Raw genomic sequence first — 62,073 nt, 5'->3', positions numbered from 1 at the left:
ATTGCTTGGGATGACGTGGAAACCGTTGCTAGCAAAATAAATCTATCAGTGTGGCTGCACCTGGAATCTGATAATACAGTCGGCGCCGAACACTGTCATCAGAACAAGGGGATTCTTCACCCGGCTTATGCAAAATCATTACGTCGACTAGCCAAAGCTACTTAAGCTACACCTTACTCGGCGGGTTCTTCATTGTGAACAAGGAACCCGCAGGGGTTCCGAAACGTCAACTAACGTTTATGACTTGGTCAGTAACCCAGGGCTCATTCTACGCAACGTAATTATTATTTCCAGATCAAAAGCATGTCATACAGTCATGATCGACCCTTGCGTGCGAAAAGTTTGAGAACTGGCCCCAGATAGCTGGAAAGTTTTATTCAGGCATCATTCACCGCTAATTACGTCTATAGAAGGTGCTTTTGGGCCTTGAAAGACTACTTAATCTGGTCCGGAGCGGCAAACAACCAGTCATGTTCAAGCTGTTGTAAAGCGACCGACCAAAAAAGCTAACGCTTTAGAGTCCGTAAGGTTGAGAAAACTGAGAGAAAATGTTTTACGGAAAAAGTGGGATCTCAACTGCACTCTACGGAAATTAATCAACAGAGACTTTTTAAGGACAATTAGGCCTACTCATGGACGGCTTTAGACGTTTCGCTAGCAATGCTATGGCTCCGTGAAGTGAATCGTATTCAAGAGCTTGAAAACACCGGATTTAGATATCTTCAAAGAAGTGATCACGTATACGTCAAAGACAATGGCGTCAATGAATGTGCCTGTGCACCTTTGAACCCTAGGTCTGTTGAATCATTTTAGGTTAGATAGAAGACTTGAGGTCCCGTCATCCTTCTGCGAGCTTGTGAAAACAGGAGAAATATAGGTTGACTTTGTTACACGAGTTATGGCGTATTCTATAAGCCATAAAAAGCATGCCTTACTTCAACGTTGCATTTAGCTTTAGCAATATGATACTTTCCAGCAGACGCTTAGACAACGCGAGGAACATGATGTTTACTAAGTACTACACACCTCCAACCACAGCTGTTCACTTGACTTTTCTACAAAATAAACCTGAGCATAGTGCCCGAATTAAATTGAAGCTACCTTGCGGCCACAATACCTCGCACCCTTAAACTAGCAGAAATGCCAATCGAGAATCCAATAACAAACAACTTTAAACACCATGAAACTCGCAAGTGCTTATTCATTTAGCTCACTTGGCCGTTGTTAGCCTAAAGGATACGCCGGTACTCAATACCGTCACTTGCTTAAGTTGCAAGCCTAAGAAAGGGGTATGGTTTCTTTTAAGAACAATCCGACTCCAAAGGCATCCCCATCCTGATTTGGCGAATAAATGTTCACGCTGTCCCTGCGCTTCGAAGGTCCATACGACCGCAAGCACCAATAAGAAGCTCTCAGACATTTAGCCCTACACTTGAGACGCAGGAATCCAAGAATGGAGTGATACCAGAGGAGGTGGGCGTACTAGCTTCTGCGAAAAGTAGTCGGGCAGATTGGACAAGAGCCCGGAAACCACGTGCGAAAGCATGGCTTCCAGTCCTTTACGCATCCGTGGTTGGGAAGTGGCTATACTGCAGGCAGCCTCCAGAATGCCGACAGTGTCGGCTTATTGCCTCGCTGTAGACACGTGACTTGCACAGGAACGGTATGAACCACGATTATAGTGCTACTCACCGACGGTTCTGTGGGTTAGTGATTTAGCATTTAGCATGATTTAACGCAAAAGACAGTTCGAAGCACTCGAAAAGGAGTTTTTTGTTATTTGTTTTTATAAATAAATTAGAAAACAGCACAAATTCATATTGTTTCCCCTGCAAGTGTGTTGCCTTTAGGTATCATTCTGAGGTTCTTTGAGTTAAGTTTGATTGCTGGCTGTCTGCAGTTTTTTGTATGGAGTAATCTGCCGGCAAAACAGCTGGAAAAAGAGAATGCCGGCAGTGTGGTTTCATTGGGTGCATGTCGTCATTTGACCCAAGCAAGCCAATGGGATCGAACTGCGGGCAGAGCTCAGTGCGGGTTTTTTTTTTGTTGTTGTTGTTGTTGTTTCTTGCCGGCTGAGAGCGCAGCAGTCTTGTCAGCGCGGTTCAGGGGAATTCCAAGTTTTGGACACGTCCACTAGCACTTCTTGTGTGCATATTAGCCCACTAGTGAAAAAGAGGACGGAGACAGAGGAAGCGATAAAAAAAGGGACAGTAGCAAGAGAATTAGCCAGGGAACTCTGCAAGCGTATGAAGGATGACAGTGTCAGCAGTGGAAGTAGTGACAGCAGCAGCCACGGTACAGTTGTGGGGAGACTCTTCTCGCGCCATAAAATACGCCGGCAAAGTCGAGTACACCCAAAGAAAGTCCCGCGAAAAGGCTTCGATCCGGAGAGTTACTTTTTTCATCTCCCTGCCCGTAAAGCTCTCGACTTGAATAGGGAGCCGAAACCAAAGGCAACGCTTCCATTTCATTGTGATGCATCTCGCATTAAGGGGCAAAAAAGGCTTACCGTACTCGGAAAGATGCGGTGCGCTGGCGCTTCTTGCCTCTTCTGCCTTCTCTACAGAAGGTGACACGAGCGCTCGCGGGAGTTTCGTAATGGATCTTGTTATCCTCTTTTACATAGTCTGTTTTTTTTTTTTTTGCCTGAAATATGAATATTTTCTTGTTTCAAGTAAACATACTTCCTCATTGTCCCAAAATTGCATTGCTTAAATCTCGGCACTATCAGTCATCAAGAATGCACATCAGTCTTGAATGAAGTAATTATGTGCGATTAAATGCGGAATAAAGTAGCCAAGAGCGAAGAAGAGAAAGAAGACAGAAAAAAGATGAGTTTTGTAAGGCAAATACGCAGCACTTTTAAAACATCGGCGGAATATCAGCATCTGAGATATTCCTAGAGCAGGAAAATTTGTCGATCTCGGCAGCTAGAAGTATCACTGACGAGGTTGCACTGCCGTATCTCCCCTCTAAATTTCTATCTGCACAGGTCTGGTTTGGTGTTATCTCCCCTCTGTGCAGTTTGCCGTGAGCCTGAATCTATCGATCATTTTTGGCCCCATTTTCATCGTTTCACCTCTTTGAGAAGAACACTGCTGGAGTTGCCCTTACAGCATCATGGCCTTCGTTTGAGCAGCGCACTCTTGTAAATCATTTGGTGCCACCACGCTTGGGTTCAACCACAGGTCTGTTTGTGACTCTGTTCAAAATTTCTTGCTGGAACCTCATCGACTGCCTTGCTAAAGCTTACAGTATTTTGTTTTCTGTGCTTTATTTTATTTCGAAATAATCACTTCTTCATTTTTCTCTCTCTTTCTTCAATCCAAACTCATACCTTTTTTCACTCCCTGCCCTCCTTGTGGTAGACTCCCCCGTTGTTGCTCTCCCGTGTGCTTTTCTTTTGCTTTTACTATGTACAGGTGAATAGCAACCTTCGACTCCCGATTCTTGGCCGATCCCCCAGTGTGGGTATGTGCCATCTTTTCTAAGGCTAACAACAACATAGAAAATACAGCACTCCTTGTAGATGAGTGCGTTCGTATCCGCTATGCACCCTGACCAATCCCCCGCCGTGGCTATATGCCATTAGCCCTGACAACATCATCATCATCATAATAAGTTCAGAGTTACTGTGCCGCCTTCTTTCCTTGCTTTATGAGCATGACACAGATCAGGTGGTCTTCTCAAGTAGCGGCTGAAGTGACCCGTACGAATTCGAAAACAGGCAGAAGTTCCCTTCTGCTGGTTTTCTCTTTAAGATTCTTTTCATGCACTATCCTCTAAAATATGTGACGAGGACGGTAGCTAGCTCATTGCAAAGCATTCCAGTTTGGTTTTCGGATGAGCGGGAACTTCACCACATGTTATATAAATGCTATGTATAATGTCTCCCAGGCCCTTCTTCCTATAGTGATGCAGCAACACGCTAAGGTCTCACTTTTATGACGACTTGTATTAACGGAATACTGTGAAGGGTGACTGACCAAGTGCCGGGGGAATCTAGCCCACCATTCCAATGTAGCTCACGCCTTTAAGTACCATAGCCGTCGAGCCAGTGACCTGGAGGAAACTACCATCGCTGCCACAAATTTCTACGACGCAGGTGGCAGGCGCCAAGGTGGCAGCAAACGAGGTTAGGAAAAAGAAGCAGCCTTCTTATACAATATTTACCTGTTCACAAGTCGAGAAGTACCCGCTGCGCTGTCGCAGGGGCTTTGGCGCTCAGCTACTTACCATGAGGTTGCGGATCCGATCCCGGCCTCCGGCGCGGTATATCGATGGAGGTGAAGTTCGAAAAGCGCCTGTGCCTATGCTGTACGATATTAGTGTACGTTAAAGAACCACGGGTGGTCTAAATTATTCCGAAGCCATCCTCTGCGGCGTCCTTCGTAGCTGGTGTGTCACCTTGGGACGTCTGAACAATATAAACTTTAAAATTTTAATTTGAAGCGACGCTGTATATATTGTAACGTAACGTTACAAAGAAGTCTCCTGCGCCGAGGAACACCGGCAGCCAGTCAGGTCAGCACGAGACGGAGCAGAGTCACTTCGTCTCAGACTCAGACCGGACTCCACCATTCTGAAACTCAAGAGAGTAGGCGAACAGGTAGGGCGCATGATCCGCCGCGTTTCCAACAAGCGGGGCGGTCTGCGGCGCAGGGACGCGCTTCGGCTCGTCTATGCCTTCGTGACTAGCCGGATCCTCTACGCCGTGCCATATCTCCGCACTACTAAGCAAGACGAGGCGCGAATAGACGCCGTCATCCGCAAGGCAACTAAGCGAGCCCTGGATCTCCCGGTGGCTACCTCTAATGCCAAACTCAAGGCATTGGGGGTGCTAAACTCCTACCAGGAGCTGCGGGAGGCCCACCTCGTGAACCAATACACGCGGCTCATGCAGACGGCCCCTGGGCGCCGCCTGCTAAACCGCTTACACATCCAACACGACTGCACTCCAGAGGAGGCGGAGCGTATCCCAGTACTGTGGCGCCATATGCTCTGGGTCTCCCCGCTCCCCCGTAACATGGACACCGACATGCACGTAAACAGGCGACAAGCGCGGGCTCGGGCTCTTGAGAGACAACACGGCTCCCGACCCGGTGTATATTATGTAGACGTAGCAGGCCCATCGCCCACGGGATTTTACACGGCCGCTGTCGTTCACCAGGAAATGCACGTTGATGGACTCTCTTTTCGAGCCCCGAATTCAATGCGAGCCGAGGAAGTAGCGATAGCGCTTGCTGCCGCCCACGCCAATTCGAGAATCATCATTACGGACTCCCGAAAAGCATGTGATCATTACTTGGCAGGGGAGATCTCCCCCTTAGCTGCTTGCATTCTAAGACGGAGTGCCACTGATCCAACACCCAAAAGAATCATTTGGGCTCCTGGCCACCAGGGCTTACGAGGTAATGAGGCCGCTGACGCGGCTGCCCAAGCGCTTACTCACCGGGCTCCTCATCCCAGCTCTTCTGGCTCGGAGACTAACCAGCCGCTGCTGCGATTCAAGGAAATTATAACGCATTATAGCGACATCCACCGCCTTTTCCCGGCCCCTGCAAAGGGGCTGAGTAAGGCGGAGGAGCGAACTTTAAGGCGCCTGCAGACAGGTACTCTACTCTATCCTGCAATCTTAAAGCATTACGATCCTAACACGGATGGGCGATGCCCACACTGTGGGGAGACCTGTGATATCTTCCACATGGTGTGGGCATGTACTCAAAATCCCCACCTCCCCCCTTCCCCTACCCCTTCCAGAGAGGCATGGGAGACTGCCCTTCTCAACTGCTCCTCGCTTGAGTCCCAAAGGGCTCTGGTGAAACGGTCTAGAGACGGGGCATTGTCATGCGGTGTCCCGGACTAGGGACGCCGACCATGTAGCGTGGCCACTCTGTGGCTCCCAAACTCTATTTCAGAAATTAAAAGTTTTCACCCCCACCACTTCGTCTTTCTCCAATGGCCCGTTGCGTTCTTCCTCATCTTCTAAGGAAGGCATGTGTCAATATATATATATATATATATATATATATATATATATATATATATATATCCAACAAGGGGAGGGGAAGGAGGGGCTTGTTATAAATATGAGAGAAGCCAACGGCCACAGAAGGCAAGGGACACGGGGGATATTTTTCAATTTATTTATTCATTTGTAGTGTTGATCAATTTAGAATATTACTGAATATGTTATCGCTTAAAGGTAATTGATTACAAAAGCAGAAAAAGAAACAACCACATGCCGCCGGTGGGAACCGAACCCACGACCTCCAAATTATGTGTCCGGTCCTCTACCAACTGAGCTTGGGCAGCGGCTGTCAAATATGCTTTCGGGAGTATTTATGTTTACAAGTGACCTAACCTATATATATATATATATATATATATATAAACTTTAAAATTTATATATATATATATATATATATATACACACAATTTCTTTTATTTTTTTTATTTTTTCCCTTTTAATTTTACTATATAAGCTCACATTTTTTATATATTTTTTTCTTTTTTTACATTCCTTCCAATACTTCCCCTCAACCAGGGGTGGGTGCACTATAGCTGGGTGCGAAAAAAAAAGCACTACTTTAAAGGTTTTCTTTTACCTATTTCACTTTTTTTCGAGGTTTCTTCCTTGCTCTGTTCATTTTCTCTTTTTTTCCTTTTTTTTCTGTTGTCTGCTCTCTCTGTTGGAGGGTCATATTTTATATTTTTTTGCTCTCGCGGCCAGGAGAAGGAGCAAGTTTTCGCATTTTTCTACGAAAGTTGTTGCACGGCCACGCATCTGTCGAGCACCTCCCAGCTGGACACGACTGTCAATAAGCAAGCCTGGGGTGCTTAACAAAGCAGAGGCCGCATCTGGACGTTGTATTTTCTGACTGAGTACCTGTTCCTCGCACTTTTTTTTTTGGTGTATGTGTGTGTGGGTCGCACTGCCTCTAATAATTTTTTATGCGTATTTTTCTGCTATGTGCTTTGTGTTTCCCACTTACCTGTTCTGTGCCCGCCCCTATAAAAGGGGATGCATTAACAATGTAAAATCACTCCTGAAGAAGATCGGTCTTCCGATCGAAACGTCGAGTTGAATAAATATGTTTCCTTTAACGAAGCGTATACTTCGCTATATATTCTTATAAGCAGTCTAGTACTTCACGCTTTCGCAACCTATATATATATATATATATATATATATATATATATATATATATATATATATATAGTGTGTGTGTGTGTGTGTGTGTGTGTGTGTGTGTGTGTGTGTGTGTGTGTGTGTGTGTGTGTGTGTGTGTGTGTGTGTGTGTGTGTGTGTGTGTGTGTGTGTGTGTGTGTGTGTGTGTGTGTGTGTGTGTGTGTGTGTGTGTGTGTGTGTGTGTGTGTGTGTGTGTGTGTGTGTGTGTGTGTGTGTGTGTGTGTGTGTGTGTGTGTGTGTGTGTGTGTGTGTGTGTGTGTGTGTGTGTGTGTGTGTGTGTGTGTGTGTGTGTGTGTGTGATTTCACGTTAGAAATGTTTACAAAGTCATTGGCCAAGATGCTAAATTGCTGATTTCCGCTGTTCGGTGGCTGGCTAATGAGGTGATCGCCTGATCTGATTAGAACGCACCAGGAAACAACTCGTCGCTGTCTTTCGAGAGAGCGGAGTGAAGTCTATTCCACCCGTCCGGGGGATAACGTTATCTCGGAGCAGGTCTAGTTGCCCGTTCCACGTGCTGGCATAGCCTCCGTCAACAGAAAAGAGTCGCGTCGTTGCAGACCGGGACGATGCCTTTGTTGACCGCTTTACTTTGTCGTCATTAAGTGACCGCCTGCAAAGGGAAGCAACAAATTCCCTGCCCTGAATAGCCATTAACTTAGTCGCTTCCTCTGCTCCGTGTGACGCCATGCTGGTATCTATACGTGTGAAAGGTTGCCATTCTCACCTTGATGGTTGGTATGCCAATCTTAGCAGTATACTCAGGCATGAAACCCATGGGCATGAAATGGGTTCTTACGAATGACGATATTTCACTTCGTGTAGCTAATCCACATCCTGCAGCTACTCTACCATTTACTCTCGAAATTTGAGCTCAAAACATGCACCAGATAATGACAAAAACATGCAGTAAACTTTCCCACAGTTATACCCATTATTACTTTTGGTCTAAACGCATGTTTTTGTTGCTACCATAATTATACTGGACTTCATCACATAAGTGAGCCCTCAGTACAAAAAATCGGATGCACTTCGCTAAAAGTTTTGAGGTAATGTGCGTTTTGACTCTCTAATGCGATTTGTATAACCACGTCAAGCGACTCTGATACCTCTGTACGGAAGGGGGGGGGGACAACGTTCCGCTTCAGTCCGTAAGAAATTTCATGGAGAAGGGGTAATACCTATCTTCCGCTGCGCAGCAACGGAAAAAATTTCAAAACAATACTGGCCACGCACTGCTACGGCAACAAAAGAATTGGGAGGGCAATGTCACGGAATAAAGCTCGTAATTTTAACTTCTTTCCGGAGTGTTTTTGATATGGTGGTGTTTTTGTACTTCTATTCCCTAATTGCTTTAATTTTGGGTATACTCTCTGCGCCCGGTGAATAGTCCGCAGTACTCAAACTTCGGTGAACAAAATTTTCATACACTGGCCGTACCCGGTTCATAGCCCGCTCTGGATCCATAGAATCACATTAGGAGAAATGATGCAATGTTGGGAGACATCCAAAAGAGAACACTATGTAGTCAGCACCTATTGATAGTCTTCAACGTTTAAAATTCTCACTCTTAAACATGTATAGTCTGCGGACTGTATACCAGAAATTGCGGTAATAATAGCTTGCAGCCCGAAAACCTCAAATACAAACCAGCTAAGTGACATTTTTGTTTCTCTTGGTTACTTTTGCAAAGTATGATAAACGTAGAAAGTAGTGAAGCTCGCACATCCACCACAAATGGAATTAAAGGTATGAGGCGGGTCTACTGCGGACATCAGCTTTAATCAGAGGCGTCCGGGAGGTCGTTGCATTGGCGACAACCCGAGGGCTCACCCCGTCGGCCGTGGCGGGCGTGTACTGCAGTTTTCCTCGTCTGAGCCGCCCTGGCAGTCTCGGTCGTTGTCGCACAACCAGAGCCTCGGAATGCAGAGGCTGTTACTCTTGCACGTGAACTCTTTGGCCGTACACGGCTTCCAGAAGGTGCAATTCTCCTCGTCCGAACCATCAGGGCAGTCGCGGTCACCGTCGCACCTAAACAAGACAGGCCAGCAAATCACAGGTTTGGCATTGCCCCTGCAAGCGAACATGCTTCAGAACAGCTTGTGGAGTTGTTCAAAAGGGCTGCGTTAGTGTGTCTCTGGCAGCTCTCCCGGTCTTCATCCGACCCATCCGCGCAGTCACGCTCACCGTCACATCGCCACGTGGCTGGAAGGCACGGTCCACCCTTCTCGCACTTATACTCTCCCTCTGTACACGTTCGGCTGGATGTGCAGTTCAGTTCGTCCGATCCGTCCCCGCAGTCAGGAGTTCCATCGCAGTGCTTAACAATGGGTACGCAATGGTCTCCAGCGCTGCATTTGAAGTGCTTCCCTGAGCAGGGTTGAGGCACGATGATGGAATTTATTACCGTGTAAGAGAAGGCGGATGCGAGGGCAACGACGAGAAAGGCCAGTGTCGACAGAGACCGCAGAGATGCTGGGCCACTACGCCGCAGGGTTCCCATGCTCCTTCCGATGATGAACCGTTCGCCCGCGACGGACAAACTTCACCGGGACAAGTGCACAGTGTGCATGCGACTAGGATTCACGGTGAGGTCTTCCTTGTCGACTCTTGCTACGCAGGCTAAGAGAAATGGGCGCTGTTATCTTGTTTGCCCCATCCATCGTCGCAGTCAGCTGTTCTGTTGCAGTACTGAAAGGTGAGCACCGAGGACTGGTGCACTTTAAATGCTTACTTGAGCAAGGCTCGTGCTCTGTAAGAGGCTGCAGATGCGAGGGCCAGTGTCGACCAAGGCCGCAGATATGCTGGCCTACTACCCTTTGTTTCCTTATGTTTTGTTTCGATTCACATCGGCCGCTTGAATTTACCGTAATGCCACTTTTCCCTAGGACGTTTCTTTGCTTCCTCCTGACTGCTTTCTAGCATTTTCGCGAGTATTTGTTCGTTTGATTTCATTTTTATGCTCTCTTCTTACCATATCTCATTTTATCAGGTGTCCCATCTGCGAACTCATGCGTTTATGGTCTGTTTGTAACGTGTCACTCCATCGTCTGTTTCCATTTTTAGCTGCTATTCATAAATTTTACCTGACATCTAACAGCAGTGCATGGGAGAATGTTCGTTTCGGAATTCCCACACGATTAGCCTTCTCATTTAGGTTCTCCGTCTACATCACAACTAGATTTGGCTACTCCCAGAGTTCCAGCATTAACTTCCCGTTCTTAGCCTTAACTCCCCGTAAGAGGGCACCGTATATGCTATGATGAAATTTTCACTTCCCGCCTTGACATTCTTTCCCCCCGCCCGAAATTTTTTCCTCGGAGTCACCTCTTGTACCCTAACTTACCAATGGGCTTCTATTTGTAAGCATAGAACGCTTCGATGTTCTATTCTCAACAAACAAAGGCAAACATGGTTCGATCCTGAACAGCTGTTCTGTAACATTCCAAAAGCTCTCGTTAAAACACTGTAAATGAGAAACACTATCATTATGCTTTCAGTTCGGAGTGGGATTCCAACCAGCGCCGATGTGAACAGAGCATCTTCGTTTTCCGATGCTTTAGACCGTAGGCCGTCTTACAGCCTCTCTCTCTGCGAGCTGTAACTGGCAGCCTTCCGATCGGCGCGTTGTAAATCGTGGTTTTCTTCATCATTGACCCGTGCACACCGTGGTTCCAGGCGCTCTCTACTGCCATGACCTATTTGTCTAGTTTTCTTGATGACGGGTATATTTTTCTTTTACTTTTTGGTGTAGTTGACGTACAGCTATGTAGACTTGAACATAATATCTTACCAAGACTTCACAATTAATCAAAAGAAAAAAAAGCTAAGATTTTTATTGCATTTAGTGCGTTTTCGGAGTGCGAAAATCCAAACGTTGTCAAAACAGACAAAACAGTCGGGAATAAATCAGTTCAACTCGGTGATCAACAACCCAGGAAAGCGGTATCGAGAAAAAGGCATTCAAAGTTCAGCCCCATGTTTGCTTCTCAAAAGGCCCCCAGGGTTGTAGCCCACGAAGTCCGTTTTGGATGCAACATTGTTTGACTACCTGTTTTTTAGCCTGGTACGCTTTTGATGACTTTGTTCTCCGCATAACGGGTAGGGGTGATGGAAGCCCCCGCTCGGTTTCTGTCGCCTCTTTCCATAGACGCCCCACCAGCGGGGCCAGAAGTGCTCGGAAACACAGTCATCACACCCTCCAAAATACATCCGTAGCGGTCCGCACACAGATCTTATCCTTTGGCGGCCATCGTTTGAGCCTGCCGTAACAATGCGTCGTTTTGCACTGAATTTCAAAATAAGGCTCGCCGTTTTGCAAAAGAACGAGCCCAAAATAACAGTATAACACGAGGTAAGCAAGCACAGCTAGCCGAGATCAAGAACAGATGCCTCGCCATCGGCTAAAACACAAACTAGGTTGGCTGACAGGGGACACCGCTGAGAAAACCCATGCCGACGGTGGCAAGACCAGAGAAACCGTGAAGCCTTAGCTTTTCGGGTATTTTCTTCAGAGCATTGAGTCTATCTGAGAAGTGAGGCTTGAATATCAAAAGGCAATCTTTCCTGCGAGCCATAAAAACCATCGCGCTTTTGTTTGGCCACGAATTTGGCGGGGTTTTAAAACGGCCGAAGTTTCCACGGTTCAATTCATGGTTTACATTTGTCTTTGTATTATACTGCACTTTGCTGCACAAGCGAGAACTCGATGCAAGCATTGCTTCTTTGCAACACTTGTTAGTTTGTTTCCATTTTGACACTGTATTGCGATTAGTATAACACCTCCAGCGCTCCAGATTCCCCAGGGTGTGGACCTCCGCTTTAATCCTTCTGAAAATTAATGTGCAGGGGGCCTTACTGAACTTCCGCTGGACGCCCAGAAACATAGTAGACGACCTGGGGACGTTTCAGGACTTTACTGCCTTCACTGCAGCTACGACATCAATAGAAATAGAAAAATGACACGGAAGCAAACGCGAAACTTATGCATGTTTTTGGACAGTTTCCGCTTCGTCCAATGCCCTTGTCCTTCTAACCTTTTAAATTGCCGGTATTTATAGTATGCAGTCCGCTGCAAATATATATTTCGCAGGGCTCCAATTTAGGTGAAAATCGATTATTTTATAGTGTCCGTTCCCAGTTCATAGATCACACTCGGTACATACTTCGCGTCCGATGCATATAGTATCGCCTTGGGAGATTCCTGCGTAGTGAGAGACATTGAAAGAAAGACTATCTTGCGCACCTATACATAGTCAGTAACGCTAGAAATTTTAACATTTTAACATGTATTACCAGCGAACTGCATTCAGGGAAACACTGAACAAACAGCGAATAGGCAATAAAAGTAAATAAGAACAAAATAATGCACTTTTTTTCTCTCTTCGGAGCTTTTGAAAGCGATAATAAAAGTACGAAAGACGAAGTCATGCACTTCGGACACAAATACAATTGAAGGAATTACACGGGTCATTTGCGGACACCAGTTTTAATCAGCCGTAGCGTTGGTGGCACCGCGAGTCATCACACCGTCGATCCCGCCGCGGGTGTACTGCAATTTCGCTCGTCCGAGCCGTCGAGGCAGTCTTGGTCGCCATCGCACAGCCAAGCCTTCCTAATACAAATACCGTTACTGCACGCGACCTCAGTGTCCCTACAGGGCCTCAGGGAAGAGCAGTTATCCTCGTCCGAGCCGTCGAGACAATCGCGGTCGCCGTCACATTTCCACGTGTCAGGAAAGCAAGTCACCGTCTCTGCATGGGTCCTGCAAGCGAACTTGCCCTCAGAGCAGTTCGTGGCGTTAATGCGGGTCTGGCAGCTGTCCTCGTGTTCGTCCGATCCGTCCGCACAGTCACGCTCACCGTCACACCGCCACGTGGCTGGAATGCAGGGTCCATCGTTCTTACATCTATACTCGCCTTCGGAACAGGTCCCACTGGATTTGCAGTTCTGTTCGTCCGATCCGTCGCCGCAGTCAGCAGTTCCATCGCAACGCTTAACGATGGGTACGCACTGGTCTCCAGCGATGCACTTGAAGTGCTTCCCAGAGCAAACCTCAGGGACTCCAGTAGGTTCTGGTACGCTGAAGGAGGCGGCGGATGCGAGGGCAACGGTGACGAATACCAGTGTCGATAGGGGCAGCAAAGATGCTGGCCCGCTACGCCGCAGGGATCCCATGCTGCTTGCGATGAACTGTTCTCGACCGACAAACTTCAGTAGGCCACGTTCACCCTGTGCTTGGACCAGGACTCACGGTTCGGCCTTTACATTGGACCCTTGGATCGCAAGCACTTATACTTGGCTAAGCCAAGTGGGCGCTGTAATCTGGTTTTTCCCCGATTGCTCTTCCGAGCTCAGTTGTCTTCGTGGAGAAAGTTTTATCGCCGCGGCGATGAAACGCGAGCTGTAGGCTTTCGAGGTTGTGGTTTCTTCTTTTTTTTTTATGTATCTGCGAAACGAACTGGGAAAGCACTCGGAGCTGTAGATAACTCGCCGAGTCAAGGCAGTTAGCGTATGAGGTATTTTTCTATCCGGACAAGGACACTCGACCCTACGGTTCCAGGAAGAGCCGCTATGAAATACTCAGACTGCGGAGGTCTCTGCTTTCCAGTTTCTTGCCCGCGGGCGTCTTACCCTTGTACTGAAATTGGTCGTGCGTGATTTACTGCAGCATAGTCACTCTCTCTTTAAGGAGGATATTGCCAATCAAATAGTTGTAAGTAACAAGTTCAATCACGCACACATCTAAGGTGATGTAAGAAACTCTTGTGCAGAAGACGCCTCCGACCGAGCCCGTATGGGCGGAAGCGTCTCCACAGATAACCGATGCGAGACATGTGTACCAGACAAGCAAAGTGCTCAGTGAAGAGTTAATGGAACAGTCTTCTATACAAGAGGCGGTTTTACCTCCCTGTGCTGATTAAATCACCGTGGTTATGACCTACGCCCGCTTTTCTTATTCCTTGGAAAGTTTGTACGTCGCAGATGGCTTCGCGAGGCCTCAACGTTGTAAAGCAGAAAGTAGTAGTTGTTCACGCAACGCAGTTGTTATCAGCAATTCTGTTTAATCTTGACACTTCAAAATCAGACAGCAGTGTGTGTGCCTACACACGCAGAATAAACGTCATAATGCGGCCGTGAGGCTTACTATACACCCAACTTGGTTTGCTGGTCCAAACTGGTAGCTAGGTCATTTGAGGAGCCATTCGCCGTAATAATTTTACCTTCGTAAATAAATGAAGTAATTAATAGCCCCCATCGGCGGCACTGCCAGTTAACCTCGGGGCGATAGAATGTTTCAAAGAACACAGAGAGGAACTTTAATGAAAAATTTTAGACCACTGCAGCAACCCGCACTGGCAGAATGCGAAAGCATTGACGTCTCCTCCCCACTCGTTGCCTCTCTTTGCCTCCCTTTATCATTATCTTTTTCGTTCCCTAATTAGTTTAACTACTCAATAAGCATAATTATCTTATGCTTTAATTAAATATCTCTTTATTTACTCTGATTGTACCTTCTTTTGTCTCAATCAACCATTCTGGTTTTTCAAATTTGGCGCCGCGGTTTCTTTTCCGTCCACTTACTATATTTCCGTCCGGCCTATTCAACCGTCCAGTGGTTTTTGCTGGTAGTAACAATGAAACTATTTTGTTCGATTGATTATCATTCATCAAATACATTTCAATTCGTTTCAAACTTCATTTTCGCTCCTTTGTATATTATCCCACTATTTTGCAGTCCACAGCTGTTTTCCCATCCACTCACTGTTTCGATGTCCGTGCTGTTTCGACACTTTTTCGACATTTTTTGCTCTTATTAATTGACTAATCATTCTATAGACATATTGTTTTTGTTTTTTTTGCACAGCATCCTCACGCCATTCTCTTTCGTTTCCTCTTTCCCGTTCGTTTGATGCTACCTCTTCTGAGAACGTCACAACTGCCGCGGACACGTTTTGCGGACACGTCATGGTGACACGACCCCCCCCCCCCCCCCCCCGACATAGCCTAGAAATGATGTCGCATTAATACAGGAGAGGTCTGCCTGGTAATTATCCTAGCATGCTACTCCAGACAATTAACAGAACAGATTACAGACTGTCACACGCACCCACTTACGAGACATACCATGCACGTCTACTCCGCCCTGAGCGGTAGTTTAAGCTACCGATTCTTTGCACCTCAGCTACTTTGCTTTGCAACATCTTAGATTCAACTGTTCGCGTACGACTGCATCATGCGTAGCTAAATAAGACCACCTCTTGTTTAATAACACCTCTGGTGCAGTTGATAAAGAATGTGCAATATAGCCGTGTGGGTCATTCGACACTGATAGAAGTAGCCGGGCACAGGTGATTTGTGTCTTAGCCGTGTAGCGAAGCACTTACATCTTAACCTCCGAATCTGTGTAAAGTAAGGTGAACCCTTTCCCTAACGTTTTTACACCTTTAGGTCCTTAGGGGTGCGTAGAGGCTCAGTTACATGGTTGACAAGCAAAAACCTGTTGCTCGGTTACTTTTGGCAAAGTGGGTACATTTAAGCTTTAAAATGATGCCCACATTGTGCTGTTTGAACAAGAACAACGCGCGGAATGTTGGGTGCGAACATAGCCTAAAAATGATCATTCGCGCTGCAGTAGAAAACGCGCCTTAAATTCCCCCGTAGTTCACCACTACTGCGACTCTCATAGCACACTTTCGGCACGTGAAACCCCTTCATGCCTTAGCACACATTTGTCTCGAAGCACTGGCTGTCAGCTGCTTTTCACAGCTGACAGCTAGCCAATGATTTGCGTTGCAAAACCCAGAACTCATGTTTATTTTCCGCTCACTGAACATCGGCTCTGCAAAAAAAATGCGCAGATCAAAGGAAATCAGTCGATTAAGCAGACGAATGGGGTGCTGTAGACGGTGCTAGTCATCATCTTCCTGATGAAGAAGCGCCTCGAACCTGACACTCCTCAGCACCCGGGCCACGACAAAGTCCGTGGCGCTGCTGCAACCAGAGATCTCCTCGGACCACAACGCCAGGTCTCGCCAGGCTTCCCGTTCTGGTTCAGTCCAGGAGAGCCTCTCGTGCTGGAAGATTGGCTCGTAAGCCTCCAGGAGTCCGTGTATCAGGTCGTGGAGGAAGACCACGTTTGTGTACGGGTGGAAGCGGGACGCGTTGGGCCTGCGAGGCAGCAAGACATCTTCTGTCCCGCATTCCTCGAAATAATAATCGCCATCAACCATATCATGTACACGGCAGGACAAAGACCTGTCTCAGTGACCTTCAACCAGCTCTGTTCACTGCCCGCCATGAACACTTTATACCAACAGTTTTTGTGTCCTCGTCATTTCCCCAGTTGACGCTCTCTACCCAGCTGCGTTGTTGATGTTGTTGTAGCCTTTGAAAGAATGGCACATACCCGCACTGGGGGATCGGCCAAGAATCGGGAGGTAAAGGTTGCTATTCACCTGTGCGTAGTAAAGGCAAAAGAAAAGCACACGGGGTAGCAACACCGGGGGCGTCTACCACAAGGATGGCAGGGAGTGAAGAAAAAAATAGGAGTTTGGATTGGAGAGAGAGAGAGAGAGAGAAAAAAAAAGACATCTTTTTTCATAACCGAGTTACGATAATGCATTAAATCCTTGAATTACATGATCTTTCACAGTCCGTTTTGTTGTTCAGAATCAGTGATTGGGCTGGACATGTACTGCGATCAGAAATCCCGGCTTAAAGGGGATTTTCTTTCTTTTCTTTCGTTTTTTTTTTACTTAAACTGGTTCTATGCACACTCAGTGCACCCAAGAAACAAATGAAGATGAATACACGAGTAGTCATGCAGTCGGGTTCTTTCATACGCCCGTGTGTTTTCTGCGCTGTTTCGTTCCGGCAATCTGCGAACAAATCCGTTGATTAGTTTTAGAAAAGAAAAACGTCTACTACTCTCGGGGTAAACGGCCTCATTACTAGAAACTAGCATGCGTCGCAGCGAATGAAGAGGAAGCTTCACAGCACCTGACGATGCCCTTGATCAGAGCGAGCCTCTCTCCCACTCCTCTCCTCTTGTCAGCGGGCAGTTCGTCGAGGTCAGTGTAGATGGGCGCCGACCCTGGGCCAAAACGATAAGGGGCAAGATTGTTGCGCAAGTCCGGTACGAAACAGGGGTGCCGGGAAAAAGAGCGCCTAGTCCGCTAAGCCAGGCGCCTGTTGGCTTCTGAAGCAGCGGCAACCACGAGGCCGCAGAGAGAAGTGAAGCGGACTGCGATACCGTCGGCCCACCTGTATGGGGTCTCAGGTGACGTCAGCAGTATGACGCGAAGCGCAAGGTGGAGCGATCTTAGAATCATGAAGAAACAGCCTTGAAGAAACGCGCAGGTCTCAAGGATTTATGCCTGCGCCGCAAAGTTGCACGACTAACACTTTTTCATAAACTTTATCATCATCCATCACTTCATAACGACTTTTTTTCTTTGCCTCCTTCGATTTTTGACCGCCGCGATCATCCCTTTAAAGTTTGGCGTTTCACGTGCAGAACATCTAACTATGCGCATTCATTCTTATCACGCACAATACCTGACTGGAACACTCTGACTTCACATATCGCAACCACCACTGATCCTGATAAATATTTTAAACTTATATCTTCAATAACTGCTGCTTAACTCTTCGCGTACATTGTTATTTTATTTGTTCATGGCTTCCTTTTTTGCAGGGTATGTTACTAAAATGATTCATTGCATTAGTGTTCTGTTTTTATAATTTTAATACTGTAGTAATTTTCGTTCTTTGCCGCGCTGCCATTCTTTTGATTCTCTTGCTTATTTATGTCATGCAAAGTGTCTTATTTGTGGTTTTGTTTTATTCTGTTCAATTGCCTGTGCCCCCCCCCCCACCCCTCCCATGTAATACCTTCTCGAGGGCCTTTAGGGGTATTTTGTATATGTAAATAAATAAATAAATGTGGCCGCCACTGCTCTCTTACGATGTAAAACCGCGGAGCAGGGTGGATTTTTCTGCCTCGTAACACCTTCTACAAAGTTCTTGATTATATTTTTTTTTTGGGGGGGGGGGGGGGGCAAGAGTGCTTTGAGGACGACCTCTAGTTCTGGAAACAGAATGTTCTTCAAATAAAGTTAAAAAAATTACGTAAATGTTTTAGTGAATTATCTAATTAAAAGTTCACTAATCAATCATCACAATAGATGATTAATTGCAATCTGTCGCGGTGGCTCAGTGGTTATGGCGCTCGGCTGCTGTCCCAAAAGACGCGGGTTCGATCCCGGCCGCCGCGGTTGAATTTCTATGGAGGTGAAATTCGAGAGGCCCGTGTACTGTGCGACGCCATGCACGTTAAAGAACCCCAGGTGGTCGAAATTTCCGGAGCCCTTCACTACGGCGTCTCTCATAGCCCGAGTCGCTCTGGGACGTTAAACCCCATAAACCAATCAAGCAGATGATTAATTACGTTACTAAGTTAAAGAGGAGTGAACGGAACTCGAAAGCATTTTCGCATTTCCTCACGTAAGGAGACATAGAGGCAACTTCAGGTGCAAGCTTCAGGTGCAACTCCTCACCCACCTGCGCCTGCGCACAGCCTCGACGCGGCGAAGTCGATGACGGTGGCCTTGTAGCCGTGGAGGTCGACGTACACGCAGTTCTTCATGACGCAGAATCGAGCGACCCGACCCCGTGCAGCCTTGACCAGCACGTGTTTTGAGGTCAGAGCGCGGTGCTCAAACTCCAGCTCTGCCTCCGCGACCGCGATCGTCAGAGCCACCTGCTGGACCACAGAGCGAAGCTGCAGCATGTTCTGGAACTGCGCGGAGGGTAAATAAAGGAAGATGTTTAATCAAAAGCGGCGCAACATTTCCCCATCCCAAGGGTAGCTTCGTACAAGTGCCTAGATTAATGCCTTTCCCCCGCTAAGAGAGAGAGAGACTCTTTAATGAAGTACAGAGAATTTAGCCGGCGTTTCAATATCGCTGGCATGCTACTCTGCGGAGGGAGGGGAATTTGGGAGACGAAGACAGAAGTAGAGGAGTGTGAAAGAGGTAAAAAAAAACGAAGATAAAATGCGGCCATGAAAAGGGTACTAAGGATGCAATGGCGAGTATTGATGTAACCTATGGAATGATGGATTGCATAGTCCGACAAATCGGCTGACGAAGTTCACTGCATGAAGAATGCATGAAGGTAACGTGCAAGTGAATTTAAAGCTTATCGAGATGTCCAATACACGAAAACTATGTGAGCAGAACTACTACCCCTCGATCATTCCACACAAGGGGCAGCAGTATAAAAGAAAATCGGATGTCGTCCGCAACTACTTCTACGTCTCAGCAGCAAACATCACTTCCAGAAGTGTAAAATATTGTGAGTTAACATAGAGCGAAACATTCCAGCTGTTGAGATCTGAACAATGTCTTGCTTACATGTAACAGTCTAGGCCTGGTCACCCACAGAGTTTTAAATCATTCTCAAAATTTCCACAGTATGTTACAGGTTCAACAGCTTCTCGCAGGTAACAAACTCACAACGTTGCAATTGTACGTGCATAACCCCTCCTCCACTATTTCCTGCCCCTTAAAAAATTCATGTTTTTGAGATGTTCCCCTATCACATGCTTTGCAGCGACGAAACAAAGATTTCACATGCATTTTCACAACTTTCCGTCCATGCATGCATTTCCTCTAACAGTCGACTGAAAGGCAGAGGTGTTCTATTAGCAACCTACCTTCACTTTGAAGAGCTCTTCACCCGCGCACGGCATGCAAAGGACAGTATACGGCGGAAACAGCCTTGGCCATCCTGCGAATGTTCCTCATTTCAGTACCTTCAACGAGAAAGGCACAGCAGTGGTCACTATGAGCAAAATTATTTATACTTTCATTGGATTGATTTCATTCGCCAACTCTTAGCTGCAAATACCTTGCCAGCAACGCAGCCATGTGAGAAATAGGTTGCTGGTGACTTATACGGGCCTGTTAAGCCAACATTATACAAATAAACAGCTAAATTCCCCCCCCCCCCCCCCCTCACCAGAAAATAATTCCGTATGGCTTAAATGAAAGCCTTGAATGAAGGCATTCGTGTCTTTGTAAAGCCACAAAAAAAAAAGCTTTCTGGCAGCGATATCTTTCAGGTCGAAGATGTTAAATGAAAATCTCCGCAACCTACCCAATCCGCTTTTCCCCTCTACTCCTATGAGCCCACAATGGCCATTTTATCAAAGGTGCAACACATTCTCAAGAGCCATAACTCCTCCGCCAGCGTATACAGAGTGTATCGAAAGTCACCGGACCACACGGTGAGCTGTTCAGCCTTGTATTGGCGCTCTTGCGACATCTCCGAAGCATGAAATTTTCGAACAGTTGGAAGGAGTCTCATAATTCATTAGGTGTCGTAACTGCTCGTCTGCAGTGCTCAAACAAACATTTTAACCTCAGTACTTTGGACAAACTTCGCACATAACGGCTGAGAACATGTTTGAGCAACGTTTTCTTTTTTCTGCGGAAAGAAACTTTTCTTATTGTTACGCTGATACGGCTCGCCTCTTTTTCAACTAGCTTTGTAAGGCTACGTCAGTTAACAAAACAGAGTGCCTACCTTGCCTCGAGATGGTAGAATACTGCCTGCTCCGGTAGTTGGCGCAGGCGTTTTCGAGCAACTCGGGATACCTCTCCCAAGTGCAGTGGGCTCTATCAAATTAATTCAATAAAGACAAATACAAGAGAAAAAAATAAAACCTTGAGTGATTTTTTGCCCTCACTGAAAGCATAGAGGCGGTAGCGGTATCTATGACAGAACCCTTGACCGCACTGAGGCCACTCATTAACAGGTTTTGCCCGCCTCACATGTGCATCGTAATTATAATCAGCAGCAGCCTCATTTCATCGACAGCAGCACAAATGCGTCACCTAAAGAACTCGAATTAAACCTGTTCTGCACCAGATACGCCCACCCTATTCCGGCAAGCTGTCTGATTTGATTAGCCCGTTTAATACGCTGCTGCCCTTGCTACGCTTTGTCTTTTAAAATCCACCGCTAACTTAGGGAAGCAACGGTAATACTCTCTTCTCACTGCATTTTCTGCCCATGCCCATCTCTTCTTCCCGATTTCAAGTGCAGAAAAATGGCGTGTTCTTGAGAGCGCTCACTCCCCAGGCGGAATGCTTCTCATGGCTCAGCCCCACCTCACAAGCTTTATTTTTACAGCATGAGGTAAAGGCGGATATTTTCAGCTGCTATATGTTACTATGCCGAAGCTGACGTCCTTTACCCAGCAGAAAGTCACCATGCGGTAAATGTTACAAAATCAGTGCATCCGCAAGCTAGCCTAGAAACAAACTCGCTAGGTACGCTCATACCCGCTGCGTTGGCCGAGGGTATTCGGCGTTCAGCTCCTGATCCCAAGGCAGAGGAATTGAAACGAGGCTGTGCCGGAAGCGCTTCGATCAAGACGAAATGCAAAAACGGCCGTGTGCCCAGCGTTGTCAGCGAACTTTACAAACTTCCCAGGTTGTCTACATTTATCCAGCGCCCTCCACTACCGCGCCCCCCATAGCCGATGTGTCACTTCAGGATGTTAAACTCACATACTGGTACCCTCATTACCGATATTTAATGCAGCGAACTTACGTTTGAAGCTGAGAAAAGCCCGATGTTTGGTTTTCTTCTCCTTTGGCCAGGGCCTTCAGCAACCTTTGGAGAAAAAGGTAAAGTATGAGGACAGCCTCATCGCTTGTTCAGCAGGTTGCCACGTGCAAAGATCCGGCACCGTTGCAGCAGCCTTGCCATTGTTCTTTACAACCGTCATTGCGACTAACAATTGAAGAAAATGAATTGTTTTCGAAATGCCTCTGTGGTTTAATTTTTGAGCTGACTGCTGGCAGAATCCGCTGCTTGCAGAATACGATCGCTGATTACAGGTCATAAATGTCGGCCGCTTTCGGCAGGAAAGCCCCATGTGCAAAGGACTTTGCTGTATTTTTTTTTTTTTTGTATCCATCCAGTAAATATACCAACGCGTGGTGCGCCGGACGGTAACGCCCTGCTACTGTAAACACGCCAGCATGGTTTTGCGTGTGCTTCAGCAGCTTGCAGTACATAATCATTCATGATTGAGTTTTATGTTATTAGGACTGATTTTTCTCCGATTGAACCTAATAAAGAGCATTTTGTTAAAGAAATTAGAGCAGTAGCTGAATGGGTGTTCAGTGTGGTACGATGCTGCACTTATCAGAATTCTCTAAGAAATACCGGTCATCAATGACTTCGCCACGATCCAATTGTTTTACTGAAAAAATACAGGGTTTCATAACTGAATCGAGTAGGCATTGCTTCATCAGATTTGCGATTTCGACAGATAATGAGTACGGAAGACAGCGGTACAAATGAGGGAGCAGCGTCACTACACAGTTGTTTGTGTTCTCAAGGTCCGAAGCGTATGGAGGGGATTGCTTACAATACGAAACTAATACAAAAAAGGAAGAAAAAAATTTCTATATGAATGTATTAAATGCTTTCCGCTAGCCCCTAGTTCAAGTTTGTACTGTTAACCTAGCTGATAAAAAGGAACATTGAAGACAGGCAACCTTGCAGGCTCACCAGCTGATGTTGATCTCGTTGCAGAGACCCAGGACGTGTTGCTCGATGTAGCTGCAGTCGAAGACTTTGACTACCATGGGCGTGCGCCCGACACCGGAGACTCGGAAGATGTCCACGTGCTCGCCCTCGTGCAGCTTCACGCAGCTTTCCGCACCGCTGCGCAACGGCCAAAATAGAAATACACATTCGCCACTCGTGCTAACCACAATTCGGCTGAAGTAAACACCACGACATGTGGAAGGTTCGACCGTACACTGTAAACAGAAAGGGGTAAAAAGAGACTAAGCTGTTAAAGGAGAACTTACTCCCGTATAGGCGTATGCGTGTTTAGGGTTTATATACTTGAGTGGAAACGGCAGCTAGTGACAGCAAAACAGGAATGGAATTATTAAAGCATTTCGACCAAAACAGTGGTCCGCCTCTGGCTGGCGCTAGTGACATCTGCCGCTTTGGTGGCCTGGTTCACAGCAGCCAAGGTTTTCTGCCAGCCAGGACAGTTACTACGCGCAAACAATAATGAACTCACTGCCAATTCGGCTTAAAGTTCGCTGATGGCAATTTTGCTTCCATACAATTTGTTTCCAGCAGACGGTGGAACAAATCACGGATGTCACATCTTGCATGGCACCGAAACTGTAGAATAAGTTACCAACCCGAGTCTTCAGCTGACGCAGATACAAGCTTCGCGCTATTTCTTCAAAACTAATTGGGAAAACTGCGCTTACTAACCTAATCTTCATTACATGCACCAAGCGAGCTTTGCCCGACTGAACCGACTCATTTCTGGGCTCTCAAACAAGGACTGGAAGCAAGAGATCATATTTAAGACTCCCGTTTCTGCCAACATAAGAATGCACGGAGCCAAACCTTTACGCTAGCATTCCTCAAATTTTTAAGAAAGAAATAAGCAGTCATGACCAGCGCTTAGGTTATGTATACCAGGCAGCTAGCTAGCTTCTCTACAGAATTTCGCACTAAGAAAATCTTGAGTATCTGCGGTGTTTTCTGACTTTATCAAGCGATGCGATTGCAATGTAGTCCCTCCCTTTTGGTCCATGCGCTTGACAAAACAGGTTTTAGCAATTACAGTCTTTGTTCGACTTCGTTTGTTTCTCAGCCGTATAGATTCACTTCGCTTTGTTAGTAGCCATAGTCCCGGCAGTATCAACTCAGCGTCTAAGTGCGTGTGTTCTTTCGTATCTCAAAAAACGAGGACAGCCCGAAATTCTGCTCAGTCTGTGGCTCGATCCCCCTTCGCACTCACAGTTGCTGGAGGATCTCGGAGAACGCAGCCGCCTCGTTCTGCCTGCAGGCGTTCAGCAGCTGGTCGAACACGTCCTGCGACTGCTGCGGTGCTCGCGGGGGCTGCACCGGTGAAGCGAAGAACGAGGCTACAGCGGCTTCGGCGGCTAACCAGGAGTCTTGTTCGTCCTCGTCGAAAAAGCTGCCGCCCGGAACCTTCTCCGGCGTGCGCCCGCACTCGGAAACTGCCGAATGGGACGTCTCCTGGAGGCCGCCGTTGTTGACCAGCAACTCTGCGACATTGTGCGGGGGACACGCGTCTACTAGAGTGTAATGATAGGTGTTCAAGTGCAGTTAAGGTTATCCTGAAACGTGGAGTAGCTTCACTTAAGGAGCAATTAATTACTCGCTGGGATTCACCTGGCTAATGAGCGAATGATAATCAGGAATTACCGAGTAAATATATGATATAATATTACATGAAGTGTACGATGGGGGGCTAGTTGGTACTGCATGAACTTAAAAACGAAAACCACGCAAAGGACGATACACAGGAAAGAAGTAGACAGGACAAGCGCGCTCGTCCCGTCTACTTTTTCCCTGTGCATCGTCCTTTGCGTGGTTTTCGTTCTAAGTTCATAATATTACACCTCATTAAGCGTGCGATAGACTAGGAAGCAAAAAACTCCTGTCGGTGTGGGCTCCAGAAGCGCTCATGAAGAACAACTGAAAACAAGAAGATGATAAACTCTGTAAACCGTAAACCAAATTTTTCAGCAAGAATTGAATACGCTTTATTTAAGCACAAAACCTAGCCTGTTACGCTAGGCAGACAGCAGCATACATCGTGCAGCGCGAGAGAGCGCGAGTTTAGCGCTCAGGGTTTTGTGATGAGGTGACGGCGCGGTGCTGTGATGAAATGGCCATCGCAGCTGGTCTTTTAACGCTGGCGTGCGTTCGAAACTCAGTTCAGGAGAAATTTTGTTTTGCTTTCTTTCCTGATAATGTAGCCACTGCCGATGACGTCATGAGGTCACGTGGGTTTTCGGACCATCTGGCGTGGGCAAAGGCTCAGGCATACGTGTACCCATAAATTAAGAAGGGAATTTTTCTACGGGAAGTTGTATATAAACGTAATTTTATCATATATCGTAAAATTCCGCTATAACGATAATATATTAGCATATCTGCCCTCGGCAGGCTTGCCTTTTCCTTTCGCTATTAACTTTATTGCTATTGCCACAAACGTTACACATTGGTTTTCAATGGAAATCTTTACTATCCGATGCGAGTGATGAAAAAACTTGAAACAGAAAGTGATTTCCACGCGTTAGAAGAATGGACCATTACTTTCAATATTTCCATAACGGTAACTTACACTATTTAACATTTGCTTTACAACTAAAAATGGTGTCCTTGAATACTGGACTTGTAAATATCACTTGTCACTATGCGCATCGCCACCATGTGAAACACTTTTTCGGCAACGGCGCACAACGTCAAAAGGTCAAACCGTTTTCCACCGACAATTTTCCTTACAAAGATTTCGGTTTCAAAAGGGACATTTCTAAATACGCATTTCCCGCAAGATAACCTCATCAACTTGTGCAGCAGTGAACTCAGCATAATTACGTGCGCTTGTGTTACGAAACAGACTAAACTAAACTTTAGTATGAAATCAAAGAACTAAGGGGTGGTTAGGTAAACAAAAACACGGGGAAAAGGATCACAAACGCAATCAGGACATGACGTTGAATTCGATTTTCAGTATTTGTGTTTCCCTAATCTCTTCTAAATTCTTCAGTTTAATCTAACAGCCCAAATTTTTTCCAATGCTATTTCTTCTTTCAATCCCACTTTCCTCAATTCCCTGACGGAGCGGTTCAGGTGCCCGCCGAGATATGATAGACATGCACTGCGCCATTTCCTTTACTGAAAAAAATTCCGATTTCAAGTTTTAAGAACGACCAACTAACTCAGCCCGAGGACGTGCTTAATTCAAAGTAGTTAATCACCCCAGCCTGCTGAGCCGAAGCGCCGTCCCCCGTTGTCCTGGTAACGGTGTGAAGCCCGCCAGTCCAGGCTCTCAAGCAGCGGCCCATCAGAGTCAACGCCATTGTCTTCGATGGCTTCGGTCTCCACCTTGCCGCCTTCACTGCCATCGCTGCTGCGGCGGTATATCTCTTCGATGAGGCAGGTCTCGAAGACGTCCGCACTAGCACGAGTTACATCGTCATCTCTGAGGGCCTCGTCCCTTCCCGGACCTTCGTACAACGACGCCTGACGAACTGGTGCTGCGTCCCGGACAAGAGCTGCACCATCGCGATCTTCAGCGGCGCTGATGCCGAGCACTCCTCTGCTCGTGACAGGGAGATATCCGCAGAGCTTGTGCCAAACGACGTCGCGAAGCCAACGTTTCAGCCTCCCCGCAGCGTTGGACTCTTGCCTTGTAACGCTCGTGGCGCTCACTGCTATAAAATTACAAAACGCAGAGGTAAAAAAAATTACTTCCAGATAGTCTAGGTAGCGCCAGCTCCGGCATGGCAGTTGCTAGGGCAGCAAATTTCTTGTAGTCTAGCCTTTTATTCTACTTCTAAACTTTCATTCTGGCCACACACACACACAGGCACCATATCAAGCAATTCTGAACAAAAGTGTTTTTCAGCAGGGAAGTGGTTAAGAGCGCAATTTTTTCAATATATTTTAAGATATCCGCATATGTCCCGTCGGCAGGCTCGAACTTTTTGCTATTAACGTTCTTACCATCGTCAAAAGCGTTCCTCGTTGGTTTTCCATGGCAGTCTTCACTTCTCGTTGCCAGCAATGGAGACATTATCAAAAAAAAATTTACTACATATCGGAAGGATGGAATATTGCCTTCAATATTTCTATACCAATAGTTAACAGTTTTCAAATATTCAACGGTTTTGTCCAGGAATGTTGTACGTGCCCACGCGGATGAACATGGTGCTAAGAGTGCCCGCCGATAGCCTACTTGGAGCAAGTGCTGAATTAAAAGGCTTGCTTGCTACATCATGCTGCGAATTGTTGTCAGAAATGTCGGAAATAGTTACACGTTGAACATAAACACACACATTTTTCTTTTCAATCATCAAAATGTTCGATCTCTTGCTGTCACTTTCGGCTACGCATGTTCACGGCATGACCTGTGCCACAACCCGACCTCATCAGCCTCGTGAGAATCCTTCGTCATCTATTAGACGCAAAGTAGCATAATTCTTCCTTCTCAAACGTTCCCTCATGTACCGCGACTATGGAATTACTCATCCTCTTTAGTTTATTTGTCATTACTATAACGAGAAAAGAACGTATCGAAAACAAACATACCTGTCTAAAGAAAAATAAAATCTAGCCTATTTCCTCAAGTGTATGACGAGCGGTCAGCACCAGATGGTTCCCGAAATGATTAACACAATGATGACGACACGCGTACTGTTGCCACTGCCAATGATAAGTCTGAAATGGCCGCAGTAACTATTAATGACTGGGCGGATTCGTGGCTGACGGGAAGTGCACTCCGCATCGTGGTCGGGGCTATATCGTCTTTGGTACGAATTCGGTAGCCCAAGTTGGCCTCTGCCGGACGGTAGAGAACATGGGGGAATGGCCGTCATATGGCCGCGCCCAAGCCGGCAGCTTTGTACAATTTGTACATAGTTCTCTACGTCTTTTCTGCGCAATCGGATATGCGGATAGGATGACGACGACGCGACAGACAACGCGGAACAGGGAGATGTGGACTAATAGGGCTAGTGCAGTATTGAGGTAAAACGGTGGGTCAAGAAGGAGTAACAAATAAAGCCCGTCTAGTTAGTGCGTTTAAGTGAATGGTAAATTTGACTCCGGACAGTAAATGCCGAATTTTTAAATTGTGAATTTCAAGAAGGGATAATGTTTTATGCAATAAAATGCAAATACTGCGCACAAACAACGCAGCCTCGTGAAGAGTAGTAATCAGAGTGTAAGAAACAAATCACGGAACAAGTGCTGTGTAACTGCATAAGCAAAATCAACAAGCATGTATTACCAGTTTTTTAGTGGCTACCCGCAGACCTTTAATCAAGTTACAAGCTGCACTCCAGTTTAAATTAATGTGTCCCCAAGAACATTGCGACCACAGCGACTCCAACAACAGGAAATGGCAAGCATAATACGAATAATATAGGAAAAGTGTACGATTCTCCTCAATTTCCGGTATAACATGTACCTGTTTTCAGCAAAATTTCTCATTTACATTCATATCCTTCAACCGCATTGGTACATATTCTGGCCTTTGCGCATGTGCAAGCAGCATAACCCGCATTGATGCCAAATTTCTAAGTTAATAAGGCTTAAAGATTTCACATTAAAATTCGCATGAACAACATAGACAACTTGCGGAATCAAAGAAATCCTCATTCTGCCAAGTTGCCCATTATAAGATTCTTGCTACCTTGACTGTTAGCTTTGTTTTAGCCACAATAAAAAAAACATTTTCGGGTTTAGCTTAAAGTCTAAAACTCATGACACATTTCTGCGATAGCTTATTGCTGGTTAAGTTACCGGCGAGAACAACGCTCTCAACGCCATCCAGATTAATAACCTCAGCCAATTTACATTGCCATTTGAAATAACACTGCTTGTGCCACTAAGCGGTTAGCTTTAAACTGTTGAGCCCATGGGATCTCGGGGATTTGAGCCCATGGCCTCAAATCCCCGAGATCCCATTGTTGAAACAGCATCGCGAAAGAATATTGTTACAAAGCTCAATGCTTACCAGGAAACAACTGTTCCTCGCTGGCTGTCAAGAAACCAGTCAAAGGACGTATTTGTTGCTGCTCAGATATCGAAGGGGAATCGTCTACACCTATAGTAAAAAACAAAGAAAAAGAGGACAGTGAAAAAACACATGAAAAAAATTCAGTGCCAAATCCTAACTATGCTCGAACTCTGCGGATGTGCCTTGACAAAAATTTATATCTGGCTGAGCATGATGCTAAAAATATTTCACTTCCAAATTTACTGCGAATAAAAAGTTACCGACGATTACGTTACTTCCTAATGCGAAATTTGAGCGCAGCAAATAAGCTGTTTCACCTTTTCGATAGATTGAGGCAAAGAAATCGAGCAACACATGTATGCGCTATCACAGAATTTTTTTTTTATTTTTCACACGTATTCCTTTAACAAAGACTCCACTAACAGTTCTTGACAGTCATGAAGGAAGCTTTGTGGTCGGAGAAATAGACTGATATATGTTCGACTTGGTACACCAATGCTTGATTCTCAAAGACGAGATCTATACAAGTGCCTCGCGAGGTTGTCACAGCCGTGGGACGCGTTACGAGCGAGAGGAACGGGATGTTCTCCCGCATAAGTGTTAGGAAATTGCTGTTTGTCTTTATGTCAACATTAAAGTCCCCCACTACTAACATCGGTGTGGATCGATGGACTGTTAATGCGAGTTGCAGGAAGTGCACGACGTCTTTCGTGAGTGCGGTAGGGGCGAAGTAGGCAGCTACTACCAGCAAGCCGTTGGGCAACTTTGCGGCGCACAGTTCGCCAACTTCATGTGACGTGCCAAACATTTCGACTGGTATTGCAGAGAGACCTGTGCGCAAGTAGATAGCGACTCCCGCCGCTCTGTTGTGGTCTCTGCGAGCACCACAGCAGTATAGGAAATCTATGATTTCGAGAGGCTCTTCGGGATCCATCCAGGTTTCAGCAAAGCAAAGTACAGAGGAATGGCGCAGAATGTGATCGTGGTGTACGTCCTTGGCATGTGCGGCAAGGGAGCGTACGTTAAGAATGTGGTTGTGAATGATGAATCAAGTGCTGCCAGCGAATGACGCGTCCATTGGCTGTCTGCGTGTGTTACTGATGTGTGGTTAACATGTTAAGCTTCGCCTGTAAGAGTGGAACGCGACAGCGTCTTGCAACGCTGCCAGGGAGTCCACAGAACGCCATCGCCAATTCGGCTGTACGCCTTGCTGGACGGTAAATTTATTTTTTGAGGAAAGGAAATGTATCTCTCTCGCATATCTGGGTGGACACCTGCACCTCGCCGTAAGGGAAAGGGGGAAGATGGGAGTGAACGAAGACGCCGTATTAGCTAGACGCGCCTTTGTTCATTCCAAACCATTCAGCTGGCATTACGGAGTGGCTAGCGTGCTCGTATCGCACTCCGGAGACCCTGGTTCGATTCCCCAACTCGACCAATTTCGTTCTCGGTTTTATTGATTTATGCGGTCTAACTAGAAAGGTTAATTAGGCTATTTCATATTTATATTCTTGCATTTCTATCCATCGTGTTCTGTCATTAACTTGTCAATTGTTGGAACTGTCTAGGATGTTCGACACAACGTATATGAAACGAGCAACGTCTTACTGAGTGGGGAAGTGCGTGGTGGTGGAGGGAACGCGGCTTCGTACTTATCTGTTTTAATCAGCAGCGTCTCCTTCCGCGGACGCTGTTGTCGCTGCGGCGCGCGTCTTTCTTTTCTTTTCTTCTGACCTCTTCATTCTCCTCTATATTAATTAGGCTAATTGATTAATTAAGCAATTAACTAGGCTAATTGATTAATTAAGCAATTAACTAAACTCATTCCAACTTAGTTGCAGCATCACTATACGATCCCTTTGATTGGTTGCATGGTTACTAGCCAAAGTACAATTGGCCCCATTTGAAATTCGCGCACTGTGACGTCACGAGCATTTCGACCAATTGAAAAGCGTGACATTGGGGGCGGAGCTGGTTACGAGGCCGACGCCGACGCCGACGCCGACGACGACGCGAAACCCAGGAACGGACGCCAAAGAGCTGCGCTCTAAAAAATCACCAAGAGCACTTAAGACTGCTTGCGTACTTGGAATGGGAAAGTACTGTCTCTTTGTGAGCTCCGATGAGAGATTCATTAAGGATTCCTTCCTTTCTGATGACACACCTACTCATTAGCATAGAGTCGTAAGGAAACGTACACGCTAGGTTCACCTTCCTTCGCCAAGGAGTGCCATGGTTTTGTGGTCTATGGGTGCCGTGCTCACCTCACAATCTGAAGGTTATTGGTTCGATTCACCGCACCTTCGAAAGGAAGGTTATTTTTCTTTGCTGTCATCATCATCATCATCAGCCTGACTACACCCACAGCACGGCAAAGGCCTCTCCCATGTCTCTTCAATTAACCCTGCCCTTTGCCAGTTGCCGCCACTGTATCCCCGCAAACTTCTTAATCTCATTCACCCACCTAAATCTCTGCCACCCCTGCTACGCTTGCCTTCTCTTGGAATCCGCTCCGTTACCCTTAAAAGGAGACAAGCGCTTGTTTTCAAAATCAGGCTGGCAGCGGCGTCCTATAGTTTTTCATGCTGTATGCTTGAATATCGAACCCAAATGAGTCAAAACCAAGAGCGAATTGCCTTTTTTAGCAGAAATATGCGGCCTCTGCCGCGGGGCACACCGTGCGGCGCGCCGCCGCCCGTGATTGGTCAAGAGGTCATGACGACACTTTGAAGACTGGAGAAGCTGCCGATGGGGATCCGGCTCTGCTTTGAGTGGAGATCGCAGCTTTCCGTGGTGTTGCGAAAGCGAATATGGCGACAATTTTTTTCACTGACCTCCAAAGAAAAGGATACTACAGTTTATTCATTCCGCGTATCACCTGAAACCAAAAAAAAAGCAAGAAAAAATTCTACGCCTAGCACGAGCATACGCCAGCGTGAAAGATGCATATGTAGTCCATGCGTAAAAAGTGGGCCTCTTCGATTAACCGCGCTCAGGCAGCCCGCTGGCGGCCCGCAAGTTCATCTCTGACAGGAAAACGCATCATGGTCACGTGGGCTGGCTTCCACCGGAACCAGCCGGCCGGCAATCACGGCAAACGTTGATCACGGCGGCAAGCAAATCGCGGATCACGGAGGACAGATGCTCTCTCTAGCTTCGCGTTCTACGTCTACGCACCCGTACGGTAGGAAGAGGCGGCTTGGTACCGAAAACAACGACTTGCAGTTATTGAGGGCCGCGTGCCGCAGACTGCAGAACATGCAGCTGATCAAGCTCGCACTCGTATACATTGGCGACGACAACGCGAGCGTGTGCCTTCGGTGCACAGTGTGCTGTGTAAGCTTCAAGAAATCCTCAAAAGCATGAAATGAGTAATCGCAATCGAACGTGTTTCAGTCGACACCAGATAGGACGGAAAATCTGCCGTGCGTTGTTTATCAAACGACAGGCCGTACTCTCGGATTATTGCGTGTTTGCTTACTACTCAGTAAGTATAGACCAGATTTTTTTACCCTCGCACGCAGGCTGCGGACGCGCGCCTACTCTCTACGCCAGTCGCCATCTGTCGGCGCGCGCGGCCCGAGGGACTGCGGGTCGCGCCGGCGCCGCGCATAGAACGCATGTTTACGTGTTCGCTTCTGCCGTTTTGTGCTCCATCAGCTAACGTATGAGGGTGTGTGCTGTGCGTCACTACTCACATTTGCCCTCTTCCAGACAGTGCTGCGGTTATCTTGTGCTCAGTTACTCGTTAACGTGACATCCGAGGGTAGTCGACCAGGTAGTGTACCGACTAGAAACCGGCACTTCGAAGCAGATTTCTGCGCTGTCGTGTCGTTTGTTGTCGCCTTTTATGTGCGATATCATCTATGATAATTTTATGCATCAGAATATAGATCTATTGATTTGACTCAGTGGAATAGTAACTGGATAGGCGAGCTGCAGACTGAAGGTTGTCCCGACGGAGCGCGTGTTTTCGATCACTAGTACCTGTTCGGCATCCTTGCGCTGAGCTTGCTCTTGTTCCCATTAAACACATTTCATGCACAGGATTGTAAGCACGACCGCTACCGAATCCAGCTGCTTTTTCCGCACACATGTCAGAGGTATCTGGGGGGTAAAGGTTTATCTATATTATCTTTCTGCTGTTGGTATCTACCTTAGCTTGGTTTGGTTTATTAAGGTTTTACGTTCCAAAGCGACTCAGGCTATGAGGGACGCCGTACTGAAGGGCTCCGGAAATTTCGACCACCTGGGGTTCTTTAACGTGCACTGACATCGCACAGTACACGGGCCTCTAGAATTTCGCCTCCTTCGAAATTCGGCCGCCGCGGCCGGGATCGAACCCGCGTCTTTTGGGCCAGAGCAGAGAGCCGTAACCACTGAGCCACCGCAGCGGTGCGGTGTCTACATTATTCATAGGAAAATATGCGCGATTTCATTACATTTTCCACACTTAGCCAAACGCCTACGCAACGCTCTCACACGCGGCGAGAGCTCCTGAATAACATACCGCGACTTCGGACCTCAGAATTAGTGAAAGCTGGATTAGCTGCTCATATCTATTCAAGCTTTTATAAATTAAGCGAAAGTGCGTTTTTATGCACAAGGTTGCATAAACCATGACAAAATTTGTTTTCTGTTGGCGCTGCGACTCAGTTGAGCTCACAGCGGTAATTTGTTGATAAACTGGCGCGGCGACAAGAAAGCCGTTTGTGGAAGTGGGGGGGGCTTTATGGCCGGCAGGAAGGAATAAGAGTGCATGGGAATTGGAACTGCATACTAGCCGCACACCTAATTCTTGATATTGAATAAAAAGTTTCTTTGCGGTGGAGCACAAAGACGGAATTCGATATAAGCACGAGCGCGTTCTAAGCGCCGGCACAGTTAACCTGAATGTCAAACTAAATGTCATTAAAACGCGTCAATGTTATCGCTTTGATAACGTAAATACTTCCTGCAACACAGCCACGCAGCGGAAGTATGCTCGACAATGTTTTTTTAGCGCCCGAAGCGCGGCTATATGCAGGCGCGGCCGCGGAACTGCCGCAGCCCCGCAGTCCCCAATGAAACGCCCGCACCGCGGCGCGCCAGTCGGTGCAAAATGGCCGCGCCCAGGAAAGGCTCAAAAATCTGGTCTATATATGACTGGTATGACCGCCGACGATCGACCCTGCATGGTGGACTCTGCTGTGGTCGTTGCGATTTCTATGCTCGTAACCTGCTTTCTGTAAGCTGTAAGCAGAAAATAATCGGGATACGTTTCTTTCAACTGTAGTCTGTCGGCCGCCGGCTTTTGCTGCGGGCAAGGAACGCATAATCTCGACAAAAGCGCATATCAGCTTGTTGAACGTCCACCTAGAGACAAGCGGGTGCACTGTATAAATTTAGCTGCGTATCGTTTCCGTAATAATACAGCTTTATAGCAGAGAACTGGCTCTGGAATGACAGGCGCTACAATAAAGCCCTGCGTGTCGGCGCCTCACGTTCCGCGTGTGTTTGCATGACGATCAGCGCTAAGAGCTCATTTTTATCTCTTTTTTTTAATGAGCCAAGCGCAAGGAGATGTATGCCTGCGGTACTTCTCAGATATCTTGAGCATATGTGGCAGAAGGCCGGAGCTTGAAGCTGTACAACAGTTGGCGACGACAGAATCAGCACTTCGGCGCGACAGCTGCTGTGTGGCCACATATATGCCCGCAGAGATGCCTCGAGCAGTGTGCTCGTGAGGGCTTTCAATAAAGGACATATTTCAGTCAAGCGTTTTTCAAACCATATCCACTTTTGCACTGCGCCAAACGCAATGAAGACCATAGGCTCCCGTATCGCGCTCAACCAACACTTCGTAAAACAAATGCGCGCGTCTGAACGCGTACTCGGAACTGGAATCCGGCTGCTCTCGTGAAAAGCCTCGAACACCATCGCAATATCAGCCGGGCGCACGAAATTAACAGCCCAAATGTTTTGTGAATCACAAGTATGCGATCGTAATATGAAGCGAACAATTGTGCTTGTGAGGTGGTGAGACGATCGAAATATGATCGCGCATACGCCCGCAAAACATATCAATAAACAGCGAGACCTACCGCAAAAGGTGCCATTGTAGGCGACACAGTCGACATGCACCATGGCCTAGTGGAAACAAGAGCCTGCATCGCGCAAAACATCGCATGAAGAACCGCGGTCCTTCTAGTCCTTATCAAAATGGCCGCGCGAGCATCCCGCTGCCATACACCTCTCTGTCGTCTGCTAGCTGCCCGAGCGCTGCCAGCTCAAAATCGTCCCGGCGAGTCTGGCCGCCGGCTGGCAGCCCGAAGCCGCCCAGCCAGAGAAAAACGAACGCGTTCCGGGCAGCCACCGGAAGTGGGCGGAACAACCCGAGAAAATCGAGCGCCTGGCGCCGCGCTCGGGCAGCCCGCAAGAAACCCGCGGGCTGCCAGAGGCGGATAATCGAAGAGGCCCAGTGCCAGCACAACCTCGGCTCGTGTTCTCGGAAAGAAAGGGGTTCGAACAATACTCAAGTCAATTACCACCACCGGACGTATCCTGGCTCGCCTGAAAGAGCGTCATCCAAAAGAAAATGCCCAAAGCGTTGTGTACAAATATCCTGTTCTCAGTACCCGGCGTTGTGGGTTGGGGCAAGAAAGTGTTTGAAGGAAGCGATGAAGCAGCACAAAGTTGATGCCAAAATGAGCGAAGCGCAGTGGCCGAGCACTTCGAGGCATGTGACCACAGGATAGTGACGCAATAATTGTGCGCTCCAAGCCAAATACGCGCACAAGGCTGCTGCTTCACTCGCGGCGCGTTGAGCCGATGCCAGAAAATATTAATCGCTGCCTCGGAAACGTTCGCCTTTCCCAGATCTGGAGTTTAGGTACAGTGACCTGGTGGTCAACTATTATGTATGTTTTAAAGCCAAGCTGCAACTCGCCCGCTGCCACAACTTGATGAAGAAACCGAACATCGTGTTTCTAAGCAAAAACTTGGTTGGCGTTCATTTCTCTCTTAAATTTGAATCGGAAATAAGACAGACATCTCTCGAACGTTTTCATTTTAATCGCTAAGCTACGATTAAACAAGATGCCGCATATGAAGAGCTCCGATGCTTGCTTTGCTTTGTTGTGCTTTGCATTGTTTGCTTGCTGAGTATGTTGCTACTTTTAGAAGAGGCGCTTTTTGGCATTGGTGACACGCATCTCATACGCGAGAAAATCGAAGAAACTGTGTAATGGTTCAGCCGTGCCTTTTTGACAGAAACCTCTAGAGATCACTTAAGTACAAGCTCGTCATGCAGCCGCACTGACGAAAGTGCTTCGAGCAGAGTACGCTTGCTTTGGTCCGCTCTAATTCTCTCTCGTCAAAGCAGCGAGCGCCCACGCTGCGAGCTTATGATCTTGTGGAAAACAGTGGAAGATGACACAGTCGCGGCCGTAGTTGTTCGTGGACACGAACGCAGAGCAGTACCTCGTGTAGAACCTGACGCTCAAGGTCGGCTGACACGCTTTGTACGTCACAACGCACGCAATATGAGGAACAACGCACGCAGCATGAGAAAGAACACTGGCTGTATGCTCGCTCGGGTGCGTCGAAGTATCCCCGTCGTTGGCCGACATGGACGCACTTTCCCTCTCCACTGTTCTCCTCTCTTCAGCTCGCGCGGGATGCGGGAGATTTACACATTGCGCTTTCAACTGGTGATTTCGCCACTCTTTTAGCCACAATCAAAAAAGTATCTCCACGGAGGTTATAAGCAATGACACTACTTCGAAACCCCAGAAGGTTAGCTGATTCGAAAACCGCCTCAGTATCCCTTTAAGGACCAGCTGTTATCTTGCCTTAGCATCACATACTCTGCCCAAGCCCATTGCTTCCTCTTGGTTTCGACTAGTATGTCATTAACCCCTGATGTTTTCTCACCCTCCCCGCCCGTTTCCGGTCTCTTAACGTTACACCTAACATTTTTCTTTCAATACCTCGCTGCGTTGTCCTTAACTTAAGCTGAACCCTCTTTGTTAGCCTCCACGTTTCTGCCCCATAGGTGAGTACCGGTAGGATACAGCTGTTGTATACTTTTCTCGAGGGATATTGGTAAACTGCCATTTATGACCTGAGAGACCCTGCCATACGCGCTCCACCCCATTCTTATCCTTGTAGTTATTTCCCTCTCATGATCCGGATCAATGGTCACTAGCTGCCCTAAGTAGATATATTCCCTTACCACTTCGAGCACCTCGCGATCAATTGTGAACGGCTGTTCCCTTGAAAAGGCAGTTGAACATTACTTTGGTTTTCTGCATGTTAATTTTTAGATCCACCGTTCTGCTCAGCTTGTCTAGCTCATTGATCATGCTTTGCGGTTCATGTCCTGAGTGACTTAGCAAGGAAATGTCATCAACGAATCGCATATTACTTTGGTATTCTCCGTTAACTCTTATCCCAAACTTTTCCCAATTCAGGCCACGGAATACCTTCTCTAAATAGGCGGTTAATGGCATTGGCAAGGTCATGTTTCCCTGCCTGACACCCTCCCTTATTGGAATTTTATCTGACTTTATGTTTTGCTGTAGAGGTCAATATCTTATGGTCTACTGTTGACGTCAAGCGAGAACATAGGGACGACAATCAGGAACTCCGTGGCCTTTTGTAGTGAAAGGATGTATAATGCTTTAACACTAACAGACAAAATTGCTATTTCAAAAACTCGCACTAGGCGCTTTCGCTGCCAGCGCATCTGTTGCTTTAGTGTGCGCCAAGCTGGCTAACCGTTCGTACGGGATGTTTCAGAAATTTAGCTTCAAGTTCTTCCTCCGGTTCGCCGCGGTTCCTGGACGATGTTGGCCCGAGTCCGCCAAAAGCGGAAGTGCAAGCATTTACTAGCTAAAAAATTTCAAAGGGTTGAACGCTGTAGAAGTTCCAGGAGCTGCAACCACGCACCAGAATGCTGGGAGAGAGGGACACAAACGGTCATACTGAGTGACCTTGAAGAAAGGCGACGCGTGCAGGCCTTCAACATAAGCTGACAGTTCGTGGTCTTGTTCCCAGTCGACTGACTGGATTCGCGCCTCGCACAAAAAGTTCTGTTAAGTCAGGATGGCTTTGCAAAGCAACCGTTGAGTCTGTTAGTGCTTTCAATGTCTCCATCGTTCCTTCCGCACGAAATACGTCCCGACCGAACGACCGCTCATTTTGCAGGTCTCTTCTGTACATCTTAGATACATGCGCTCTTCTTAAGCTCCATAAGGACGTCGCCTGTAGCAGCCATTTCACTCCGATGAACACTTTTCTTCAGACAACTTCAGAACACTTTTCCTATGCCTAGAGATCGAAGGGCAGAAACGTGGATACCTGTTCTTATCCCCCCTCACCATCTGCTCATCCCCTTATTCCTATAGATTGCTATCCCATTCCCAAAACTCAAAGTTCAACATTCGTTGGCACGATCCCTATTCTCTACTCGTCTAATATAGTGGCAATGCACTTGAATGAAGTGTTAGACCAGCTGGCGGCAATGAACCAGGAGGCAAACTACCGATGTTTTTCGTAGGCTAGGAATGGTCTAATATCAGGCTCGCCCGCGTCGCTTGGTGATAGGTCGCGCACGATAGGAAAGTGACTGCCAGTCATGTGCAGTCCAAATTCGTAAACAGCCCCCCCCCCCTCACCCCCCCCCCCCCCCCCCCAAACAGTTTGTGCCATCTAAAGCTTCCTCCCCAGTGCCAAAAACATCATGAGACTCACCGTAGGAGCCTGATCGCTAGCACTTCTCACCCCTTACCAATTTTGGCGCGGTGTTATACAGTGAAATACGTGTATTATACTGCGGGAAGAGCTAGTGTCGCGGGCATGCCCAGGATCGGCATAATATTCATGTGGATGCAATGAAACACCTTGACAGATCCGATATCCCGCCACCTTCCCCTCTTCCCTCAGATCCGTTCCTGTCCCATGTTTCCGAGAAACAGACTTTGCGTCAGCGAACACGCGCTCTAATTCCTCCGTGTTCGTACCCTCTCCCCGGAGTCTCACTCGGGAGGAGGAGGTATCTGTGCGCCGGATTCGGGCAGGAGCGGCTCTGACTCCTTCTGTGCGTCATCGGTGGCGTGACAAACGTCACGAAGTGACTGACAAGTGTCCCCATTGTGGTGCTGCGCCCGACCAGTGTGACGAAAAACACTTGCTGTGGACTTTCCCGGCTACAGCTTCCGTGAGACGACGCTTCCTAAGAAAGGTTGGCCTGCGATGGGACGTTGCAGACGACTATCGCAAGTGGACTCAAGATAATCGCTTTATCGCGAACTTTTGCCGCTTTTTAAGCGAGGCTTGTTTACACTCCTTTTTATAATTGTATTTCCCTTTTTCATTATGCCTAATGGAAAACAGCTCGAATAAAAAAAAAGAGCTAGTGTATGGCAACCGAAACCGCCCAGTGGCGGGTAAGAAGTGCGCTTTAAATGCCACAATGCCCTGAAGAGTGAAAGGTTAATCCCCATGTAGCTCGCATATTGACTTTTTGAATTCGGTGATGGTAGCCCGTACCTCCGTTTCCTCCTGGTCCCGCTAGTGCCGGAAACTCCACACTTGGGATTCTCGCAGAACGGCGTCGCCGACCAACTCCGTAGTTAGGCAGCGTGTGGACAGCTGGAAGAGAGAACAGCGGCGAAAGGAATGTAGGGACGCAGGAGTTTACCGCTTATCTTTTTCTCATATAAAGACGGGACACGCAGTTGTCTTTACACTCCATTAATTTGCAACAGCGAAGCTTTCACTTGAAATGAAAGGTATGGCGTCAGCAGCAATCCTGTAAGAAAGGATATGGACCTAAAGCACCATGCTCCACCATTCGGAAAAAGGGCAGGAAAGCAGAGAAAAAATTAAGCCCTCACACACAAGCGAACTTGAGTTTGAAAATGATAATAAAAATATCTACCTCCCATGACTTCTGGTGCCACTGAACAAAGGCAATAAAGCCAGCAAAAGTTCACTGTCCATTCATTCAAACTTTTTCTTTATAGAAATTGGTCAAATATGTGGATGTGCAGCACAAAATAATCGAACCAATCACATTGATATCAGCTTACCAGGCATTCAAACCAATCTTCCTGGGTTCTATTGTAGTTACTGTTTAAACAACTGTGGAGAAAAGAAAAATGATGCTCTGAACAACCTTCCAATCAGCTGCACTAAATCCGCGTCCTAATCGCGGCGACCACAGTAAACTTCCCGAATAATCCTCGTCTACACCTGGCGCCTTAGTCGCGCGGAAACTTTTTAATAGCATTACCGGTATGTCGGCTTTTGACCTGGTCGACGCCAAAAATGCGTTGCAGAGTCGAGCTGCTCAGGCAGGACGTACTGGAATCCACTGCTGAGGCAGATGACGGCAGGCGTCGTTTGCAGCGGCACCATCTACGGGGTTGGAGATTAATTTTAAGAGCAGTATGAGTTATTGACACGGTAAAGATGTGAAACACTTTTTCACGTCTTAGAATGTATTTATCTTTACATGTTTCATTTCACTTATTAACACCTTTACGACTTTTAACCGTCTACGACGCTTTCCACCTGTTCTCGGTTTTCCTGGCACACATCATCAAGCTGTACGCCAGACGCAGAGAGGTACAGCGTCAGCACATTCACTCAGCTATTGCAGCGTGTGTGTATAATCCGGAAACACCGAGCCACATATGCTAGTCGAGTTACCTGATGCCTGTGGTGATGGTTATGATTATCACAATTTTCAAATATGAGGGGACTCGAAGTCGAGTTTCTGGTCAACCTATTAGATACGCAAGGCCTGTTCCAAGGGCCATACACCTTCAAGCGAATCATATGTGAACGCGACATTTTTTTCTAAGCGAAGCATTTTCGCGAGAACCTCTTCGCCACCCTACCCCCGAAGTTCAGAACACCGCTTTTAAAGCTGAAATATACAGAGCGTTATACTGGCGAAAGTTTTAAGAAATGGTCGCAGCAAGATTTTTCTTAGTGATTTCGAAAACAGGGTGTACTGTCTCTTTTCGCCATGGATGTGTGGGGCTTCCGAGTTTCATATTATTTACTACGGTGCGCAACTAGCAATCGAATCATACAGCACTCTAGCTGTATGAGTTGTTTTGAAAGTCACACAATGCTTACATAAAGCGCTCCAAAATGCTTATAATGCGATTAGAAATATGCTAACCAACCTCTTTGTTTTTCTATTGCTGGAGGAAAGCACCAACAAATCTTTACCTCTCTTCTTTCCATCCTTCCAATACGTAAATTAGTGAACCACGACGAATAAAATTATCGGAGCTTGTCGAGAAGCGCGCTAAAATTTCCCCACTCGCTTTGCACCTTACGCAGCGACACACGTCTCGGAGGCTAGTCCGCGCATGCCCACCTCGTCAACACCAGGCTGAGCAGTAGCGGCACGACGATGGTCAAAGACTCGACAGGAATGGTGTCCTTCGTAGTACGGACCACTTGGAGAGCTTGGGCCATGCTGACAAAGCGGTGCAGGTCGATGCGGTCTGTGGCTTCACGAACGTGGTCGACGATGGGTGGAGTCCATTGCGCTGCAATTGAAGTGCGCGTGCACGTAAGCGTTTGTGCACTGCAGGATCGGACAGAAGGTTCAACGGTTAAATATTTCAAAAGGTGGCTTTTCTAACGGCCTTCAAGGCTGAGATCACATGACAAGAAGGTTTGGTTTGGTTTGTTTAATAGGGGTTTAACGTCCCAAAGCAACTCGGGCTATGAGGGACGCCGTAGTGAATTTTCGGAGCCCTTCACTACGGCGTCCCTCACAGCTCTTAGCCTCATAAAAATCACTTCGCAGGAGCTGTATCTATGTATCTACAGTTCTTTAAGAATCTAGTGAAGTGCCCTAATGGCTGTCGCAGCAAATTGTCCACGCATTGAACAGTTTACAGAGCTCTCGGAAAGCGGGTTCATGTGAATGAATTCTTACGAGGGCCATGGTAGGCGGTGAGAAGGCGGGCTCCGACGACGTCGTCTTCGACACGCTTATAGTCGATGCCCAGCAGCAAGAAAGGCCATTGTTGGGTGTACAGACCTACAAAGATCCCTGCCAGGAGCGTTCCGATGCTAGCGAGCAGCAAAATCATGGCGGCCTGTTGTCTATTTCTTCTTCTTCACCGCTTTTGTGTTGATGCTTTTAGTGCGCTAGTACTAGATGCCTCGCTAGCAGAATAGCCGTGCTTTCTGGAGTTGTGGAAGATGGATAAATTTTATTCTGAAACATTTGTCGCTGGGAGCAATGTGGGTAGCTCCGAACTTTCTTCTTCTAATCCAGGGCCCCCATGGAGATAGCCACTGCACAGGATTGATCTGTAAAGGCCAGCTGGTTCTCCAGGACTGTTCCGGCCAAGGACATCTCCCACTGCTCCAATGTGCAACTTTATTGTGAAGGCACTGCCTGTTCATGTTGACGGGCCCACGTGGTGTGGAATAGTGTAGTGTGAAATAGGTGGTGGGGTCAATTTGATGAGCATGTACAGGCACGGAAAGTTGTTTGCTTCAAGCTGGCGCCAGCATAGGGTGAAGCGAAGGGCATCGTCTCCTCCTGCCCTATATGCGCTCCAGTATGACGCCGTACAGCTGGGGTGCCGGCGCCGGCAGCCACGCTTCAACCCCGCTCGGTAAGTGTGGTCTGGAGCGACGACGTCAGCCACGTGGTTTGCAGAAAACCCCGCGTGACCCGGAGCCAATATCTAATAATGATTCCGAGGCTTGCGCCAATGTGTTCATGGGCGTCTTTCATGGGCGTCTGGCCTAGTCTTCTGTTGAGGTAATTCTCGCAGGTCTTGGATTAACTCGGATAAATTCGGTGGTGTCACAGTGCCTCAGCTAACTGCCATTCGCTGAAGCTTGGGTAAGCTCGGAGGATCGTCATTCCAGCTGTAGTCAATGGGAGGAAGTTCTGGCAAGCTCGCAGGATCTGCAGCTGCAATCAAGGGAAGGAAAGGAGAGCGTTGCACCAGAAGCAGAAAAAGAAGAAGATTCTTTGCGGAATTTTTGGCTCTTGGAATAGCCCTGCACAAAATTCCGTGTCATGTATCTCACGTTATCATCCTGGCTGATTGTTTGTCAGTTTTAGTCTCCATTCAAACTTCCAAAAAGATTTTTTGTGCCGCTTCCTGCGATTTTTTGTCCCGTCCACTTTAAAGGAGGTCCGTTTTGTCTGGGTTCCTGGTCATGCAGGCATTCATTCCAACTAGGTGGCTGATTATTTAGCAAGGTCAGCTCTTGACGGGCCAGTAACGCATCCCGTCCCGAATTTCAGTCTACTGGCGATCCCCAGGTTTCAGCGGTTCTAACACATATCAGCCAGGTTACGCGATCCCCTACTAAATACTGCTGATTATCAGCACTTAGCGTATAAATGGAACGTCCGTTCGTGTAAAACCAGGCAGTGTGAGGTATCAATGACGCGACTGCGGTGCAGAATTCCCAGTTTAAATTTATACCTATGCAGATGTGGGTGGTCTCCGACAAACCTATGTGACTCATGCGGGGTCGTTGAATCTGTCGACCATTTCCTGCTCTACTGTCCAAAGTTCGCACTTCAGAGAAAGATTTACCTGGAGGTCCCTCTCTCCAGGTTAGGGCTCCCGTTATCTATGCCAGTGTTGTTATCGTTCGGAGCGAGCACCAAAGAATTCGCTTTGAGTTCAATTTGTGGAAATCTCCATGATTACATAATTGCAACTGGTAGGTTGATTTGCTAACTCCTTTAAAAGTCTCGGAGTTTTTTTTTTAATTATTATTATTCTCGCCAAAATGTTCTTTGTTATTTCACTTCAAATATTCTTCTGTCGTTTTTCATGAATAGATTTTTCAAAATTCACGTTTAATCCTATGAAAATTTTCTTATGTATACCACTACACCTTGGCCAATCCCCCCACGTGGGTATGTGCCATTATAAAGAGGTGAAAAAGAAGAAGAAGAAGAAGAAGAAGAAGAAGCGAGAAGCGGGGTTGCGTGCGCATGCAGATGCCTGAAAGAAGAGGCGAAATATGATGTTGCCGGAGAAACATGCCCTACAGGAGCAAGTGGATGCGATATGAACACACGAAAGTGGAAAACTTATTGATTACGCCCCAGGATATATTCATCCAGATATAAGGCACGTTTGATTGTCTGCCGTGTACCGAAGTCCGCTTCATTAATGCTCAGGCCATCTTTGAAGCCAGCATTTCTCACCAAGTCGAAGCTGTGTGCGCGCGGCATCCACTCGTGTATGGCGATGGCTGAGAGGAACCTGTTCGGCTGGCACTTATCTCGAATCCACGCTGGTTTAGACTCCATGTAAACGAACTTTACCGAGAAAACAATTTGTTTGCACTTGCCAGGTCGTCTCCAAACTACGACGCAATTTTGCCGCTAACGAACCATTCACTCTTGTGCGATGTTAATGTACCGTCTTTGTCAAAAGTAACCAGGCTGCATGGTTCGCTTCTAGGTTGTATAATAGAGTCCTTGTGGCTTTCCTAAAGATCAAAAGTTATTAGAAGGTAAGAAGGCCCCCAGGCCTTACCTTTAACGACCATTTCAACTTCAGAAAAGCTGTAAGGGCTCCACTGTACAAGCTAGAAGCAAACCATGCAGCCTGGTTACTTTTGACAAAGACTGTACGCTAAAGGGCCCCAGGTAGTCGAAATTATGACGGAGCTCTGCACTACCGGGCCTCTTTCTCACTTTCTTCTATCACTTCCACCGTCCTCTTTTCTCTAACAGCGTGGTTGAGGTGGCCGCCAAGAAGAAAGACAGTTACTGCGTCATTTCCTTTTCTCAAAAAAAACACTACTTCCTGCATTCCGGTTGCTCCCTCGTACACTGCGGTGCAGCACATCTTCGCCTTGGCAAGTTCTGCGGTCTGCTCCTTGTCGCTGTACCAGCATAGGCATCAAATCGACACGCCTTTTGCAATGGCTGTGAGGTACAGTATAAAATTTTTAACGTTATAGCGTTAAGGCCCCCGTTGTGAAGAAAATTTGGCGTCTTTGTCATCGGCGTCGGTGTTGGCGTTGGGGGCGAAGAATCTTCGGATATGCAACCTAGATGGGCAGCCTAGATAACGTAACCTTGTAGGTAACGTCACCTTCATAACCTGCCCACAGGATTGTGTGCAAGCTGGCCGCCGTTGCAGGTGTCAGTTAAATTAATTATTGGTTCCGAGAGGTTGCTCACGATAAGCAACCTTGGTTTTTCACAAGCCCCAGCGGTGCCAACCCCTGCCATAGCAGGGCAGTGGCGCATCACATCACGCCGCGTCACGAGCGACGCGGACAAAACCATAGCGCTGCGACAAGATGGCAACGGTAACCACGATGCAGGTAGTGCAGGATAATCAATCTATGGGCCCTAGCAGCAAGAAGGTGGTGGGACTCCTAAGGTCCCTCCCGGCGATGACCGCCGTGGGCGCCTGCCAACCACAAAACGCTGCAGTCGTTGGAGGTTCTGAGGAATGCAGGGCGCGCGCTAGAAGTCATCCATTGCCACGACCTCCGCCTTCGCTGAACGCAGCCTGGAACAACAGCGTGAATGTGCGGAAAGGTCCTGCGATGCGCATCCGCTGCATCAGTTTCAATGGAAATGGTGTGGGCCCACCGAGTTGCGCAGGAAAGCTGGCGTGAATCCTACAGTGCCTACGAACGCCCTGTGTTGAACCGCCGCGCGCTGGGACTTGTGCGCGAACGGCCCGGGGTTGCGCAACAGGGTGCTCAAGATGGCTTAGTCCTCATGGCATTTTTGAACGGGAAAGAGTTTATGAACGTAATTTTTTTCATATATTGGAGGAGTTCACTTTAACACTCAAAACATCCGTAGATCGCCCGTAGGCAGGCTTGCAATTTTTTATTTACGCTTCTGCTATCCTCAAAAACGTTTTCAGTTGGTTTTCTATGGCAGTCTTAACCGCTCGGTGCGGGCAATGGAAACACTATAAAAGAGCGATTTTGCTACACATCGGAAGAATGGACCACTACCTTCGATATTTCCATAACAGTACCTTCAATTTTCCAATATTCAGAACTTTTGTACAAGAAGGCTGGAAATGAGCCGGCGAGCGACGGCAGGCCATTACTACACCTCTGCTAGACCGCGGCGCAGCGAGGACTGCGGACGGGCGGAGATGCCTGCAGGTGCCACTGCTCCAAGTTCAAGCCGTACGACAGCAGGGGCACCTCTAGAAGAAGGGCCCGCTGGTGACCGTTGTTTGAGGCGGCGCGATGAACAGGCACCGCCGCCAGCCGCCTGTGGCAAGGAGGCGACGGCCTACGTGCGAGAGACGGCGTGCGCCGAGAGAGATGTGGAGCCTTCCGTTCCATTCAGTTGCTTGAACGAAACTCCTGCTTGATCTTTCAAAACGAGAACTGGAAGAGCAAAACCTTCTCGCCTCTGAGTAGTCTTTCCTTTCTCGCTAAAAATCATTGGTCCCCGAAAGTTTCGTTTCCCCTTTGAGAACATAATTTAATACCTTTACCGTTTTAAGGGGATAATTTTGAGAAGGCGCTGAAGGCGTCGGTCATGCCTGTGATTTTGGGCGATTTCGTGGTAAGTGGCCAACGGATCAAACCTTGCCTCTCAAGCTTGCGGCGCCAGGGCGAGAAGAGAGAACCAGTAGTCTTTTCTTTCTCGCTAGAAATTACTGGACCCGGAAAGTTTCGTTACCTTTTTGAGAACATAATTTAATACCTTTACCTTTTTAAGAGGATAATTTTGAGAGTGCGCTGAAGGCGTCGGTCATGCCTGTGATTTTGGGCGATTTCGTGGTAAGTGGCCAACGGATCAAACCTTGCCTCTCAAGCTTGCGGCGCCAGGGCGAGAAGAGAGAACCAGTAGTCTTTTCTTTCTCGCTAGAAATTACTGGACCCGGAAAGTTTCGTTACCTTTTTGAGAACATAATTTAATACCTTTACCTTTTTAAGAGGATAATTTTGAGAGGGCGCCTCGGTCATGTCAGTGATTTTGGGCGATTTCGTGGTAAGTGGTCAACGGGTCCCTAGCTGGTCTCGCTCCATAGTGGGGATCCCACTGGGCCCTGAAACTCCACTCAACGTCCAAAGGACGTTCCAAACGTCCCCAGGACGTCCATGGGAGTTTAAGCGAGCCCTGGGGATGTGGTTGAGTCCCGCCTGGATAATAATGTCTCGGGCGTGTGAGCGGGCCGCCTCGTTCCCTGGAAGGGAGGAGTGTGCGGGGTCCAGACGAGCTGGATGGTGTGGTGGGTGGGGAGATAGCTTCTTGCTGTGCAGTGCATTCGGCGATGGCCGACACCCGCCGGATCAGCTCAAACTTCTCTTTAACATGGTAGAAAACCGATCAACCGCTTGGCTTAGGAGGCGATGTTGTGTTAGTAATTGGTTATATGCTGGGGGCTAACTAGCATTTCGATATAATGTGCTGCACAGAATTTACACTCCTGCATAGAGCGCTACGGCTATGTGATGTGCCAGAAAACATGGATGTGGGAAAGAATAGTTAGTAACTATCGGATTGCCGCGCGGCAGCGACGAGACGACAAGCATGATGTTACTCCAACACACTAAACTTAGTAACGTTACGAATGCCAGCATATTAGTGTCACGCCCAATCTTTCAGAGATTATGACAAATAATATTAAAAAACAATATTATGTTCACCACCACAGTCAGCTGTCACTGAAGCACTTTAAACATTGGTAACCATCATGTGACTTTTTCGAACGTTCATGACAGAAGAAAGCGCTTTCGGGTATGGCATATGACGTCGATTCGAAAATCGCTTACTCTGGAAGAAAGTGTCTGAAACAGTATCCCAATGGAAAAGGCTGCAGCTAACCGGCATTACTTGCACTTCGACGCCGCTTTTAGCAGCCGTCAGATGTTGCTCGGTAAATGTAAACCTCCTCTGTATCGGCAGCGGTTAAATTTTGTTGAAGGTATGAGATTTGTTTTTGTTCCAAAAATCATGCAATACCGTTTAAAACGGAGATTTGATACGTGAGAACGACGCCAAGAAACCTCCACAAAAGGTGATAGCACACGCTGCGCCACCCAAGGACTGCAGGGGAAAACAGGTATTTCAGGTATCCCTTTGCAAGGTTAGATGGCGCCACACAACAACGAATCTCCAATGAAAATTGTGTTTTTTGCGCCCGAGAGAACAAGCGTTAATGGTTTACTGTTTTCAGTGCCTGTATTCCTATCAGCACCGTAACTAAGGTGCGTTCATGGATGGCAAGGGTGAGGCGCATCCCCACTTCCATGAGTCCGTAGACCTCGTGGGGTTTCTGGGGTTTCTTTCGGCATTGCATGGTTCTCTCTTGTTCGCGATTCCAGCGCCCGCGTCATTTTACTTTGCGCTCTCCTAGTAATCAATTATTGAGTCCAGATATTAGTGGTTTTTGAGGAAATAAAATGGCGCAGTAACTCTCCCACTCCTTGCTAGAACACCTCAACCGCACCGTAAGGAAAGGGAGAAAGGTGGAAATGAAAGAAAGAGGTTCTGTATTGGAGGGGGCCAGAATAATTACGTTAAATGAAAAATTTTTTTTCATAAACGGCTTCACGATCAGAAATGGACTTGTCGAGAATTATTGGGCATGAATCTGCCTTTTCCATAAGGCAGCTCTGCGCGTGCGCGGCTCTTCTCCTCCAACTCTACTGGTTGAAAATAAACCCGCCTGCTCACTCTGCGAATGCGCAGTTCATTCTAGTGACAGGCGCAAGCGACAGATGGCGGCAGCTATCAAGCACCCACTTGCCACCTCGCAGACGCAGCTGGCTCCTCCTGGAACCAGATCGCGCAAGTGTCTGCCACGTGCGTTTGTTTTCAACCAGTAGCAAACAATTTTCGCCACTCCCCAGAGGGCGCCACCTCATGTGAAAAAGGAAAGGGGGAGGGGGGGCTCTACTTCTTGACCCTCCTCGTGGAAGGTGTTTGCTTCCAAGCAGTGTAGCGGATCTCTTAAGCACATTCGACAGTTGGGAAGGTTGAGGACTTAAGTTCCTCCTGCCTTCTTGAGATTAGAGTACCTGAGTATGCAAGAGGAGCCGCACTGTAGGGCTCAGAAGCAGACCCTTGGGCTGTATGCTTTTCACAAAGACTGTACGTGTGTACCTAATGCCTTGTTTAATTGTGCTTTTACGTGGTATTTTGTTCCTGGGAAACGCATTCGCAATTATATATACTTTGCGTACTAGAATCGGTCAGCCAAGGACTTCTGTTCCCGTCTATCTCTCAGATCACTTACAGGGCGGAACAAAGCATGAAGCCTTTAAAAACGCTGTCCGTAGACTGCAAAGAAGAGCTCCACAAAAATTCCCAAATCTTCCTTAATGTCCCGCCAATCAGAAATGTTTAGCTAAGTTAAGTAATCCTCAGAATACATTTGTAATGGCTGCATACATAGCGAACGGTCGTTAATTGAACTATATTTCAGAATTTGGTGTATTATAACTGCTCTTACAGCTGTATTTCACAAAATATGTCTTTCTGGAGGAGCACGCTTGAGCATATATAGTCTTGATGACTAAGCGAATATACAAAAAGGAACGAGAGACCGATCACTCACCTGTACTGTCAACGAATGCCGTTTATACCTCGTCGTATAGGTCCCGTCTATGAGAAAGACAATAAAGTTTGAGCCTTCCGTTAATGTTTGCTCCAAAAATTATGCGTTCCAAACGCATTTTTACACGCATTGTAGATAGTGTTCGTCTTGATGTATAATGTCCAATGGACACTTTCAGCTTAAACCATTATAAGAAAAAAAACTAGTCTATCTGTGCAAACTATTCCCTTTCACACTAGAGTGACGTGTGCATTCCATCACACACGAAAAATTAAAAAAATGTAATGCTTTTGATCTCTGAGCGCTCGTGCCACGAAATTGCCGAAGATATATCAGCGCACTCACACGCTCCTTCGCTACCTGCCATAACATTAAATACTCAGCGGATTACCTTGCAGCCACTCTTCACCAATATTGCAGTGTCATCGACCCCGTCGGTGCAAGTCCAACCACGGCACAGAATCTCGAGGTGTTCGGCCGCACTGTCCAGCTGAAGGCTGGAGGACAAACGACAGCTGGTTCATCGAGCGCAGCACACTCGTAGTTCAAGGCGCGAAAAGCTATTCAGGGAATAAAATAGTTATCATCGGCACTCAGCTGGTACTGCGTTTCTCATTGGCTCCAGAGTGTTCTTGGGTTCCATCTACAGGAATGATGTCGGCAATAATGCAAGTTTTCTTATTTTGCAAGCATGTCCCACAATTTCGGGACAAAAATTTTGGAAAGTAGACAACCATCAGATACATTAAGGGAAATATTTACGGTAATGGTCCATTATTCTGATATGCAGCAAAATCCTTCCTTTCAAGTATTTCCATCGATCGCACTAAACAGTTTTTTATAAAAAACCCATAGGGAACGCTTCTGGCGGCAGCAAAAATAACAATAGAAAAATTCAAGACGGCCGTCAGGTGACCTGCGGATGTATTTATTTTTATAGTGGAATCTCCCATTATATGAAAAAATTGCGTCCATAAAAGGTTACCTGCTCAAAAATGCTTTTCTCAAGAATTGTTGGGTGTGAACTGATCCTTCCTCCGCGCAGTTTGTCGTTTGCACGGTGCAATTTTCATTAACTTATTCTTGACAAATAAAAATTTCTGTTCCGCACCCTCAAACCCCCCACATTGATAGCGTGTCTTGCACGAGATTATCCCCAAAACACAGACGCATTTTAGAATTTCCTGTGAACGGACTTCGTTAACACTACGCAGTACATAAAACAGTTTCGCACTTTAGTGTGACTTTAAACGGCCGGCAAATGTAATACTGGCCAGAGGTAAACCATGAAATGAAACAACCGTGAGCAAATAATTCAGCGGCATGCGCCGAAATGCAGCTTAGCCACCCCCAGTTGCGCTTTGATAAGCCCGAAAAAATAGCAGTGCGGAGCCCTCTGCAAACCAGCCGCATTCTTTCACCCTCACGGCATTAAAATGACAAATGGTATTTTATTTTTCAGGGAAGGGTGTACAGTGACCACGACAGTGAACTAAATGTCTTACATGAATTGATAAAACCGCTGCTTATTCTGACAACAAAATATGGCCAAAAGTATCAACGCTAAACGTTACGGTCAAGCCCTGAAGTCGCTAACGTCCTGGAAATCACAAAAGGCAGGTGTACTGCAGTGATGCGCGCGAAAAATGAACTGTCCAGAGTTAGGCGTCATACTGGTCGGCCACATCGAGGACTTCCGACGCTGACAGGAATGGCCAAGCGGGTACTTCTGCAGAAAGTTCCAGTCTCAGCACTGCACCGACCAAAGGAAAACATTCATGCACCACTGTGCGAGGAAATTATTGCCCCTATAAGCGCGACACACAAGGCAGAGAATATGTTGACATGCGGCGTCACACAGCACCCGCGTTTCCAAGCAAAGACATTTGTAGTGGGGGCGGGTTTCAAGTTGACGTCCATAGCGACGGGGCCAGTTGATCCGGGTCTCACATCTCGGCTGTATTCACCAAGGGCATCGCATAGCTTGCCAGGCGTTGGGTGACGACACGAGCACAATGTGCACAACGTCTTTCTCGAACCGTCACATACCGTAGCCTGTAAACGCTTTGGAAGACCTCTGGGAGCTCGGAGGTGGCTATGAAGTAGAACCGCTGCAGACTGCACCGGACGTAGCCAAGAAACGTTGCACATTGCTAGAAACCACAGGCCTTAACGCGACGAGCTGGTTGGCCGAAGATTCCGAGCAGATGTTTGTCCCAATGAAGCTTCGAATACAGTCTTAGAAGCCAACTGTTACTCACTTGTCGACAATCCAGGCGGCGCGACTCCTGACTGCCGGGCCTATTTGAAGCGCCTAGACCTCTCAACAGGTGGAGCACAGATCCGTCCCATGCCTCGGACGATAATGGTAGCGCCGTTCCTGTGACTCACGGGCCCTGGGATGTGGTGCATAGAAAGCCGCTTTCCTACGACACAGAACATCCTGAAACGCCCGTCGATCCAGTAGCCTGGCAGGTCCACAGCATCGACTTGTATGAAGACGAAAACAGCTGCTCCACTGTCTTTTGTGCGACTCTTTCCCGTTTGGCGACTAGGGAGATCTGGATTGGCGTCGCAAAAGCAACTGGCGATGGCGAGACCAATTCTGCAGCCGCAAGTAGATGCCACAATGTTTCCTTACGACGGTAAATTCTGTCAGCAACCGCAAAAAAAAAAAAATACTGTTCACAGCCTTATGTAATCACTGCCACGCTCCCACTACGGGCTCAGTGCAGCCTCATATTCGTAGGAAGGGGAGAATATCCTCGAACCAGAACACGAAAGCTGTGAAAGTCAAATAGAACGTGATATAAACTAAGGTGAAGCCAAACATGATGCTAAAATACCACCCGCGCCAGTTCTCGTACTCGAGTTCATCCAGGCCATCGTGACCGCGAACCCACAGATGTGGGCCCAGGAAATACATAGGAGTCACGACGGGTAGCAGAGGTCGCAAAGCTCGTTGCATTGTTACGGTACCTATTGGCTCGCTCCACGGTGTGAGCCCAAGAATCGCCCAAAATGCGAACGAAGGCGCACTGCACTGAATTAGCACCACACCGCCTACCAAATGCGGATGAGCCCCTGTCAGCGTGGCAACCTTCTAAATGCCCAGAACAGAAATCCTGCCTATATATACGCGCTTTGAGGGTTGGCAGTCTATGAGGCTACACGCGCAGTCAAATCAAAGAGCAATACCAGGTTGCCTCGCGAAATCTTAAGACGATAACGATAACCTAAAAGCGGGCAAGTGCGTCAGCGCCCTGTCTGTCGCGGTATCGAAAAAATGCCAGTTTCGCTTCATGCCACTGCATCCCTACCTGAGCAAACATGAAAAGAACACGGGAAATTATTACGCCTTCATAAGAATTATCATTCATGTTTTATATTTCTTATTCGCAATTCGACCAACTGGGACGAGAAAATACGAATTTCATCATCTGACTATCAAGCAATGTCTTGTAATAACGGAGTAATTACTCATTACCATCCACCCAAGGCAGCCATACGGCTACAAAGGAAACCTATGCAGCTTCCACAAGAACTTACATAGCTGAATTCCCTCTGCGGCCGTATGTCGGCGCAGGGGTGGGTGTTAATGAGTCATTTACTCCCTTTTATGCGTAGCATATTGCAATCACTCAGTTCAGCCCTTGGGCGCGGCCGGGCAGCCACCAAACCACGTGGCGTGACGTCACGACAGCCGGAGGAAAAACCGTAGGTAAAGATGACGGCGATTCTTGGTGAGAATTGCAAACAGAGTAAACAGGAAAAAACGGGAAAAAAAGAAAAAAAAACACGAAAAAAAGAAAAAAAAACAGGGAAAAAAAGGACGGCTGAGCATGGTGGCGGTTGCCACCGCCCCGTTTCAAAGGGGGCGCTCCTATCCATCCATCCATCCATCCATCCACCCACCCATCCACCCACCCATCCACCCACCCATCCACCCACCCATCCACCCATCCATCCATCCATCCATCCACCCATCCATCCACCCATCCACCCATCCGCCTATCCATCCATCCATCCATCCATCCATCCATCCATCCATCCATCCATCCATCCATCCATCCATCCATCCATCCACCCACCCACCCACCCACCCACCCACCCATCCATCCATCCATCCATCCATCCATCCATCCGTCCATCCGTCCATCCGTCCATCCGTCCGTCCGTCCGTCCGTCACGGAGGAAAAGCTGCTGAGAAAATCGAGTGCCGCCAAGCAATACCTCGCGCAAAAAGACCGCGCAATATGCAACGCATTCTTGGCTTAACCAATCTAAGCCTGGGCATCTTTTTTACATATGTACTCCACCTGAGGCCGTTCCCCTAAACATTGGACCAGCTATGCCTTGCGTGTTCTGTCCGCCAAGTTTTGCCTTTAGGAACGCGCTGAAGCTGTCTACTCAAGACAATGTCCACAAGCTGGGCCAATCGCGAACAATTCTTTTATTTGTGCGTAGTTACGAAGTTTGAAAATTCAGCCTTCACGATATTTAAGCTGCTTCTTTCTCGCTTTCATGAACCTTCGTTCTTTTAATGAAATTAGTAGTAGAAACCAAATTCGCACTTTAAATGGCCCTTGGTTCATCTCGCTCTACTCCATAGAACAGCGGGCGCAGGACAGGGATAACCCGAAGTCAGTGCGAGATGTCCGTGTCCTGCAGTAGGCGTAGGTATGTTGATGATGAATGAATGAGCAAGCGGCAAGGAAATCGTTGAAGCCGCTGCCGACGAAACAATGTTTAAGCTCTCATGCGTTTGGACAAAACCGTCTTGAGCATTTTTCAGCTTTACTCGTCGAATAAATGGCGCCAGTGCCGTTTTCGAAGAACATTTCCCGTTAGGAGGTTGAGAGTAACGGACTACCTGCACGCAAAGGTTGCCGCCGTGGCAATGCGAATTTCACTGACAGCTTGGTGGTCAGTAACCAAGGGTGGGGATGTAAACCAAGGGTGGGGATGTAAAGCTAAGGCTGCAGCTTAGGCGCGCGTCACACACTACCGTGCATCACGCACGTCCTCTTCCGCCCATTCGTATTTTCAGTTTTCAGGAAATCAACGTCACGCTGCGGTGGCATTGCAAACTACTCTAACAAGGACCGCCGCAAGCGAATGCACGTCGCTTCCCCATCAGTACAGGCAGACGGCCCAATATTGGAAACGTATTGGCAGAGGCCGGTTCTGCAAAGGACAAGAGTGAAACCATTCAATTGCAATATTGGGCCAATTACATGTGTTGCTCGGGTTACTGCGTTGCGATTGCTCCACCGGCGCAATCACACGCTGTTTTCATGGCTTTCCATAAAGATATACCTCAGTTGTTCTATTAGATGTATATTTGCACGTTAGCGAGATGGAAGAGTTCCTAATTGTCGTTGCGTAATTCTACTGGTGCCGGAATTAAGGAGGGGGCATGGGAACCGGAAATTTTCGCGCTTTGATGGAACTACAGCGTGCAATCGTGGTCCGGCTGCAGAAGACGACGACAGCCCCAGCACGCCTGCTAAGCACGCGCAGACTGGATTTCGTGGCTGCTTAACTGCATGCCGGCGGCACTGTGTCCAGTTCCCGCCTGGCTTAACGCGTCCTGCCAAATATATTTGGCAGGATAATAAATTTGTGGAGATGAATCGCAGGCACAAGTCGTCGTCGGGTCTCCAAAAATATATGCATGCCGGCAGGACAGCGTGCCGCCGGCAGTTAAGCAGCCACGAAATCCAGTCTGCGCGTGCTTAGCAGGCGTGCTGGCACTGACGTCATCGTCTGCAGCCGGACCACGATGGCACGCTATAGAACGCTTGCAGAATGATAGAAACTTGGGCAGGTTGGCAGGGTGTCATGGTGAATCCACCAGCGCGAATGACAGGGGCGTAAAAAGAGACAAAAGAAGCCCTTGCTCCCAACTAAACTTTATGGAAGTGAACAGGGACTATACAGACAAGCCAAGCCACAACACAAACCACACAATTACCAATATGCATACATCAGAACATGAGTCGTAAATCGCCCCGATCATTCCCCTATCTAGATAGTCCATCTCGCTGCGTATCACCGCGATGGTCGACACACACACATTTGTCACCTAGTCGTAGGGTGTGTCTAGCCTCGATAATCTCTCGGTTAATCTGCTCCGAAGGTACCGCCAAAATGCGCGTTGCCGAAAGGAACGGGTAGCAGCCTTCACATCCCTTGCATTGTTCAGGCAAGTTTTAACCCTTAGGAATATCTAAAGACTTCTCGTGCTCTCGTAATCTTACATTGATACAACTTCCAGTTTGACCTACATAAACTCGACTTCAAGATAACGGTATAAGGTACCCCACGTTCACTATACAAGGCAGGCATACATTCTCATGTTGCACACGTGTCGTGTGAAACATGAGAATGTATACCTGCCTTGTGTGCTAGAGGGAGAGCGCTAGAGTACATATTACTATCTTTTTACTCCCGTATAGGCGTACATTTGTTCACAGTGAAGGATATTCGGTTAAGAGGCTTCCCCTATGCCCGGCTGCATGAGGTAAGTTTCTCAGCAGCGCAACTTTGCAACTCTGTAGTGATGTAAACGTAAACTTTGACCATGGCTGCCTATCTTTTTCTTTCTTTTAGGGAAGAGTCCGAAATGGCTGTGCTCACTACGTATATGTCTTGCTTATTATCACAAAAAGAATTATTCTGATAATCTCAAAGCACTCGTGGAAAGAAATAACAGCAGGTATATCAACCCACATGCATGCTCTTTCGCTCAGTGCCATCGCATACAATATTTAGCGGGCCAATTTGTTGCTCTCAGCAAAATTAGAACGTCATCGAACACGATGGTGCAAGCTCAGTCTTGCCATTGCATCGAGAGGGAGGTGTCCATGTTTTGGCCGCAGTGTGTTCCGTTGCTTCGTACGCGAGAATGACGTCAGCAACTGCTGAGGAAGAAACAGCGCTGAGACGAGGGACGAGGGATTTTGAAGTTTATTGACGTCAGCAATAATGCCAGTTTTCTTTTTAAGCAAGTTTTGGTCCCTCCTTGGCACCACTTAGCGTTTCCACTGTGAAATTCTCATTAGGAGGAAGAGGAAGAAGAAGAGGATAGGCAAGGAGGTTAACAAGGAGAATAATCGGTCTGCTACACTACACGGGGGGGGGGGGGGGGGGGGGGGGGGATAGAAGATGAAAGAGAAAGGAGAGTAACAGAAAATTGAAGTCACTAGGAAAAGTCAGCGTTCGTTAAAGTCACAGCTTATCATGCAGGCCAGAAGTTCGCAAGAAGTGCTTTAGAGGCCTTCACCGCCGACGATCGCCGCGGCCAGTGGCCGAGAATCTTCATTTCCTCCAGTGGGCGTGGATCTAGACGCTCCAGCAAACGCTGAAAGACTGCCTTTCGGCGCTGTAGGCAGGGCAGGCGCTCCTTCTTAACGTATTGATAGCCCCAGGGCCGGATTAAGAAAAAGGGAGGCCCTGGGCTAATGCACATGTGAGCCCCTCACCGTTTCCCTCCACTGACCCCCCGCTACACTACTAGAATATATCCCATGTTTCATTGTAATTCTATCTAATTAAAAAGAACGAAGTGCGATCAATGGGATTCGTGCCACAGTAACGCATTAGCATTAGCTTTACAGGGCACAAAACACAACGCGAGTCTTGGAACGCGCGACACGTGTCCGTGTGTGGCCGAGCGCCGAAACGCCACGGAAGAGCCACGTGGGCCGACCGACAAGTTGCGGGGCTGCATTGCAGCGCGCTGCGCGCGCCGCCTACTCTCCTCTTTCAGTGACACCCTACAGAAGCCGTCAGACGGATTTTTGTTCGCAGCACTGTTCAAACGCTGACGCATTAAAGAAAAGCAGGCTGAGCTAGCTGACTACAGTTGAGCTGGGTGCTCCGGTAGCGACTAGGAAGTAAAAACACTCGTTCATTAGTGCCCCGAGAGGGTATTATTAAAAAGTTATTAAAATTAATTTTATGACACGATGAACGTTTACTACTGCCCTCATGGGACGCATGTGAATAGCAGAATTTAAGTCCTGGATCAGTGGTGAGCGTGCTCGGCGCTGAGCCGAGTACCCGGGTTCAAACCCAGCCACACGGTGGCTGCGTTTCGATGAAGCCGAAATGCAAAAAGGCGTCCGAGTGCTGTGCGATTTCAGAGCACGATAAAGATCCCCAGGTGGCCGAAATTATTCTGGAGACCTTCACTACCGCGCCTTTTTTTTTTTTTTTGCTGTCGCTGTGGATCAGTGGTTATGGTGCTCGGCTACTAACCCGAAAGATGCGGGTTCGATCCCGGCCACGGCGGTCGAATTTCGATGGAGGCGAACTTCTAGAGGCCCGTCTACTGTGCGATGTCAGTGCACGTTAAAGAACCCCCAGTGGTCGAAATTTCCGGAGCCCTTCACAAAGCCGTCCCTCATAGCCTGAGTTGCTTTCGGACGTTAAACCCCCATAAACCAATAAACCAAAGACACCTTTCTCGCCTTTCATTCACACTTTCCTCCCTCCCCTCAAGACATGGTTGAGGTGTCCACCTAGAGGTGAGGCAGTTACTGCGCCTTTTATTTCTTCGAAAATTAAATTTCACCTGGCTCTACAAATACAATCCCAAGAAAAAAGAACAAACAAAATAAATTGCCGCGGCGTTCGCATTTCGCTGGAGGCGAAATGCTAGAGGCCCGTGCACTATGCGATATCAGTGTACTTTAAAGAACTCGAGGTGGTTGAAATTATCCAGAGCCTTCCACTACGGCGTCCCGCATAGCAGGACTTCATATGGGACGTTAAAGCCTATATATAACCTAAACATAAACCCATAAGCGAGTGTTTCGCTTTCCGAGTGGCCGCCGGAGCACGAAGTGAAACTGTGGGACTTCCAAGAAGCTAGCACAGCCTGATTTGTTTTTCAGTTTGGTAACGCTAAAGAAGAAAACCCGGTGTTTATAAAAAAAAAATGGCTGGGGCTTAGCTAAGGTTAAGCCTGCATATCTCGAAGTGAAATGCTGCGGTGATGCTTATGGTTTAGCTGATGGTTATGCTTTATGATCACTTCTGTATCGGTAGTATCACACTCTTCTCCTTCCGTGTTGAATGTTCCATGTTCAAACGATGACGCATAGCGCGCGGCAGCGTGCGCCTGTTCTGTGGGCAAGCGTGCCTTATATACCACTCTTTTCAAATGTTCACTGCGCACGGCTGCGGCGAAAGGTCAAAGGGTGGCGAGGAGGAGAAGCGGCGGCGCACATGCGCAGTAGCCTGCGCCGTGCGTGACGTCACTCGTGCTCCTACATACGCCGGCTCACGCGAAGCGCGGTGTTGACTAGCGTAGTGAAGCTTTTCGCTTCAGAAATACTGAGGACCAAACGTCGTATCTGTGAGAAATTCGAACTCGAGCAATCCACCTGCGTATCTGTGAGACGCATTGTACTGTGCGCCTTTATTTTCTGAACAGTTTGTATATGATACTCGCACAAGTAGACGCCGCTTAAAAATCCGCGGCGAATTGTGGTTTCATTTCATTTCATTTATTTTTTGCCTTAAAGGCCCGAGGGCATTACATAAGGGGGAAGCAAACTCAAGATTTCTACCAACGAAGACAAGAACACTTTTTTGCCTACCCTGCTCTAATCATACTTGTGACATTAAAGCGTTGCATTTCCTTACATTTGTAAGTCATGCAGAGGGCGCAAAGCAAGCATTTTTTATATCTAGCACTGCACTGCATATTAGCGGTTTGTTGTTGTTTTAAAAGTGTTGTTAAAAGTAGTGTTTTAAAAATTAATTAGTGGGTTTTAAATGGATTATGACAGCAGTTCCAGCAGAATGCTTAGCGGCGAGGCAGGACTCCGACTTCTCCGCTGTGTGAAAACGGATGTTATGCCGACGCTATGATTCTCAAACACACTACACCTTCAGATTCCACTGGACGGGGCATTGAGGAAACCAAGAAAACCGCTCCGCAATCCGTAAGCAAATCCATATATCGCTTCGTAAGAAAGGGGGCCCCCTCCGGGGAGGCGGGGGATTCCTGTTTTTGCAGCTCGACAAGGTCTCCCCAACTGATTCGGCTAAACCAAGTTACATAAGGTGGGGGCCCATCCCCTCGTTCTGGTTTTCTCGCTTCATACGTGTCGTTTAAAGTTCCATTGCCCGCCCGCGGTTCCATATACTTCGAGTGTTCGTTATAAGGAATAATTCGCTCTATCTGAGTTCGTTATATTCGGGTTTGACTGTACTAAGAATGTTAAAATAAATGGACCCCTTCTGCTGCTGTCGGAGGTGAGGCCCTGGGCTGCAGCCCCCTTAGACCCCCCCTTAATCCAGCGCTGGATAACCCAATAGCCCAAGCAGCACAGGGAATGAGCCCAATATTGCAAATTGACGGTTTAATTCCATCCTTTGTAGAACCGCCATTGTCAATTACGTTTCCCATACTAATTACCTGTGCTGCTCAGGAGCGGTCTTGCGTTCCGAACCCTTAAACTTCCCACATTTATTGCGTGTCTTGCACGAGGTAAGCTCAAAAGGTAAATCCATGTTGGAATTTTGTGTGAGCGTACTTTGGTAAGACTGCGAAGAATGTAGCGCAATTTTGCACCGGAAAGTGACTTCAAATGGACAGCAACGGTAATACTCCCCAGAGATAAACCATTAAATAAAATTTCAGACGACGCTTAAGTTCCGTTTGAAGGGTGTGAAGTTATAGGGTTAATGGGTTCTCTCGGCGACCTGCGGTCCGCATCCAAGTGCCATGCAGGGGGCTTCGCCCCCACTGTTTACATCATTAGCAATAAACGTTTTCACCGCCACTTCCACCGCCTTTACGTATCGACTCACAGGCGCTTGCACTGTTCTTTTGGACGCAGGTTTCACTCTTGAGAAATCAAACCCAAACTATACCCAAACGACGCTCACGTTGCAGCGCTCGCGCACCATCTATTGGGGCTGCGCCGTACATCAGATCGCGGGGGTTTTCCGGTAATCGCCGCATGTTGGCGCCACTGTGCCATGTCAAGCAAAGAGGATAGAGACGCCAACATGCACAGGGTCAATCACACTTAGAGGGAACACGGGTTCACGTGGCCTCGCACCTGCGGAGTGCCATTGAATCTAACCCGTTCATGACTCAATACAGAGTCCCGCATGAGAAGAGGAACCTCGACGTGGAGCTTCGTGTCGTCTGCCCCTTTGCACGGGTTTGCCACCGGCTTGGTCGCAATAGTGCTCCTGTGGGCAGCCAGGCGGAGCCGTGTTCCCTCTAAGTGTGATTGACCGTGTACACTCCTACTGAATTACTACTTCCGTAATTAGCACACCTCCAATCACACACATAATTATTAGCGTACAGTCGTGAGATACCACTTTATGTGAAAGACCACACGATATACATAGAAACTCCAATTGTACCCAGGCCGTACAAGCGTACCTGTATGGCCAAGGTGTGGCGTGTCTCAACCGCAAAGGAAAAGGTCGTTGGTCGAAATCTTGACTAAAATTCATTACATTTTTGTTAAAGCGGAAATCATGCCCTTCTAAAGTTACATACACATATGCGGTAACCTTTAATTCGCATTATATGGCTTATCTTGTGATTGCTTTCATTCCACAGACCTATGTCTGATGTGAGCTTGGCTGCACGACACCGGTGAAGGGACGGCTCCGCTTAGCCTTCTGAACGGGACCCTTAACGCTGCAGCATTGAAACTAAGCAAATACGTCTGTGACAAGCGCCGAAAGGCAGCGTAGGCGACTGCAGAAGTGCTTTGACAAGCCAGGCACTATGGAAAAGGAAAAGCACAACCAACTTCAAGAGCTCCGCATACATTCACCATCGGCGTATTAAAACGAAGCACAGTATTTTATTTTTCAGCGAAGGGCACAAGTTGCCGCTCTCATGAAATTATTTTTTATTTATTTACAGATACTGCAATTCTCAAGGGATTTTAGCTGGGTAGGAATATGACGCAAACGTAATCAAAGGCAACACAACAATGAAATACAAACAAATGAATACATATACAACAAATACATACAAATACAATACAATGCATACAAATACAACAAATACATACAAATGAAATACAATGAAATACAACTTACAGGAATCGTTAAAACCGCGGCTGTTTCCGGAAATAAAACATGGCAAAATGGTGTCAGAGCCAAGCGCAGCGGACAAGCCGTGAAGCATCTAATGTCCTGGATGTCATAAAGGCAAGCTAAGTGCAGTTATGTGCGCCAGAATTTGCTGTCAGGAGCTCAGCACCGTGCTGACAGGCTGCATCGAGGACTTTTGACACTGACAACACCGATCAAGCGGATACTTCCACAAAAGGTTGTAGTCACTGCACTGGACACTCGAAAATGTTCGCGCACCAGTGCTTGAGCAGACTTGCTCTCAAGCGTGACGCACAAAGCACAGAATACGTTGGCATGCTGTGCCCTAGGACGTCGGCGTTTGCAAGCTAAGCACCTCTGCTGCAGGGGCGAGTTTTCAAGTAACGTCATGAGCGACGAGGACAGTTGAACTAGTGTCGCTTTATTCACCACGGACACCAGACATTGCTTCACAGGCTTTGGGTGACGATGCGAGCAAGGCGGTTGCAATGCGGTTGATTAATGGCTCTATATGTGATCTCGGAAACGCTTTGGAGGGCCTCTGGACGCTCGCCGGTGATAATGAAGTGAAGTGCTGCATATTGCACCAGTTGTTACAGTT

General features: G+C 47.5%; 3 protein-coding genes and 1 pseudogene across 3 annotated transcripts; all 4 read right to left on the bottom strand.

Annotated features, from left to right (window-relative positions):
- Positions 1–9,019: 9,019 nt before the first annotated feature.
- LOC149336086 (CD320 antigen-like) lies at positions 9,020–9,737 on the bottom strand (annotated as a pseudogene).
- Positions 9,738–12,662: 2,925 nt separating this feature from the next.
- LOC149336085 (uncharacterized) lies at positions 12,663–13,493 on the bottom strand. The gene has a single exon (XM_089554651.1). The coding sequence runs from the start codon at positions 13,365–13,367 to the stop codon at positions 12,714–12,716; it is 654 nt and encodes a 217-aa protein (XP_089410777.1). The 5' UTR covers positions 13,368–13,493; the 3' UTR covers positions 12,663–12,713.
- A 2,609-nt stretch (positions 13,494–16,102) lies between these two features.
- On the bottom strand, positions 16,103–19,947 carry LOC149336084 (serine/threonine-protein kinase haspin-like). The gene is made up of 4 exons (XM_089554650.1): positions 19,912–19,947; positions 18,756–18,993; positions 17,193–17,286; positions 16,103–16,361 (listed from the first exon to the last, which is right to left on the bottom strand). The coding sequence occupies exons 1-4, from the start codon at positions 19,945–19,947 to the stop codon at positions 16,103–16,105; spliced, it is 627 nt and encodes a 208-aa protein (XP_089410776.1).
- Positions 19,948–22,780: 2,833 nt separating this feature from the next.
- LOC149336083 (uncharacterized) lies at positions 22,781–41,912 on the bottom strand. Its single transcript, XM_089554076.1, has 5 exons — positions 41,756–41,912; positions 41,186–41,360; positions 26,042–26,382; positions 24,049–24,319; positions 22,781–22,940 (listed from the first exon to the last, which is right to left on the bottom strand). The coding sequence occupies exons 1-5, from the start codon at positions 41,910–41,912 to the stop codon at positions 22,781–22,783; spliced, it is 1,104 nt and encodes a 367-aa protein (XP_089410202.1).
- Positions 41,913–62,073: the final 20,161 nt, after the last annotated feature.

Source organism: Amblyomma mixtum, chromosome 7 (genome assembly GCF_055824585.1).
Source record: "Amblyomma mixtum isolate Tamu chromosome 7, ASM5582458v1, whole genome shotgun sequence".
Taxonomy (NCBI): Eukaryota; Metazoa; Arthropoda; class Arachnida; order Ixodida; family Ixodidae; genus Amblyomma; species Amblyomma mixtum.
The sequence above is the reverse complement of the archived record's forward strand: the minus strand, read 5'-3'. Positions and strand labels throughout refer to the sequence as shown.

Coding starts and splice junctions, on each gene's coding strand:
- LOC149336085 (XM_089554651.1), bottom strand. CDS start 13,367: ATGGGATCCCTGCGGCGTAGCGGGCCAGCATCTTTGCTGCCCCTATCG.
- LOC149336083 (XM_089554076.1), bottom strand. CDS start 41,912: ATGATTTTGCTGCTCGCTAGCATCGGAACGCTCCTGGCAGGGATCTTT. Junction 26,383..41,185: donor CTCAGCCTGGTGTTGACGAG/GTGGGCATGCGC, acceptor TGTCACGAGCAG/AGGAGTGCTCGGCATCAGCG. Junction 22,941..24,048: donor TCCGAGATCCTCCAGCAACT/GTGAGTGCGAAG, acceptor GCCGTTGCGCAG/CGGTGCGGAAAGCTGCGTGA.
- LOC149336084 (XM_089554650.1), bottom strand. CDS start 19,947: ATGCCGTGCGCGGGTGAAGAGCTCTTCAAAGTGAAG. Junction 18,994..19,911: donor AAGAGCTCTTCAAAGTGAAG/GTAGGTTGCTAA, acceptor CCCTCCGCGCAG/TTCCAGAACATGCTGCAGCT. Junction 16,362..17,192: donor CTGATCAAGGGCATCGTCAG/GTGCTGTGAAGC, acceptor GCTGCCTCGCAG/GCCCAACGCGTCCCGCTTCC.